The sequence below is a fragment of the Gymnoscopelus braueri genome (assembly GCF_963280865.1).
Source record: "Gymnoscopelus braueri genome assembly, chromosome: 4".
NCBI lineage: Eukaryota > Metazoa > Chordata > Actinopteri > Myctophiformes > Myctophidae > Gymnoscopelus > Gymnoscopelus braueri.
This window is the reverse complement of record NC_137605.1, coordinates 49,201,722-49,273,810: the sequence shown is the minus strand read 5'-3', so window position 1 is coordinate 49,273,810 and position 72,089 is coordinate 49,201,722. Positions and strand designations below refer to the sequence as shown.

Genomic DNA, 72,089 nt, shown 5'->3' with positions numbered 1-72,089 from the left:
CCAGATCTGAACGACCTCTGTGACCTCACCACGGGGGTGCCTGAGGGGGCCTGGCACCCTCAGTTGCAAATTCTGCCCCCTCAGTTTATGCTTGACCAACCTTGGGGGGGCACCAAACGACGTGGAGAAAGTGAAAGAAGACAGAACTATCGCCGAAAAGCGCCGAAATGTTGAACCAGCGGCTGCTGAAGGAGCGCTAAAACAGTGAAACGCGCCGGTGAAGTGTCGTTTTTTTCCGCGCTCCCCACCCTGACTCTGGGACTGCGAGGGTCTCAGAGGACATTATAACTGACCCCCTCGTCCAGGTCAGGGCAACAGTCACCTATGCTTGTAAATATCTGTGTTGTTATTCATGTCCTCACTGTTTTGCCCGATTCAACATGCTACAGTATTGCTATTATCTTAATGTTGTTTTATGCTTTGGCTTTTCTTTTTTGCTTTATTGTTAAATTATTTGTACTTTTTCTGTACTTGTATTCTTGCTCTTTAAAGCAATTTGAGCTGCATTTCATGTCATGAAAGGTGCTACAAATAACGTTTATTATTATTATGCTGGTCAAAGTCACCTGCTAACAAAGTCCTCATGGATCTACAACAACAACAACAACAACAACACTGAACTGGACTAAAACTCTATAGGGGAAACTTGCATGTCTTCCCTCTGCTGATCACTCTGTCTCACACTCATTCCTTAAGAACACTGCACTCAATGAGGACATCATCACATTCACGGTTAAAGCCACTACAAGTCCATCTGGTTCCCCTCCACTCAGGTCCTTCATTGCTTGCACCCCACCACAGAACAGATCACTGAAACAGTGTCACACATTTTGAATTGCTGTTGTGCATACACAGGAATGTACATAGCACGTCATGACAGAATAGTGGAACTCATTGCACACATCACAATATCATGCATCCTCAGTGAGAATGTTCAAACATTCCTGTGTAATTCCATCCATGTTTCATCTCTGTTTGATAACCCAGACATTTTTTTTTACATCTTTGACAGCTAATACACCAGATGTTGTTGTGGTTGATGAAGAGTCCAGACAAGTGTCTGTATTAGAGATGGCATGCACCTTTGACCCTAGCCTAGGAAGCTTTTATGATTTTTAAGGTCATTAAATACCAACCACTTCTACATACCATCTCAGAGCTGGGCTATAGGTGCAGACTATTTGTTTTTATATTTGGTAGCCTAGGACATTACAGACTGGTTGTTAGAGGTTTCAACAACTTGGGATGCCCAAAAAGGAGGCAAAAGGGCTGGCAAAGTATTGTGCTGTCTCTACTATAATTGTCAGCCGCCACATATGGCAGAGATGCTGTTACTTATACCCATAGAGTACTGAGTGATATGCTTGTTATTGTATCACGAAGTGTCCAGTCCATTGAGGCGTTTAAGTCTCTACACAAGACTCATTTCTTTTCAATGGCCTTTGATCACACCTGAGGTTATTGTACACATTTTTATTTCAATTGTGTTTTTGATACTATGTGGGTGTATATGCATAATGTTTTGTTGATACTTCGATTTTACCAATTTCACTTGAATTGTGTGTTGATGCTATATGGGTGCACATATATATGTTTTGTTGATGCTTTGATTTGACTGTGTACTGTGTTTTAAATGTGCTCTAAATAAAGCTTGATTTGATTTGATATGCCATGATTTTGTGTACCTTTAATATTTGTGTCCTTGTATGCTCTCCTTTATGTGGACATGAATACATTGTTAAAATGTGTGTGTGTGCGTGTGTGCGTGTGTGCGTGTGTGCGTGCGTGCGGGGTCTCAGCCTGTGTCAGATGAGAAGGGGAGTCTCCAAGGAAATACAGGATGGGAAACCACTGCTACAGTATACTGTATATTGCATTGTATAGTGCTTCTGAATGAATCTCTGATCCAAAAGGCACAGGGCCACTTCTCAGATGCATAATGAAACCAATGACACTCTAATTAAAGCCACGGGGAGTCATCTCCATCTACCAGCCCACCCCCTCTCCCCTACCCCTATCCTCGACCGCCTCCCTCGTCTTTTTTCAAGGACACAAAACACACAGTCTGGCATAATTATAATACCACTGCGTGCAAGTTGTAATATTTAAGCCTCCAGAACATCCCACAGTGGTGCAGTCAGCCGTACCTATAAAAAGCCAGACCTTTTTCTTTTTTCGTGCATGTTATATGTACAGTAGATAGTACGTTATAAGTGCATAGTCAGCGGTCACATTCCATCTCTCTCTCTCTGTTACTGAAATGTCGCCGCTCGGGCTATACCCGTCACGTACCTCATTTGTGCATGCGTGCCCCCCCCCCTCCCCTGCCCGCTAGCCACTTGGAAAGACCCCTCTCCCCTTCTTCCCCCTCCTCCCCCCATCACACAACTTAATGATGTGAAAGATTCATCTCTGTGCCTTAAAATAACCTATTATCCAACAGGCAATAAGGCGCGTTTTGGAGCCCAGACACTATGTCATGTTGTCACCCGCTCGACACCGGTCGTGCTTTCTCCCACCAATGCTGAGCTCAGGGTAGTCGCTTTGTGCCGTGTTTCGAGCTTGCAGATCTGCTACTTTTGATGCTTTTGTGCAGATCTGCTACTTTTGATGCTTTTGTGTGACGCTGTAGTATGATCACGTTGGGCATTAATTTACGAAAAAAATATGGAGATACAAAAGTGAGAGATGGATTCAATCATCAATCGACATTCTGTGTGCGACTGAGTTGGAATTACATTTGGCATAATAAAAAAATCCTTCATTTTTGTATTCATTGTATGCGAGTGCTGGTCAGTGTTGCCATGTCTGCTTATTATAAGAGACTTTGGCTTGCTTCTTAAACCAGTGGTTCTCAAACATTTTCATGTCAAGGACCCCCAAATATGTAATTGTCCACGTATCCCCATCTGAAAACATGTTGTGCCAGGGACCCCCGTGTCCAGATTTGTGCTGTTAAAATGTTTCAAAAATATTTACTGTGTGTGTGTGTGTGTGTGTGTGTGTGTGTGTGTGTGTGTGTGTGTGTGCGTGCGTGCGTGCGTGTGTGTGTGTGTGTGTGTGTGTGTGTGTGTGTGTGTGTGTGTGTGTGTGTGTGTGTGTGTGTGTGTGTGTGTGTGTGTGTGTGTGTGTGTGTGTGTGCCTACTTCTTCCACCACTGTGTTGAGGGTAGTGTTGTTGTCGTGTCAGAAGCAGCCATGTCATGGCGGCCAGCGCAGAGCAGCGTGACATGGTGGAACACAGGCTGCTCATGCTTAATGCATGCGGTCGTACCGTCTCTTTTAAAACAGGGAGCTGTCTCTCCCGGTTAGGCCCGTCCGCCTGCCGCGTCCCGCCTGCATTACGTTCCCGCTCACCCCCCTCGCCTCGGCCTGCTCCCAAACATTTACGCGTCCGTTTTCATCACGGGCCCTTGGCTTACATCTTCAGTGGCACGCCGTTCATCCTCCAGAGAGTGCAGAAGAAGAAATACTTAGTTTAATATCGTTGTTGTCGGGCTGCAGGGTGGTATGCTTTTTTTTTCATATATCAATGTCCTGATTTGTCGGTTGTTGCAAACAAGTAGCACTGATGCGACATGTTGATTGAACGTGAATTATATGCCCCCCACTTGATCATAACACACAGCGTCACACAAAAGCATCAAAAGTAGCAGATCTGCAACGCCTTTCGAGCTTGTAGATCAGCTACTTCTGCTATTTTTGAATTTGAATCCTGAAAAGTAAAAGTTTTGGACATAATGAGGTTTCTAACCGACAGAGACAATATGCAAAAATACAGTCACTGATTGTTTTGTGTGAGGAGTAAATTGCATGTGTGAATGTACAGGCGTGTGTGTGTGTGTGTGTGTGTGTGTGTGTGTGTGTGTGTGTGTGTGTGTGTGTGTGTGTGTGTGTGTGTGTGTGTGTGTGTGTGTGTGTGTGTGTGTGTGTGTGTGTGTGTGTGTGCATTCCAAAAATAATCATATTTGAACTGGGGACCCCCCACCCTGACAAGAACTTGAACTGTAGGAGTTGAGCCATTACATTTTGTTTGACCCAGATAACTATTGTGAAAATAGCAGATCTACAAGCTCACAACGCATCGCAACGCGAGCCGTTGTGAGCTTGTAGATCAGTTATTTTCACAATGTCTCTTTCTTATATTATTTGACATTATCCTACTGATCACTTTTGATGCAGTAATGGTCTTTTTCTTGTTTTTTTTTAAGTATTAAAAAAGGTATTAAGGTACAAGTCCTTAAATTGTCATTCACTGTCATCTGGGGACCCCCCAAAGAATCATGTGGGGACCCCCCTGGGGGTCCCGACCCAGGGGTTGAGAACCACTGCTCTAGGCCAGTGGAGGCAAGGCAAAGTGAGGACACAGAGCAGACAGTTGCTCCAGTGTCTTAACACCTCAGTCCATTCAACACTTAACATGTCAGCCATTTGGAGGGAAATGAAAATGTCGGTAAACATAAACTTGACATTATGAACTTTGATGGAACTTGGCTGAAAACCACTGGACTGTGTTATTGCTTTATTCTTATTGTGTGTGGGCCCAGGCCCTGAGCTGCTGCAAAAGAAAGCGGTTGATACTCTCTCATGTCGACGGCCGTGGGAATCACAAATTCCGCCGGCCGGTTGCCCTAGAAATCTAACCTCAACATTTGTCTCCCAGCCCGAGCGTGTCCCAAAATGGCTAACCGCCCACAATGGCGAAGTCGACCTCACACGATCCAATCCCACTTACAGTACATTCTTTCTTTTGAACGTCAGGGTCGGCACAGATTCCGCTTGTTGCACAAGTAAAAATCCTCAGTTTTCATTTAACTTCCGGGGTTCCATTCCTACCACTGTATGAGTTAATCCATTAAAGCCGGGAACACACCTGTGTCATTTTTAGATTTCTTTGGCTCTTAAAAAATTGGAAAATTTTAGAACATTTTAAAAAATTGTGAACATTTCTGCAAATCTTTGAATATATATATTTTTAAAGTGAACATTTGTAACTCAAATCTTTGCTTCTGGGGGGTCCCTGGAAGTATTTTGAGATGGGGGTCGGCGGCCAAATACATAATTTTGGGTGGTCCTTGACATGAAAAAGTTTGAGAACCACTGATTGTAGCAACATAAGTTTAAAAAAAAAAACTGTTAGATAAAAAAATAGCAGATCTACAAGCTCATAGCGCGGCACTCTGTGCAACGCTGTGAGCTTGTATATATGCTATTTTTTTAATAACCGAAGAAATCTTAAAATGACACAGATGTGTTCCCGGTCTAAAAGGGTTAAATCAAAACTCGCTGATTTTCACAGTGTGCACATAAGCTCCGTCCTCCTGGCCTCTGCGTTTTTTGGAACGGTGGAAATGACATCCTGTCATTGGCTGGTGTCGGGGCGCGGTGCCAGCCGAGGACCAGGCTGTCACTGTAAGCAGTCAAGCGCTTATTCACGAAATGGAATTTACTCTCTGACAATGGCTCCGCTCTGCTTTTGAAGCCAGCTGTCTTTTCTGAACTGTAAATCGCTTTTTTTGGGGGGCTATAGTGCCTGTACCTCCTCCTAGCTCTTTGCCCCCGCTGAGTACGGAAGTGCGATTGCGGATAGAGACGAGAGAGAGAGCCTTGCACACAAAGAAAGCCAGTTTTTTTTTTGTCATCAGCATTTTGCCTGTTCTTCTCGAGAAAAAAAAACTGATTCAATGATAATTCTTTCCCCATTTGCGCTGAATGCGTTTTTTTTTTTTTTTTTTTAGGCCGGCCGGCTAAAGTTCCACTCCAAAGTCTAATCACCATTCCAAAAGAGAAGTCAAGGTTATTTCCGGCATAATACCGCCGCCTATTGTCATGTGACGGGCTGTCAGGGATGTGACTATGGGAGAGCTTCATGAATACCAGGAGGGTGAAGTTACAGCGGGTCACCGGGGGAGGGGATGTGCTGTGCAGGGTGGGAAAATGAGCCCGTTGAGATCATGTTCTGGAGCGCTGCAGTCAATAGTCATTATTAGAGAAGCCATTGCATTCTGTGATGGGAAAAGAGATTAGGTGTTTCTTTTCATTGGCACTCTCTTAAAGTGAAACAATCACGATTTCCAACGTTACCTCTATTGTTGTTGTATGGGGCTTAACGGTCCATTAGCAGTCTGTCTCTGAAATGCCACTGGAAATGTGTTCGAAAGTTGTGTGCCACTGATGTTCTTTGAAGACGATTTGTGAAAACTACAACCTTTACTTTGAACTTGGTGTCCCTATTTGGGGCACATTTTCAAACATTTTAAACAATGTGCAAAAAACTGCTGAAATAGCCGATCTACAAGCTCGGACAATGAAGTGTAAAATAGTGCTCGAAATAGGATCACTATATGGAATCAGGTCACTGCCATTACTCCTAACTTAAAATAGAGGTTTCAAAAGCTTGAACATTTTGCAAGACTGAAAACTTGTTTTGAATCTTTGAAAATGGTTTTTAATCTTTGATTCACTAGTAAGAGACCACACCTTCTGCTCAAGTTAAACAGTATTTATTGAAAGGAATGAGATGTGCAGTATGTGTATTGATGAGGAGCCCGAGGTGGGGCGAGACTCAGGGTGGGGGTGTAGTCACGGGAGCCAAACGACCATGGTTGCTCGGCCCTGGAGCTGTCTGTCGCCTCTGCTCCGAACGCTACCCCCCCCACCCCCGGGGCTCCTGGAGGAAAGAAGGTAGAGATGTTAGGAGAGCAAAAATAATGGAGGAATGCTGGGGAGGAGGAGGGCATTTTTGAGTAACGCAAGCGAAATCAAACAGGTAAGTGATACAATCGCAGGTGTATTTATACTGTAGTGATTGCTACCTGGATTGGCTGAGAGATAAGCAGTGCAGGTGAACTTGATCATGAACGTGAGTGGCTGAGCAGAGGGCGGTCTCTACTCCCGAACCTACGTTGAACACAACTACATTTCACTAGTAAGAGACCACACCTTCTGCTCAAGTTAAACAGTATTTATTGAAAGGAATGAGATGTGCAGTATGTGTATTGATGAGGAGCCCGAGGTGGGGCGAGACTCAGGGTGGGGGTGTAGTCTCGGGAGCCAGACGACCATGGTTGCTCGGCCCTGGAGCTGTCTGTCGCCTCTGCTCCGAACGCTACCCCCAAAAGGCTACATCGGTTTGTGGAGATGACCAGAGGGTCTAGGCGGGCAGCCACTTAGCCCGTATCGGAGATCCGGAATCTCTAATATTAGCCGAAGTGGGCTGCTTGGGAGATGAGCTGATGGAACGCTGCCCCCAAAAGGCTGCGTCGGTTGTGGAGGTGTCTAGGCGGGCAACTGTCACATGATTCCTCCTGTCCTTGGACCCTCGGTCGGGCGAGGAAAAACTCCCACCGGGAGGGTCGGGTGGAAGAAACCTCGGGAAGGATCACGAAGGAGGGGACCCCGTTCCGGGGCGGACAGGCTAGGAATATGCGGCAGTTACAGGCGACCCAGAGTGATGTGTGCGTGGTGCACGTCTTGGATGTTGGTCCGTATGTACGAGTGGTTCGCCTGGGAGGACCACCGTCCGAGGATGCGGACCAGATGGTCCGGGAGGCCTTGCCGGGATGCGGTGGTGGCGGCGCCGATCCGGAAGGAGTGACCGGAGTATAGTTGGGGCGGGAGGCCGGAAAGGGAGAGGACTTGACGGAGGTGGTGGTGGAACCAGGAACGGGTGATGATTGAGCCGGATTCCGTGATGAAGAGGGGGTCTTGAGGTGTGGCGTGCAGGGAACGTCTCGTGGTGACGTAGCGGAGGATGGGCTCATATGCACTGAGGGGGGAGTCTGTCCAGAAGAGATGAATGGTGGATGAACGCCCCAGCTGGTCCGTCTTGCTGCGTTTGAGGGTGAAGGTGAGGGATTCGGAGGAGTGGAAGGCGATGTCGGCCAGGCTTGGATGGTGGGAGGGGTCGTACCGGGAGGATGAGGAGGTCAGCTCAGAGCACCGGAGGAAGCCGAAAAAAGCCAGGAGGAACATGCTTTCCAGGGTGGAGGAGATGTGGGGTGTGAGGTAGCCGGCACGGAGGGTACGGAGGCAGTGGAGAAGCAGGTCAGAGGTTAGGGGATGACGTCTGGGTGTGGTCGGGACTTCGCTGCGGCGAAGGCCCCGAAGCAGCATGGTGATGTGGGGATGGGAGATGGCCGGGCTCGGGAATCCGTCCAACAGGCGGAAGAAGCCGACCCCGCTGAGGTAGACGTGGAGGGTGGAGGTGCGGAGGTGGAGATGGGAGTGGCAGTGCGTCAGGAATGCTGCGATAATGGTGACGTCAGTTGAGGGGAAGGGGATGATAAAATTGTGGGTGACGGAGGACCAGGTGAGACGGCGGAGGAATGGCATGATGTCGGGGGAGTTGGAACGGCCTTTATTGATGATATCTACTGTGGCCTGGTTATCGGAGTGAATGAGAATGCACTTCTGGGACCACTCGTGGCCCCAGATGAGTGCAGCCACAACAATTGGATATAGCTCGTGTAGTGCTGGGGAAGGGTGAGGTGAGGGGGGATGAAGGCGAGGAAATCTGGTGACCAGGCTGACGCAAACCACCGTCCCTGGTAGAAGCCACCGAAACCGAGGGAGGGGGCCGCGTCAGTGTACAGTTGTATGTCATGAGGGTTGGAAATGATCGTGTCATGAAATAGGGTGATGCCGTTCCAATTGGTGAGGAGGTGGAGCCAGAGGCGGAGGTCTGTGCGGGAGGAATGATCGATTGTGACGTTATCGTGCAGTTGGGAACGGAGGAGGCTGTGGTGAGGAGGTGAGAAATGAAGGGACGGCCTTGGGGGATGATGCGGAGTGCGAAGTTGATGTGGCCGAGTAGGGCTAACAACTGTCGTTTGGTGCAGATGGGAGCCAGGAGGTAGTTGTGCAAGAGGAGGGTTATTCTGTTTAGCTTCTCCGGGGGGAGGGAGGCCTCGAAAGCAATAGTTTAAGAAAGTAGGTAGCTGATATATTGCACTTTTACCTTAGCGCTAGGTATACTCTTGGTTGCTTGTTTTTGCAGGAAATGCACTTAAGACTTCTGGTGATTAGTAGTTTCGTTCCCTACCTATGTTGAATGCACTTATTGTAAGTCGCTTTGGATAAAAGCGTCTGCTGAATAAATGACTGTAATGTAATAGTGTCGAGGGTGATGCCCAGGAACTCGAGCTTGGTCGAGGGGCCGATTGTTTTCTCCTCGGAGAGGGGGACGCCTAGTTCTGTGAAAACCCTTCGGATGGTGGAGAGGCCGTGTGCTAGGGGGGCCGAGGGGGGCTCGACGACTAGAAAATCGTCGAGTAGGTGAACGAGGTGGGGGATGTGATGATTATTTGACAAGATCCAACAGAGGGCTTCGGAGAGTGAATCGAACAATTTGGGGCTAATTTTACAACCGAAAGTGAGCCTAACGGAAAAATAAAAGGAGCCCTTCCAGGCCACCCCGAAAAAAGGCCAAAATTTGGGGCGTAAGGGCAGTACCTTGAACGATAAGGGTGTCAACTGCGTCTGGGTCGATGATGGCGGATTGCAGGTTGCTGCAGGTGTGGGATGTGGTGGGGGTGACGGTTAATCCGGGGTGGAAACCGTGGGTGAACCCGTTGATGAGGAAGTTGACAAATGGCCGGTCGGGGTGATTGCGGAGGGCAGTGGTGAGAGCTGGGATGATGATGGGCGTTCTAAGGTACTGTGCTAGTCACGCGGTAGGAGTGGATGTGGGGTTGTGGGGGCAGGCGGGGCGGGCGTGAGCTCCCCCGCAGAACGAACAGACATGCAGGAAGCGGCAAGCAGATGATGCGCAACCGGCGTCGTTGAAATTGTTACAGATTTGCCTGCCGGCCTGAAACAGGACGGGCCTCCCTCTAGCGTCGTTGGCGTTGGAGGGCTGCACGGAACGGGAGAAGTTGGAGGACAGCCTGGGGACTATGGAGGGGGGGGTGCAGCGGATCGACTGCGGGGGAAAAGGGGTGGTGGATTGGCGGTGCTGGATGGAAGTGGTTTGCCACTTTGACGGTGCTTTTCGATGGCCGTGGTGCAGACGGCGGACGGGTGGGAAGGGGCTCCGCACAGGTTGCAAGACAGCGGGACCCTGGCCGTGAACACCCTGCAATAGAGTTCACGGTCCAGGGCCCCCCAGTATGAGTTGATGTTAAATTGCTGAATGCGGGCGGCTGCTGCTGTGGCAAACAGTACGTGATAATTATAGTACCTCGTGCCGCAGAACCGAATGGCCAGCTCTAGTATGTTGAACATGTACTGGTCCAATTCGGCCCGACGGCCGGGGTAAACTGAGCAGATGATGTCCCTAAAAAGGGAGAATGAGTATGCGAATTCACTGGGGGTGAGATTGCGGGAGCGGGTGGGGAGGGACTGGCGGAGTTGGGCCAGGAACCCGAAGGGAGTTTTCATTTCCCTATTACGAAGGGGGTTGATGATGGACGGCTGGAGGAGTACCGCCAGGTCGACGTACGCACCGTTCAGGATTTGTTGGCGGAGGGAAACACTGACGGGAGAGGGCCGGGTTGCCTCGGCTAGAGGAGGCTCGGCTGGGGTGGCCGTGGCCAGGGTGTGGGTGGAGGCTGGGGGGGTGAAAGGGTTAAAAAGGATACCCTTGGAATGCGGAGAAGGGGTCGGGTGCGAGGCCGGAGGATGCCTGCGGGGCCTGGGAGTAGATGGAGGAGAGGAGAGAAAACAATTGGGCCGGGTTGGGTAGGGAGGAGGTACGGGCTCAGTGGGCGGTGCGGACTGAGGCGGAGGAAGTGGGGCGGCCGCAGTGGGCGGGGGCACGACCTGAGTGGGCGGGGGCAGGACCTGAGTGGGCGGGGGCACGGCCTGAGTAGGCTGCCAGGTGTGCGGGGGTGCGGCCCATGTGGAGGGTGCATCCCCGGTGGGGGGCGCGGCGGCGGCCGGGCCGAGGCGGGAGTGTTGGAGTGCTGAGCGCCGTTGGGCCGGGGCGGGACAACGTGCTGTCCTGACGTGTCGATTATGGGTGAGGGGCGCACGGCGCCGGGAGGAACGTGCGTGCCGACCCGGGGAAGGCGGACTGTGCAGTTCCGCAGCGGGAGGCGCGCTGCGCCGATCGTCGGGAAGTGGGGAGAGAGACGCACGGCGTCGGGGAGATGGCGCACGGCGCCGATCTGGGGAAGGCACGTGGTGCCGTTCGAGGGGGCCGGGGGGCGCGTGGCGCCGGGAAGAGGGGGAAGGGAGAGGAGGGTGGGGTGGGGGAAGGGAGGGAGGCGCGCTGCGCCGTCCGAGGAAGGAGGAGGCAGGTACTGCCGTCCCGGGGGAGGGGGGGAAGGGGGCGCTCGGCGCCGGGAAGAGGGGGAGGAAAGAGGAGTGTGGGAGGGGGGAGGAATGATGGCGCTCGGCGCCGATCTGGTAGGGGTGGGGGCCCGTCGAGGCAGGGAAGCACGCGGTGCTGTCCCGGGAGGAGGGGGGAGAGGGGAGGAAGGACACGTCCGCGGGACCGCTCCGCTGATCGCGCCTCGGCTGCGCTGGAGTGAGCCGAGGTTCGGGTTCTGACCCGCGGACGTACGACGAGAAGCTGGACTCTGACACCGTATGAGAAAACGGTGACAGAGAGAACAACTCCTCGTCGTCGGAGGCATGCACGTTTAATTCGCGCTCGTCCATGACGGAACGGCGGAGGACGCACGCTATTACTATACCTGATATACTACCTGCTGTAAGCTATAAACACTTGCACTGTTGTATTAGTTTAGCTTTAGATTGTTTAGCAACAGTGCTGCGCTGAGATGTTATGAAGAGAAAAAGAACTAAATGGAAACTGCGTTTTACCTGCTGATTGCGAGCGAAAAAGCGATTGCTATAGTTTGCTTGTTGGTGTTTGTTTGAGTAACGCAAGCGAAATCAAACAGGTAAGTGATACAATCGCAGGTGTATTTATACTGTAGTGATTGCTACGTGGATTGGCTGAGAGATAAGCAGTGCAGGTGAACTTGATCATGAACGTGAGTGGCTGAGCAGAGGGCGGTCTCTACTCCCGAACCTACGTTGAACACAACTACATAAAAAGTTTTGAAAGGCCGAAAGTGTTTTTAAAATCTCTGCAAACACATTTTACAGTGTTTCACATGTCAACACATTTTCAGAGTTTCGAATTTGTCACAAACACAGTTTCTGAATATGCATTTTGGCACTGTTCTCCCAGGGTATTATTTAGTTTTCCATGTTTGAAACCTTGTAAATGGTAATTGTTTTTGAAACGTGCAACTTTATTGTTATTGTTGAAAGAAATCCTTCTCAATATTTTGAAACTGTGATTCAGTGTCACACACAGCAGCACAGGCAGCTTTCTCCCCAAATCTCTGAAAAGATAACCTGGCTCTGAAAAGAGCCTTCTGTTCCAAAACTCTGCAGGGAGGAGGGGGGAGTGGAGGCGGGCAGTTTGAAGTCAAGTCCAATCTCATTTTCTATTTACTTGGTTGGGTGGGACCAACAGCGTTCGGCCAATGACTGACGCGCACAGGGGATTGACAGACTGCTCAGCCATAAGACTGCTTACGTAATAAATGTGTTTATTTATTATTATTATTATTTGATTATTATTGCAAAGCATACAGTAAATACTTCAGCCCTATACATTTCGGCCATTTGAAAATAGCAGATCTACAAGCTCACAATGCGTCACGATGCGACGCATTGTGAGCTTGTAGATCTGCTATTTTCAAAAGATTTTTATACATTCGAAAACTTGTGAAATGGGACATTCTGCAGAATGAGTACTTTAAGTACATTTTGATACCAATACTTTTGTACTTTTACTCAAGTACATTTTTAATTCCGGACATTTACTTTCTACAGTGCAGTATTGATACTCTAACGTAAGTAAAAAAAAAAGAAGTTATTTTTCCACCACTGCTGTACACAAAATGTAACGATAAAGAAACCTGTACTGAGTCTGAAGTTCATGGGACTGTCTATATCAACAGTAGGCTACTGTGGGATGAAGTCCATATAATTAACTGCTCATCTTAAATCGGTTTCTTCTTTCTTTTAAATTATTTTTTATACACCCTAAAAGTTCAGAAACCTTTTAACTTTTAAGCATCATCAAAGGTCATTTTGTATCCACATGGTTTGTAAGCTAATTATTGTGTTTCAACCAAAAAGTAACTATGAATCATCACATTGGAAGAATTATTATTATTTGATAACTTATGCAGACGATAGATGCCATAGAACAATCTGGTGACATTCCCTTTAAGAAGCTGCTGAACGTGACCTTTGACAATTGAGTGCATATGATCAAAAAGTAGTTAGGCTACATTATAAATAATATCCAATCACATCAAATTATAGCAATAGCTTGAGGGAGAGAGAGAGAGGTCAAAATATTTAGCTTAAATATTCGTCTCTTTGTATGTCTATTAATACAGATACAAACAATATTATTATTTATTAATATATAAATCTCTGCAAGTTCTTCGCTGTCTGTTTTGGGTGAACTTGTCTTTATTTAGTCGTTTTCTTCCCTTTAAAGCTTTGTTGATGAATTGGGTTTCACGGCAGTTTGAATCCTTGAGCCAAAACAGAGCAACTATAGAAAGTCTTAAATCTAACATCAACATACACACAGTGATGGAGGAAGTACTCACATGTGTTACTTAAGTAGAAGTATCAATACCGTAATGTGGAAATACTCTGTTACAAGTGAAAGTCCAGTATTCAAAATGCACTTGAGTAAAAGTACAAAAGGATCGGCATCAAAAATACCTAAAGTACCAAAAGTAAAAGTACTCATTGTGCAGAATGTCCCATTTCACAAGTTCAAAATGTATTAAAATTATTTTGTGAGCTTGTAGATCGGCTATTTTCAAATGGCCAAAATGTATATAGGTCTGAAGTGGTTAATGTATGTTTTGTAATAATAATCAAAATCTACAAAGTAACTTGTAACTAAAGTTTTCAAATAATTGTAGTCGAATAAAAGTACAATATTTGTCCCTGAGATGTAGTGGAGTAGAAGTAAAAGTACTGAAATTTGGAAATACTCCAGTAAAGCAAAAGTATCTCAAAATTGTACTTAAAGGTTTCATGACGTTCAGTTTTACCACACATTAAAAGTATTTGTCATGGTCCTTCAAACGTGTATAGAACGTTTTATCAAAAAATTCCACTTCATTGATCCATGGCAGGTGTTTTTCTCTCACATTTCTAAAGCCTTTTCAACTGCAATGAAAAAATAAATCTTTGCCTGCGGGTGTCGCTGGTGAGGGATTTTGCCTGTAAATCATCGCCTCTGCTCCGCCCCCCCCAAAGGAAAGGATAGGGGAGGGGAGGGGCGAGGAGGAGAGTGGGCGGGATTAATCGGCTGTGACCTCACTGCCGAAGGGCCAAGCTCAGATTACTTTTCAGCCTAATTATTCAGAAAACCCCAGACCACAGAAAATCCACTGAATGTTCAAAGTTCAGATTTGTGGGGTGTAATTGAGGTCATAAAACCCCCCCCAAAAAAATAAAAAAAGTGAAAATGAATGTCATAGAACCTTTAAGTACAGTATGGAGCAAGAAGTAGGAAACCACAGATAAAAAGGGAAGCTCAGAGAAAGGCCAGAAAAAAGGGGAAACTGGCCGAGGTGTAGAAATCAGAACGACGAGAAGCAGTGGTGTAACTAAGTACATATACTCAAGTACTGTACTTAAGTAATTGTTTTTACTTTACTGGAGTCTTTCCAATTTTCAGTACTTTTACTTCTACTCCACTACATCTCAGAGGCAAATATATTGTACTTTTACTCCACTACAATTATTTGAAAACTTTAGTTACTAGTAATTTTGTAGATTTACCCACTTCAGCCCTATTTACATTTCGGCCATTTGAAAAGAGCCTATCTACAAGCTCACAATGTGTCGCGATGCGGCGCATTGTGAGCTTGTAGATCTGCTATTTTTAAAGGATTTTTATACATGTTATACATTTGAAAACTTGTGAAATGGGATATTCTGCATAATGAGTACTTTTACTTTTGGTACTTTTAAGTATTTTGATACCAATACTTTTGTACTTTTACTCAAGTAAATTTTTTATTCCGGAATTTTAGAGAGAGAGTTACAAAGTATTTCTACATCGCAGTATTGATACTTTTATCACTTAAGTAAAACAATTGAGTACTTTTTCCACCACTAATGAGAAGCGATCCGTGATCTGATGCTCATATGAATGACATAATTAATCGATTATGCTAGAAACGTGGAACTAAACATAACAGACTGTTTTATGTTGACAATTGGCACCTGCAATTTCAGTGTGTTTAAAAAGTTACACTTTAACGTGATGACGGGAGATAATTAGACCAAAGGTCATTATTTTGGACTGGATCGGTTAGCCCATGCAAAAAAGGTACGACAAAACAACAAAAGCGGAAGTTAACTGGACACTAAAAAAAACCCGCAATTTTGAAATGGTCTTCCTCAAAATTGCGGAGCAAAGATGGTCGGAGAGAGAGCCATATATAGCTCAAGTTCAAGTTCAAGTTTATTATGTCCCAAACTGGGCAATTTGTGTTACAGCAGATAATAATAAGAAACAAGACACAGTAAACATATATACTGTAGGCATGTTTGGACTCTTGATCTCGGCTATCCTTGTATCATCTGTGCCACGGAATGGGCTTTACTTACACCCAGCCAGGGTGTAAGTAAAGTAGTTGAGCAGATTAGATTGTGTTTAAAACTATTATAGCCAAGAAGAAAATGTAGGAGAAGTCCCTGATTTACAGTGGTGGAAAAAGTACTACATTTTTTAGACTTAAGTAAAAGTATCAATACATGTAGAAATACTCTTTTACAAGTAAAAGTCCGGAATAAAACAGTTTACTTGAGTAAAAGTACAAAAGTGTTGGTATCAAAATGTAGTACTCATTATGCAGAATGTCCCATTTCACAAGTTTTCAAACTTGATTCAGTACTGAAAATTGGAAAAACTCCAGTAAAGTAAAAATACCTCAAAATTGTACTGAAGTTCAGTACTTAAATGTACTTTACACCACTGCACAGCATTAAAATATGTTTTATGACTGTGTGTACAATTACAAACTCTGAAACCTGAATCAAGAATCAACTTTATTGTCACATCACTGGTTTACAGATGTAAAGAAGTGGGTAAAATATATATATCTTTTTTGGCATAAGCTCCATCATGTTGTTGTTATTTCAAAAAGGAGAAGAAACAAAAGGAGGGAGAAAAACAGGGAGAAAAATTATACAAAATCAAACATTAAAGATTTTTTTTTTACTGCTAATGCAACCTATTGTTTTGGATATGTTTCATCATCTTTTAAATCTTTTGAGAACATCTAGGCTACTGAGAAGAAAAGCCATTTACAGTTCTACATATTAACCCTTTAAGACCAGGAACGCATTTGTGTCATTTTAAGATTTCTTTGGCTGTTCAAAAAATAGCAGATAATACAAGCTCATGGCGCGGTGAAGATTAGTGCAAATCTTTGAATCTATATATATATTTTAAAGCGAACATTTTTAACTGAAATCTTTGCTTCATGGGAGTCCCTGGAACTAAATATTTTGATCATTTTGGGGGTCCTTGACATGGAGAAGTTTGAGAACCACTGATATAGAAACATAAGTTTTTTCAAAAAACTGTTAGGATTTAGAATACATTTTGTAGAATCCCCAGCTGCAAAGATTTGAGCTACAAATGTTCGCTTTAAAAATATATAGATTCAAAGATTTGCACAAATTGTCCACGATTTTTCCAACAAATAGCAGATCTACAAGCTCATAGTGCGGCACTCGTTGCCGCGCTATGAGCTTGTATATATCTGCTATTTTTGAATAGGTTAAAGTAATTCAAAGACAACCCTAAACCTGGGTCACAGACAAGGCAGTCTCTTCACTGTGTGAAGTGTTGGTCTGAGGCAGATCCTCAGCAAAGGCTTTCTCCAGCACCTTTAGGATAGACCTGCGAAACACATCCTTGAAATCCTGACCCATGAACACGTACAGCAGTGGGTTCAGGCAGCTGTTGAGAAATGCCAGGCTGTTGGTTATGGGGAACCCGATGGTGACCACATCATTCAGTTTTTCACTGTACTCTGTCACCAGGACATTCACAAAATCGATCTGATCAATGATATGATAGGGGGCCCAGCACAGGAAAAATGTGGTGATAACGGCTGCTATGATTTTGAAGGGTCGACCTGATTGGCTGGCCAGCGAGCGATTATTCCTGAGCCGGTAGATAATGACAGAATAGCAGGAGACGATGACAGTGAAAGGGACCACGAATCCCATGAGGAGGCGAGTGATGATCAGGACCCCATATCGAAAGTCCGCCATCTGATTTACATCGGGTGTACTGTCGTCATCAGAGAGTTTAAAGTTGTTGGAGCACTTGATGATGTCCTTATCATGGTCGGAGGAGGGCTGTGTGTCCCTAAAGACTAAGTAAGGGGAGCTGAGAGCCAAGGCCAGCACCCAGACACCCAGACTCACACAACACGCCTTTCTGACGCTGCGATGGTTCTGGGCCCACACTGGACACACCACACTCACACATCTGTCAACACTGATGACCATCAGGATGTAGATGCTGGCATACATGCTCAGGAAGAAAACGGTACCGTTCATTTTGCACATGAATTTGCCAAAAGGCCAGTGGCCGTCTATAGCTATTGGTGTGATGCCCAGGGGCAGGATCGCTGTAACGAGGAAGTCGGCCACAGCGAGGTTGAGGTACCAAACGGTGTTGACGGTTTTCTTCATCTTGAAGCCCGTCGCCCAGATGACGACACCGTTTCCCAACACGCCGAGCACAAAGACCAGGCTGTAGATGACGAGGGACATGATGTCAAGGGATTTTCGAAGTTTAGCAATATATGCATACTCATCTTCTCCATACTCAACTCCTCCATACTCCTCATAGCCTTCCCAGGAATAAGACAGATTCATCTCTGTATTGTGATAATCAGCAGTTGTGGTCACAATCTCCATAATTGTCCTAAAACCTAAAATAACAAAACAGTTAAGGTACATGCCATGTATTATTATTATAATGCATCTATTTGGTGCCAGGGACCCCCACACATGTGTAGTGCCCCACTCCTGACTGTATTAACCAGAGTACAAAAGACGGGACTTTCTGAGTTCTTAACGTCCTGAGTTAAAGTTTTACCTTTACTCAAAATCCATAGTGTGTCATGAAATTATGAAATGCAATCACTACAACCTGTAAAAAATGATTTGACACTGCATGTATATTTTTTTTGAGTGATTTGTTCAGAACTGAATGTGTACTGTATACCCAACATTGACAATAATGGGTTAAATAACTTTGCCAAAAACGATGAATCAACAGTAAAAAGGCATGAACAATATTCCTAATAAATAAATTAGTCTGACTTGTAATACACTTAATTTAATGAACCTTCTATGCCTGTATTACTCAATTGTATTGACTTTAAACTAAACTAAACCTACAGTATAGCCCTATTTTAGAACCCAATTCCCTCAATTGAAATAGTTTAAAACTAGAACCTTCCCTATTTCTAAATGATCCTACTCTACCCCTGTTAACCTACTTAACCAACCAACTCTGTAATCACCTCAGTACAAAATGAACACAAATACCATTAAATTGTGAGCCCCCCCCCCCCACACACACACACACACACACACACACACACACACACACACACACACACACACACACACACACACACACACACACACACACACACACACACACACAAACAAAATAACAAACATTGCAGGCCTGTTTTGATGTTGGGGTAATGGGGCAGCAGTAAACAAATACCTCTTCACTGGGAGATCAATACAGTCACTTACAGAAGAGAAGCTGAAGAGACGACAAGGATGATGGATCCACAACTAGGAGAACCACTTCTTCATCAGACCACCTGGAGCTCACAGTCCAGAATTCCAACACACCACAAGGATGGCAGTCTTTGAATCCAGTAGCTGCTAGCAAGAAGCAGGCTAATGATGAATGCCAGTCCTTGACTCCAGTTAGCCACTTAGCGAACAGGGCCAAATGTTAGTGCTGAACAATAGCTCTCCACTCTGTCTTGCAATTACTCACTGAAACACCTGAATATGACTCATGTCATGTTTTACCAAAAACTATTAATAAAAAGAAAAAATCACTGAATTAACGTGTTTCTCTTCCATTGAACTCTCACTCACTTCCTTTCTTTCTTTCTGTGTCTCAGTGTGTGTTGGCATTTTAGTTTTGTTTTCAGTTGGTTCCTGTTTTTCTTTAGGTTACATTAGGTTAGATACTAAATATATAAAGCTGCCTATCTTCTGATCATCAGATGTCTTCCTCCTGGCCAGCTTCCAACCACACCAGTTCTGTGTGTCAGTGTTTGTCAGCATTTTAGTGTTGTATTAACATGCATTAGTATAGTGCATGGGTTTTCAACTGGTGGTCCATGAAGGTATTGCATGTGGTCCCTGACCATGCATTTAGTTATGTAGTAAAGTGAAGATTTGTATTTTATTCTATTTTATCGACCACTAGTTGAGAAACAGTATGATGTATGATGACGCATCAATGTTGTCAGTTACTGGGAAGTCGGATGTGAAGAACTTCCACAGAAATGGGAGTTATAATTAGAATCTGTAGGGAAACTGTACCGGATTGCCTGGTTGAGTCACCATTATTAGGAAATGTGGCCATAATCAATCGCATGTGTCGGCTCGCTCATACATAAGTTGCAATGAATAAGTTAACATGAGTTTTTGAGCTCTGGACCACTAGCATATCTCAGTTAAATAATAACTGTTAAGGGCTTGATTTAATTCACCTCGAATTAACAAATTAAATTGAGCCCTTAACAGTCATTATTTAATTTCAAGCTTTTCCCCCCATATCACCCCTCCCAACACAACAGTGGTTGGGATCAACCTCAGGTTGATTCTCAGTCAGGGTGGTGGTCCCTGGTTCATAATCAGTTGAAAACCCCTGCATTAGTGTATAGTCATGGTACTGTAGGGGACCAATACAAGGTCAACTAAATAGGATTGAAAAGCCCAGAAAAGCCTACTGGCTTGTTTTAAATGGGGTCCTCACGTACTCAATTCATGGAGACACTAAAAGACATACTGTACACTACTATGCAGAACATCATATAAACATTTTAAAGGTAAGAAAAACTAAAAATATGTACAGTAAACAGTTCGGGAGGGGAGGGGGGGGGGGGGGGGCTAGGTTATGACTTTTACAGGGGCCATTTACCCATTGTTCTGCAACTTCATTAATAAATCACTGTATTTTTGGATTTAAACTGGTGTTGGCTGGCTATGTCTGGGGACTGGGTAGGAGGGAGTCAATTTTTGTGTTACACCTGGTGACCCCTAGGCCGGGTCGTAACATAGACAATAAAATAAAAGCATAGATACCTGCTTCAAAGTGTTGAAGAGACGTCAGTCAGAGAAGTGTCTTGTTGTTCAAACTGTGGTCAGTGAACTGTAATGGCCTGATGAAAATAGAAGAAATTAAATCACTCCTAATTTCTACTACCCTCAATAGTTTCAGCAAAGACCTATAAACCCTATGAATTTAAACCCAATAAGTGTAGCTGTGCTGTTGCACCCCAGATAGCGCATGCCCCGCGACTGTCCGTCGCCCGGCTAAAGGGACAAACAAGTGACACCTCACACAAGCTTCTCTACCAATCCCCCACAGAACAGAGATATACCGCAGTATTTATACTATATTGGTTACATCCGTCACACCAAATATGGGATCCTCTCCCTCATGGTTAGATCATTTCAGTAGACAAACCTAATATGGTGCTTTCTTTCTAATAGATAAAACATTTCAGCTGTTGCCATAGCAATTTGGTCATGTGATCAAGAGGAAGTTGTGGTGGCTGATAGCATCAAGGAGCAGAGATGGTGTCAACAGCAGCAGGGGGTTGATTTGCCTGAATATAAATAATAATATCAAATAATCTTTGAAGTAGAAGTAGAAGTGTGTGTGTGTGTGTGTGTGTGTGTGTGTGTGTGTGTGTGTGTGTGTGTGTGTGTGTGTGTGTGTGTGTGTGTGTGTGTGTGTGTGTGTGTGTGTGTGTGTGTGTGTGTGTGTAACGCGGTGGCCCACTGTGTTACATTTGACTTGCCCAGTTATACAAAAAATGGCACATTGAGTTTCAATGCTTTGTGAATTATTTGTACGGAGTTTACAACAATAAAATATAAGTTACACTGTTAAAGTGCGAGGCGAATAACTGTTGTAAAACCCAATAAAATAATAATGATTGTCGACTATGCCACCTTTGATTAAGAGGAAGGTCCCCTATATACACCACTTTTCATTTACAAGATACACACAGGTTTGAATTAATACCAGGTAAGTTGAGAACAACACACTTAAAGGAGAATTCCGGACAAATTAAGTGTTATCTTTCATGTCTCGTTACTCACCTAGCGACGTAAAAAGTGGCGTTCTTTTTTTCCATATATTCCTCTGTCGTCATTTTTTAAACACCCTCCGTTGTTATAATGGGAGCGCGGGGGTTAGTGAAGTTTGTCTATTATAACCGACGCAATGTTATTTTTTTCTCTACTACGATTCATTGTAGAGTCTCATGATAGTCAAACATGCGCTGAAAATTCCTGCGAGCCTGCCGTTAATGGCGAACGATTTAACACTGGTTGCTTGTTTCCAGAATCTGGCAACACGAGTTGCCAGGTTCTGGAAAGAAACAAGCATCCAGTGTTAAATCGTTCGCCATTAACGGCAGGCTCGCAGGAATTTTCAGCGCATGTTTGACTATCATGAGACTCTACAATGAATCGTAGTAGAGAAAAAAATAACATTGCGTCGGTTATAATAGACAAACTTCACTAACCCCCGCGCTCCCATTATAACAACGGAGGGTGTTTAAAAAATGACGACAGAGGAATATATGGAAAAAAAGAACGCCACTTTTTACGTCGCTAGGTGAGTAACGAGACATGAAAGATAACACTTAATTTGTCCGGAATTCTCCTTTAAACCCAGAAACACAGAAACGGTTTGTATAAATGTATTTAATTTGTCCCTTTACATAGGCTTCTATATGCCATAAAATACAAATACAAAACAAAACACAAAAATAACCCTAACCTCCTATGGCGCCGCTAACTAACTAATATACAATACTACAATCCACACTAAAATACAATGGGGCGATGTGCAAACATATGTGCATATTTGCACCTAAATGCTAGGTGCAAATACTAGCATTTAATGTGCCACAAATACTTCATAAGTAAAGTGCAGGTGCTAGTAAAGTGCTATCAACATCAAAATCAACCAGGGTAAAGTGCAATATACTGGGGGGTTTTCGTAGAAAGGGAACCAGGCCGGGAATCTCCACGTCTACTTCAACACACCATCAATCTGAAAGTACAGAAGCAAGGGCCAGTTCATCTGTTCCCAGATATAATACTGCAATGTTCTGACTCGGTAGGTATCAAGGGCCCAGTTTCCTGCTTTGAAATGTAATCGAATAAGAAAGAGGGTTCATTTGAATGGCCTGTAGTTTCGCTGTTTTACCCCTGTTGGTGTCAGAAAGAATTTATCTCAATGCAAGCGGATGGGTTTTTGACAAACTTTAGACTTGATTTTCTTACCTTAATAAACATTGTCATAAATACTATATGCTTCCAGTCACTCGTTTAAAGTGTCCTTTCAATCATCATGATATGCGTTTTGGTAAATGATGGTTCCATTTATTTTAAAATTGACGATAAAGTAGGCTATGCTCTAGGAGGGGCGGGATGATTTGATTGACAAGCTACACAACCAATACTGGTCTGGTTGCATTCTGCAAGATATGACGCGATATTGAAAGATGACGGATTTTAAATTCCTGAACAATCAGCATCATTTACGGTCTGTAGAAACCAATGGCGTAGCTTCGTCCATTCTTTTTTTTACAGTCTATGGTAGGTATACAGGTTAGTGTTGCTTAGGCCAGTACTTACTACGAAGGCAGGTATTAAACCTGCCTACTACTGTAGCACTCGGTGCCACACTATGAGCTTGTATATCTGCTATTTTTGAATAATCAATGTCAGGGTTTTATTCTTTTGCTGTAAAGGTTGATCATAATGTACGTTGTCATGGCTCTTAATAAAATGCAGTGCTTCAAGACCATACTGTGCATTAAAACAATACATATTGTCTCTGTCGGGCAGAAGCTTTGTATCTCCATATTTCATCTTTCTACGTTTTCTTCTTCATAAATGAATGTCCGATTTTATCCACTTTGTCATAATGTGTCACGCAATAGCATCGAAAATAGCCAATCTTCAAGCTCATGCCTTGTGAGCCTGTAGATCTGCTATTGTTTTTGAGAAAGTTTGAAAATATTTGTCTTATTTGAATATTTTTACGCCACCTATCCGGTCAATGCCATTGTTCTATTGTTCGCATGTGTAGGTGACGTAATTGAGTGAATACAAGTTTCTCCATCTGGTGGACGTATTAAAACGTTCTGCCAAAAAGTGGATTTTACACAAAAGGTGGGTTTCTGACAGCCTCCCTTCCTCGGAGAATAGACCTTTTCTTTTCTTTTTTTGGTCTTTTTTTAAATGATGCCTCTGGTACATCCGTTGTTCTGATTACAGCATTGTTGGAGCACACAGGTAGGTACAGTCATCGCCCTTTAACTGTGAGTGTCTCCACCATTTTTCTCCGTTGGTCCATCCCTTTGAAAAATGATCAAAGTGCTGTGAGCTAGCGAGAGGGGCTTCGGAACAGAACAGTGAGTCAAACATCCAATTTGTACAAATCAAACCCAATCAATAGCCAGGCCAGGGAAGTTACGCTCTTTTTTTCCCCCCTGTCCGCTTCAAAGACAGAACAAATGAACAGAGGTGGTACTCCGATTTCGTACGCTACTTAAGTAAAAGTAGCAACACCACAATGTAGAAATACTCTGTTACAAGTAAAAGTCCTGCATTAAACTGTATGCCAGCAGTACAAAAGTACTGGCATCAAAATATAATTAAAGTGCCAAAGTAAAATTACTAACATTTTCAAAGATTGGTCAAACCTTTTTTTGAAAATAGCCGATCTATAAGCTCAAAACATGTCGCTTTTTTTTTTATAGCTGAAGCATAAAATAGGGCTTAATTGGTTAATGTATGTTTTGTAATAATAATCTAAAAGTAACAAAGTTTTCAAATAATTGTTGTAGGGAAGTAAAAAACAACAATAATTTGTATCTGAGATGTAGTGGTGTAAGTACATGTATGAAGTATTGAACATTTTAATTATTCACGCCAAGTAAAAGTACCTCAGAAATCTACGTAAGTACAGTACTTTCCACCACTGCAAATTAAGGTATATAGAAGTCAGTGTGCTTTGTGGCAGGCAGATACTCAGTAGGAGGTCTTGTGTTATTGTGACCTTATAGCCTCCCAGTCCCAGTAAACCAATTAGATGCATTGCAGTGAGACTGCTGATAATGAGGCCTTCAGCTGGTCACGGTGTAGAGCAGAATTAAAGAAGGCTTGGTGTAAGGTGTCCCTAAATATCTGCCCAGAGTGCTGCTAAAAACCTCACATAATTACCCTGCACGCTGCAATGTGTCGTACGCTATCGTAATGGGTCCTGTCTGTGTGTCTGTTAGGGGTCCATTTGGTTCCAATTGGAGGGACAGCGAGTGCTTCCGGCTCTGCCGTGGGAAAAAAATGCCCCTTCTGTCCAATTGTTTGCTCTCAGAGTACAATCATACAGTGTTAAATTAACACTGAGGATCTTACAGTGTAGATTGGGGTCCCCCAAAATAATGGTATCAAACGAATACCATTTTTGGAGAATGAATGGGCAGATTTTCCTGAAACTTGGTAGGAATTAATTGCTCAGACTGCTCCGAAGAGATCGTCAAGTTCACAATCAGGGCCACGGTCAATTATTTTTTATCAATCCTGTATTAAAATTGTCTTAAGGGAGAACGGGCCGGTGGGCAGGCGGACCACGTCGTCACGCTCACATGTCACTATGATTCGGCCATAACCATATAAGGAGTTCCCAATGCCTAACCTCAATGTGTCGTCATGGCATCAGGTGCAAACAAATCAGTCAGCTCCGTATATGGGCACAAAAGGGGGCATGCCCGTACTGTATGGCATATACTGATGACACCAGGGATCTCCATATATTGGCCTAAAAAGGGACAAGGGCTGACAGATACAGATTACAGAGAGTGTGTGTGTGTGTGTGTGTGTGTGTGTGTGTGTGTGTGTGTGTGTGTGTGTGTGTGTGTGTGTGTGTGTGTGTGTGTGTGTGTGTGTGTGTGTGTGTGTGTGTGTGTGTGTGTGTGTGTGTGTGTGTGTGTTCCAAACATCTCTGTATCTGTCTGTCTGTCTGTCTGTCTGCTAATGCTAATAAACAAATTAAATGTGGGAGAAATGAAAGAGCAGCGTTTGTCAGTCCCTACCAATTATATGCTCAATGCCCATGTGCAATTTCAGACCGATTGGACAACCCAATGGCCAATGGGTGAGACAAATTGATGCAGACAAAGTATCAATACCACAATATAGAAATACTTTCTAAGTAAAAAATATTTTTTCTTTCTTTTACCCGAGTAAAAGTAGGCTACAGCATCAAAATATACTTAGAAGTATAGTAAAAATACTTAATTGTACATTAAGGTTTTTTCTGTGGAGTAAAAAGTACAACATTAACATTTGCCTCTGAGATGTAGTGGAGAAAGTAGAAAGTACCTCAAAACTGTTCTATAAAATACAGTAGGCTACTTGAGTAAATGTACTCGGTTACTTTCCACCACTGAGTAAGATAGTTAGTAGTGCTCATCTCCAGTCGTGCAGGTTCCTGTCTGTTTGTTCATTTCTGAGTCTCAACACTTTAGTTAATTACATTTCCCCTGGTGTTGCATGGTTTAAATTACTCCCTCATTATGGAAGATGAAAACTAGCAGCATCTGCTCTTGCTTCATAATGACTGTAGACATGAAACCACATGTCACTAAATTAAAGGTATTTTCGTCGGAGGGTAGGGGGGGGGGGGTTAAAGGAAAAAGAAAGAAAGACAGAAAGAAAAAAAAGTGCAATGCTTTGTTCACATTCAGCCGCTGTGTGACAGCCTTAACCCATTAAGACCTGAGGCCGCGATTCTACAAAATGCCTTCTAAATCAGTAGTTCTCAAACTTTTTAGTGCCAAGGATGCTCAAATTGATATATACTGTATTTGGCCACGGACCCCCCCCCATCTTTAAATGTTTTATGCCAGGGACCCCCCAGAGGAGAAGATTTGTTTTAAAAATTCAAAATTATTTAAAAAATGTTCAAACACTTTCAAGACATACTGGAGGCTAAACGGATAACACAAAAAAGTCCCAGGGACTTGTTTCCATAAGAAAACGTTATTTTTTTTGTGAAAAAAAATCTAAAATGACCCGGTTGCTTTCCCGGTTTGGATGGGTTAAAGAAAATTCATGACAATGGAGGTGTTGCAGCGAGTTCATTTTCTCCTGTGGATAGCTGCCTTTTTGCACACACTGCTGTCGCACACAGCTCATCATTCTCCCCTGGCGCTCGCTGTTACATGGCCCACTGCACCCATGCTGCCTGCCAACCGTTCAATCATAAGCCACCCCTATACACAACGCACTGTGCCCACACACACACACACACACACACACACACACACACACACACACACACACACACACACACACACACACACACACACACACACACACACACACACACACACACACAGCATACACAACCTGTTTTACTGTCCCAGAACTGTCCCACTGCCAAATCCATAACCTCCAACCACAATACTAGTGCCGGGGAACATAGGTATGACCCCGGTTAAAGCACTATATTCTGATAGTAATCATTGCTATAGATGGGTTTCCTGTTTGTAAACATGAGAGGATGATGCGCGCGCAGTGGCGGGATGAGCCTGTAGAGGGCGCTATTACCCGCAGCAGCTCTGCCCATTGTACATTCAGAAAATAAATGGTCTTCACCAGGTTTAATGAAAGTAGATTAAATGATGCAGTTTGTAATATCTTCTTTACTCAATAAAAATGATTTGTCGAAAGTTGGATCTGTTTGTATATAATAGCAGCATTATGCCTATTATGCCTATAATAGCAGCATTATGCCTATCTAAATCCCGAAAATAACGAGAGAGTGAATGGCGCTTCCGGTTCGTTCTCCCCCGCGCATGCGCAGATTGCGCACTCTGCTCTGTGATGACGTCGCGCGGAAACCCATCTATAGGGTGTTTGTTCAGTAACAGCGGTCTCCATGTCTCTCCAGCTCTTTAATAAACAACAAATACAATTTCAGGTAGGTGACAGAATCTCAGCCAATCAGGAAAAATTGGAACATGGAACACTAAAAATTAAGCTGATAAATGGTATCAGCTTAATTTTTATAGTGTTCCATGTTCCAATTTTGTCTGCTCATTTCTTGGTGTCCTCACTTCCAATTTCACTTGTTTAATCTGTATCCTGACTGAGTTCTCTATCCTGATTGGATACAAGTGGAAATGAAACTGAAACTGAACTGAAAAGGCATTTTATGTTTAATAAAGAGGTGGAGAGACATGGAGACTCCTGTTACAGCACAAACACTCTATAGCAATGAGTACTATCAGAATATAGAGCTATTTAACACTTATGTTAACCAAAGAAAATCACTTACCCTATACCTTTAAAGTACCAAAAGTATACTCATTAATCAAACAGTCTTCATTTCAGGTTTCAAAACATCTTTTGAAAATAGCAGATCTACAAGCTCACAACGTGTCAGAGAGCCCGTCCCTGCCTCTGCTCCCATGCACCACCATGCCTATACTTTTTAATTTAAGTAAAAGTACCAAAACTACAACCCACCACCGTGCCTATACCTAATGTATAATACCCCATACTCCAAATACATACAGTGGTGGAAGACGTGCTCTGATCTCTTTTACTTAAGTAAAAGTAGCAATATACCACAATGTAGAAATTCTCAGTTGCAAGTAAAAGTCCTGTATTCAAAATGTTACAGTGTGTAGGAGTACAACTTACTGTATTTAGCATCAAAATAAGACTTAAAAGTACCAAAAGTAAAAGGACTCATTATGCAGAATGTAGCATTTATCCAAGTTTGTCCTCAAAAGTCGAAAATAGCAGATCTACAAGATCACAACTTGCTTGTAGATCGGGTATTTACAAATAGACAATTGGTTAATGTATGTTTTGTAATAATTAAATCTACAAAGTAACTTTTGTTTGTTTTCAAATAGTGGAGTAAAAAGAGTACAACATTTTCAGCTGAGATGTAGTGGAGTAAACGTAGAAAGTATTGAAGAATGTACATACTGTACTCAAGTAAAGTAAAAGTACCTAAAAATTTTACTTACAATACTTGAGTAAATGTATAGTTACTTTCCACCGCTGCAAATACAAGCTGCAGTCCCTGCCTGTGCCAATGAGGACCTGTCGTTATAAGGGGGGATGGCCGGGGTGCCCGCAACCCCCCCAAACAAGACACATTCTCTGGCTGCAATCACGGCCAGTTCCCTCTCACAGTAGGCTATTACCCGGCATAATTACCAGACACACAGCCATAAGTCAACAGCCTGCGGGGAATATAAGCATTCAGCTCTGAGAGACTGAGAGACTCTCACACCCCTCAGCAAACACTGCCATCCATTTAATATAGATTTATTATGTCCCTATACTGTCGCAGAAGGCCTAGGCAAGGCTAGTTTATTTGTATGGCACATTTCCGCAACAAGGCGATTCAATGTGCTTTACATGAGACATTAAGCAAAGGAAACACATTATATAAAAGGACATTTGACTTCAGAAGAAAAGCGAAAACATTAAAAAAAATTAAGTAGTTATAAACACCTATCTCCTTAATAGGAAACAACTATTCACAAGCAAAAATAAATAAATACAACTATATAAAAGGACATTTGAATACAAAAGAAGTACAAATGAGAGAGTAAAATTACAGTGCAGAAGAATAATTAAAAAAATAAGTAAACAATCATGATAAAAGGCACCGACAAACAGAGAGGTAGGAAGAGAAAGAAAGGAAAGGGGCATGAGATTGCTTGAAACAAAGGAGAAACGACAGAGATGGACAATTCCGAAGAAAAAAAGCCAGTATCCTGTACACACATCACCTCGGCATCGATTCATTAAAACAAGGTCTGCGTTTCGGGTCACAAGGACCTTTCTCAAAGTTGAGAAAGGTCCTGGTGACCGAAACCTTTACCTTTTCTTTTATAAATCGATCGCAGAGGTGATAAGCAATACGTCTCAAAGTCTTGAGGCATAGCAGGTCATTGTGACCGAAACGTTGACCCTTTTTTAATGAATCAATGCAGAGGTGATAAGTGCTTGCGGGAATTGAATTTAGTTTTTCTCTTTTCTTTTGGGATCTTGACACCCAGCACCGCAAATGAGATAAAGCACATGGCGTGCCTGTTGCCTTCTACTTATCTCAGATGCAAACCACACAGGTATGACCATTGGGATTGCTAGACGGAACATATCGTCTCTGTCGGGTGGAAAGAATGTCCAAAACTGTTACTTTTCAGGATTAAAAAAAGAAAAAAGTAGCAGATATACAAGCTCAAAACGCGTCACTTCGCACTGCCTTTCGAGCTTGTACATCTGCTACTTTTGATGCTTTTGTTTGACGCTGTAGTATGATCAAGTAAGGTGTTAATTTACGGAAAAACACAAAAAGTTTGAATATGGAGTTAAGAGGTTATATCATCCGACATGCAGTGATGATATACAGTGCTAAATGTTGATGTTTTTTTTTCTGTCCTAGAGCAACACTATGGTTAAAGCAGGGGCGTAGCCACGGGTGGGCATAGGTAGGCCTGGGCCCACCCATTTGTTTTTTCTGCCCACCCAAAAAATATATATATAATTTTATTTTTTTATTTTTTAATGTTTTAATATCATATTCAGCCATTTTGATAACAGTGTACATATAGGTATCCGAAATCCGTCACAAACCCGCAAAAAAAAAGGTATAAAAAACAGTTAAAAAACGCAAATTTTCCTCCCATTGGATTGGGTTAAAGTATCGTAGTGCAGGTACCTGCAAAAAGTGCAAATGAAGACAGGACATCCAAATATTTGTTTTTCAAGCCGCCTCTGTTTGCACCTCTAACACACTGCATGTGACGTCGATTCCATTCCCCTGTTGGCCCGTACTAGGGCGTGACATCGCTGTAGTTAAAAGAATAGCATGTCAGTTTACTTTCTTTCAGTATGGGTATGAGATTGATTTTCTTCTTCATCAATTCGTCTCAGTAACACACGGATCCCCTTTTCTCCAGTTACAAGAAGTTTGTTCCAAAATATCTATCTATCTTCATCAAGGCATCTTACACAGACAACGACACTCGCTCATCCTCGGCTGGTGACGGGGACAGAGACAGACTTGCAGATTAATGAGGTTTAGCGTCGCTGTGTGCGTTTAATATGCAATAATAATCCCTATGTCATTTTTAATGAGATTTTGTCCCCCTTCGGCAGGCTACATGATGTGGCCATCACAGTCCGTTCCGAGATCCTGACAGTGAAATCTGTACTCGCGAGGGCACTTATCTGACCGGAAAAAAGGGGGACAGCAAAGCTCCCAGGCTGTCAATCAACGTGTCAATCATGTCGCGGGTGCAGTCGTGTTTCGCCCAGCCAATCAACGGCGATCTCTGCTGTGGTCTCTCATTATCAGTGGTGGAAAGTAAAGTAGATTTACTCAAGTACTGTACTTAAGTACAATTTTGAAGTATTTTTACTTTCCTTAAGTATTTCCAATTTTCAGTACTTTTACTTCTACTCCACTACATTTCAGAGATAAATATTGTACTTTTACTCCACTACAATTATTTGAAAACTTTAGTTACTAGTTACTTTGTAGACTTTGATTATTCTAACAAAACATATATTAACCACTTCAGCCTTATTTGCATTTCGGCCATTTGAAAATAGCCGCTCTACAAGCTCTGCTATTGTGATCTGCTATTTTCAAAAGATTTTTATACATTGTATACATTTGAAAACTTGAAACGGGACATTCTTAGTACTTTCTACTTTTGGTACTTTAAGTACATTTTCATGCCAATACTTTTGTACTTTTACTCAAGTACATTTTGAATTCCAGACTTTTACTTGTAACGGAGTATTTCTATATTGCAGTATTGATACTTTTACTTAAGTAAAAAAATTTAGTACTTTTCCCACCACTGCTCATTATAGTGTCTTCGGTGTAAATATCAGGGGGTTTGAGGCTACAGGGGTGTAAGTGGTACGGGGAGGAGTGGGGGTCAGCGATCACACAGCTGTTGCAAATGCACGGATCTGTGCACGGCGTCATGCGTATACCCGCGAGACGACCTGTGATCAACTACGTCCTCACACACACACCGTCTGACAAAAGCTGCCGAGTGGCAACAGTGCAAATTAACTTAGGAATGGCCCTGGCTGCATATTATCAAAGGTCCACTATATGTGACCTGTTAAATAGGCTATACTGTAGCTACTGCTATGCTAATGAGACAAAGAATAGCCTATACCGCTTCCAGGCAGAATGGGAAGATAATTACTTTTTTGCCAAGTTTAATGTCTTTGCCTCATCTGTAACAACTGCGTGTTTTCACTAAGATAGTTCTGTAGTTAATGTGACCACTGCAGCCTCCTATTGTGTGTGTGTGTGTGTGTGTGTGTGTGTGTGTGTGTGTGTGTGTGTGTGTGTGTGTGTGTGTGTGTGTGTGTGTGTGTGTGTGTGTGTGTGTGTGTGTGTGTGTGTGTGTGTGTGTGTGTGTGTGTCATTCTACACCAGTGGTTCTCAAAGTGGGTCCTTGGGGGGGTTCCAGGGGGTCCCCAGCAAAAGTAGTTACCTATCTTCATATAATTGGTCCTCGCTAATGCTCATGATAAAATGGTACAATTTTTTTTTTACTCTGTCTGTGTCTCAGAGGAGGGCTGTGGACACTTCAGAAACCTGTCAACCAGTGACATCATCGATGGGGAATCCAAGCTAATAGAAACTGCAGGCTTTCTATTCCTGGAAAGTTGCAATACAATAATAGAAGCCATTGTTCTCGCGTTAATACAAATCTAAATACAAATTTTGAAATCTTGTTGGAAAAAAACATTCTGCCCAACGATGATGTCACTGGTAGACAGGTTTCTGGACTGTCCACAGCCCTCCTCTGAGACACAGACCGAGTAGATATTTTTTTTTACCATTTTATCATGAGCTTTAGTGAGGACCAATTATATGAAGATAGGTTGAAAATGGGTGAAGTCGTCCTTTAACATAGCATCACAATCATTTTAACCACTCTATCCATTTACAGTGTGTTGGCTATTCAAAAATATTTGAAAAGTATCGATAATGTTTAGAAAGTTTTCCCTGGCACAAAACCTTTTCAGATGGGGGGGTCCGCGGCCAAATACATATCAATTTGGGGGTCCTTGACACGAAAAAGTTTGAGCAAGGTACATACCGTGTAGACAATTATTCTGTAGCCACTGGACAGATAACAGGACAACACTATAAAGTATCCCCACTAGTATGCAAGTATCAAAATAATAACATTCAAATACTGTATATTGTGGGTTAATATTTAATAGTCCTACATATCGTCTCTGTCAGGAGGAAACATCATTTGTCCAAAGCTGTAACTTTTCAAGATTCAAATTCAAAAACAGCAAAAATATCAGATCTGCTACTTTTGACACTTTTGTGTGACGCCATAGTAATTATCAAGTAGGGCATTCATTTACAAAGAAAACTCAAAACGTTAGAATATGGAGATTAGAGTTTTCTGCCCGACAGCAACGATATTTAAGAGGTTATTCCAATCTGTGACTGTGGTGGACATGCACGTGATATGCATGTGCGTGACATCACTGAAACGGAGCCCCTCCACAGCTAAATCGTATCCCCACTACGCCACCGTTTGAGGCCCATTCTCTGTGTTACAATAATGGGGCAAAGACGATGCATCTGTGTGGAATAGTCAATCAGTGGCAAATGAGATCAGCCTTTAATTAAAGTTCCATTAATTCAGTGTTAAAAGGGAGCAGAGCTTTGATAGTGTGGGAGTACCGGTAATCACAGAGAGCTCTTAGAAGCATGTCCTACAGCATAGTGGAGTGCTGATAGCATCAAAGAGGAAAAAAGGGAAAATTCCCACCAATGACTTTTATACTATAATTCTGCTTAATTTGTTACACCGCTACAAGTGAATTCAATACGATTTTTTTGTACGAGTACGAGTACTTTTTTTTACTTTTTACACACACACACACACACACACACACACACACACACACACACACACACACACACACACACACACACACCCACACCCACACCCACACCCACACACAAACACTAAAACCTGGGAGCTGACCAGTACAACCACAGTCATACTGTTGTTGTGTGTTGGAAGTGGGGTGAGTAATGATCATTTACTTCCCCACCCAGATTATTCCTGCCGGCTCGTCCGGGGGATCGAACCGAACCGGGTACATTTTGGCAACATGTGTGCTCCTCTAACCTTTAGGCCACCGCTGTGAATTCATGATTAATGCCCTCCTTTGTTGTGTGTTGGAATATGGAGATGCAAAGAGTTTCTGCCCTACAGCAATGTTCTGCTCATTTCCAGCTGTTAGCCTATATATTTATTTTTTCTGTTATGTAAAGTAACTACCGTATTTTCCGCACTATAAGGCGCATCTGAGTATAAGGCGCACCTTCAATAAATGTATTATTTTCATATATAGGGCGCACCGCATTATAAGGCGCATCCGCACTATAAGGCGCACTGACGGTGCGGCTTATAGTGCGGAAACCAAGGGAACCAATATTGATACATATACAGTATAAGGCGCATCGGATTATAAGGCGCATCCGCACTATAAGGCGCACTGACGGTGCGCCTTATAGTGCGGAAAATACGGTAAGTACATGTACTGTACTTAAGTACCATTTTGAGGTATTTTTACTTTCTTCAGTATTTAAAAATGTCGATACTTTTACTTCTAGCCCACTACATATCAGAGGAAAATGTTGTACTTTTACTCCACTACAATTATATGAAAACTTTAGTTACTAGTTACTTTGTAGATTTTGATTATTATTTCAAAACACACTAACCACTTCAGCCCTATATATATTTTGGCCATTTGAAAATAGCAGATCTACAAGATCTACAATACGCTGCGATGCAACACATTGTGAGCTTGTAGATATTGTAGATATATATACTATTTTCAAAAGATTGTGAAATGGGACATTCTGCGCAATGAGTACTTTTACTTTTGGTACTTTTACCAAGTACATTTTGAATACGGGACTTCTACTTGTAACAGAATATGTCTGCATTGCAGTATTGATAGTTTTACTTAAGTAAAACATGTGAGTACTTCTTCCATCACTGATATGTTTTTTATTCTGGGACTTTCACCTGAGTAGCTTTGCATGATTCATAAATCCACTGCTGTGAATGTTGTCTTCCCTGCACAACCACGTGACAAGCACCCGCTGATGAAAAAGTGCCGTTCTCAGCAGCACCGCTTCATTGTAAACGGCTTGATGTGTTAATTGCGACAAAAAATAGCCGATCTACAAGCTCTCAATGCGCCGTGACTCGTGCTGCTGTGAGATGGTAGATCGGCTATTGACGGTGCGCAACACCGGCGCGCAACTAAAGTATAAATCAGCCTCAAGTTTTCTCAGCTCCAAAACTACGGCAGAATTATCACCCGGAGTTTAATCAAAGGTACCCCACACATTATGGATGGGATAATTAATTTCCAGGAGCCAAGAAAACAACGCAGAGAACAAAGACAAACAGCCTGAATAGACAATGCGGGATATTCATTATTTTTTTTGTGTGTGATTCAATTACAAAGTGCGCGTTCTCACTCTAACAAATTGCCTCCCAACGCATAATAAATGCCAGACATAAATCACTTGTCATATTTCATTACGGCGCAAATCAAAAATGGATATGCTCTGATTTCCACAAAGAAGACCCTGCACGTGTTTGCCTCGTGGCGGGGCTGTGTCTGAAGGTGTGTGTGTGAGTGCCTTTCGGTTTGCTGCAGTGCGTTAGCAAGTTTATCTGTTGCCTAACACAGTGTGGTTCTCAACCTTTTCAGGCCGTGACCCCCCCCAACATAATCCTATTTGAACAGGGGACCCCCCAAAATAATCATATTTGAACTGGAGACCCCCTGCCCTGGTAGGCCCTTGGCACTAGGAGTTGAGGCATTACATTTTTGGTTCCACAGATAAATATTGTGAAAATAGCAGATCTACAAGCTCACAAGCTATAGTATTATGCTCAATTCCGGCTATTATACAGTTTTTTTTCTATTCTGGGACTTCCACAAGAGTAGCACCACAAGAGCATGATTCACAGTTCAAACGAGGTGAGGTCAGTCTATGCTGACAGTCACTGTATCTGTGACATTGTACAATCCGGTCATCCAACATCTACATGTATTATGTCTAATTGCTGTTACCTCTTTTTGCCCTTGTGTAGGGTTGCATGTATCTTTAGTTTATGCCATGGGCCTTCAATAGAGGGTCCGGGACCGCCTAGGGGTCCTTCAGAGTTACTACAGGGTGGCCATCCAAATCTTTGTATGATAGATTTTATTTGTATTTTTATCCCAAATACTTAAAAGTATGAAAATGCACATTAACATGAATCCAACATATTAATAGTGAATAAATAAAGACATTTCATTTACATAACAGTGTTGATAGTGCTGTCAAACAAATCTATGGAGCCATCAAAGCAGCACTCAAAAACCTAGTGTCTAGTCTCAAGTCTCTCCATAGTCAACAGACACTGATGAGACACTCAGCTAAATATGGTGAGCTAGCTTTGAAAGACTTGTTGCATGGAAATACAAATGTTTAATATGCAACACAATTGTATACAATTTATATGTACTGGGGGTCCCTTCTTTGTCTCTCTCTCTCTCAGCTAGGGGGTCCTTGGACTGATGTTGAAGACCCCTGCTTGTGCTGTTGTGTTGTGGTGTGATGTGCTGCAGGTGTGTGGTGCTGATTGAGTGAGTGAGTGAGTGGTCGGTTGAGAATGTAGGCGGTGCCCTCGGAGCTGATTGGTTCCAGCCTAGCAGCGGAGGGTATAAGGCCCTGTTTAGACTGCAGTCGAATCCAATTTATTTCTCAAATATGATCTTTAGGACCGACTGTCCACACTGTTATTTGCAAGTGATCAGATCCGATCTGTGTGTTCAGATTGATTTAAACAACGTCAACCCAGAGCCGCCCTGCGCGGCCTAGTATCTGCTTTGGTTGCTGTGGTAACGACGTAACAACGTCATGACGTAGGCGCTAGTTTCTTGCTTACGTTAAAAAAACACAACATAAAAGACAAGCGATAACACAATTATAGAATACACAATTTTTTTTTACATGTATGTACATACATGAAAACGGTGGAAAATTGACATATCTCAACTGCTATTGCACTACTGCTATTGTATTACTGCGTACGATTACCCCTCGCACAATTGTAGATCAATTCTCGCACTCTGTAATGATGTCAGTGGCGCTCGAGTTGCTCTGCAAGTGACTTTTCGGACAGTTAGACATACGACTTGGGTGGTTAGAGCAGGTAAGAGCGTTCAGACTGAGACGCATCTTTAGAAATCAGATTTGAGGGGTCTAACAACACAAGCCTTCATAACAGATTGAAGGATGTTGCCTGACAAAGATGGTCCAGTAGCAGGAGGTGGTGGCTGCCAGACCACTTCCTCTGTGGGAGAAGACCCCTCTGTGAGTCTGTTCAGAGAATACCTCCGTCTGAGGACTGTCCACCCGGACCCTGATTATGACGCTGCCCTTAGGTTCCTGGACAGAATGGCGGAAGAGCTTGAGCTGCCGCTGAAGAAAATTGAGGTTTTCCCTCGCAGAGTTGTGTCCATCGTGACATGGGAGGGGACAAATCCTACACTGAAGTCCATTTTGTTGAATTCCCACACAGATGTGGTACCTGTCTACCAGGAACATTGGAAGTACGATGCTTTCACAGCTGTCAAAGATGCAGAAGGGAACATTTATGCTCGGGGAACACAGGACATGAAGTCTGTTACCATTCAGTATATCCAGGCCATCCGAAGACTCAAAGCAGGGGGAAAGAAACCCATGCGCACCGTGCACTTGATGTTTGTCCCAGATGAAGAAGTTGGGGGTCACAAAGGAATGGAAACATTTGTGAAGCTCCCTGAGTTTCACAAATTAAACATTGGCTTTGCACTTGATGAAGGTCTGGCCAACCCCGGTGAGGCCTTCACAGTGTTCTATGGAGAGAGGAACCCCTGGCCGATCACAGTCCATTGTCCAGGCAGTACCGGCCGTGGATCAAGGTTTGTGGAGAACACAGCTGCAGAGAAGCTGCGCCGCATCATCAACTCTTTCCTTGACTTCAGAGAGAAGGAGAAGCAAAGGCTAAATACCAGTGAGTGTTTCACCCTGGGCGATGTTACCTCAGTGAACATGACCATGGTGAAAGGAGGGATTGCTTACAATGTCACCCCTGCTGAAATGGATGTGAGCTTTGACCTGAGAATACCTCCCACAGTCAATCTTCAGGACTTTGAAAAGCAGATCAGACAGTGGTGTAAGGAAGCAGGAGAAGGGATTACCTATGAGTTTGCACAGAAACACATGAACCAGAATGTGACCTCCACAGACCTTCGTGACCCCTGGTGGAATGCCTTCAGCACTGCATGCAAGGAAATGAATATTAATTTGGAAAAGGAAATATTTCCTGCAGCAACAGACAGTCGATTTATCAGAGCGGTCGGTATTCCTGCTATTGGCTTTTCTCCAATGAACCGCACACCCATCCTACTGCATGATCACAATGAATACCTGAATGAGCAGGTGTTTATCAAGGGCATTGATGTGTATGAGAGACTCATTCCAGCTCTTGCCAGTGTTCCAGCCCTTCCTGATGAGGCTTAGATAAAAGTCTCTAATCTTTGCTTTGACAGAAGAAGTTATGAATTAACTTGAATAACTTGCCTATATTACCAAAGAATGAGAACATACTGAATATTCCTCTGAGAACTTAATTTAGCAATGCTCAGGCAGGACACAGCAACAGTAGCTCTGTTACTCAATACCGTACACACACGGTAGGGTTAGGGTTAGGGTGTGTGTGTGTGTGTGTGTGTGTGTGTGTGTGTGTGTGTGTGTGTGTGTGTGTGTGTGTGTGTGTGTGTGTGTGTGTGTGTGTGTGTGTGTGTGTGTGTGTGTGTGTGTGTTTAAGTATGAGCAGTCCTAATGGAATATTACAAAATAAGCGTGTTAAAAACGTTTTCGACTTGTTTGAATCTTTAATCTTTTGATTGGCACTTTGTAAATCAGTATACTTTTGAATTTGTAGGTTTCATGAGTTTTATTTAATAAAGTAGATTTAAAAAACAATAATAAGAAGATTTGACACCACCTCTGAATGTGGCGGATTTGTAAAAATCAGTCTAAACAGGGCCTAAAAAAGTTTAGACTGGCAGTCAAATCCAGTCTAAATCAGATCTATGTCACATCCAGATTGGAATCCAATTTGTTATAAGTCTGAACAGAGACAGATCACATCATGGAATCCGATTTTTACAAATCCGACTTGAGCCACTTCCAGAGGTGGTTTCAAATCTGATTTCTAAAGATGCGTCACAGTCTGGACGCAGTAACCTGCTCTAGCCACCAAAGTCACATATATTAAACTGTCCAAAACGTCACTTGCAGCGAGCGCCATTACAGAGCGCTAGGGGTATAATGAAAACAAAACAATAGTGCAGCATAAGTTTTACTAATGAAATGGCGAGAAGCATTCAGTGCCGTGGACAGACGGAGAAATTCAATGTCTCATAGCACTTTGGGGGGATGCCTCAGTACAAGCGAAACTTGTAGGAATGTACAGGAACAAGGCAATATATAAAGACATGTCTCACGGCATTGCAGAAAATGGGTTCACAAGGTCCTCTCAGCAGTGTCAGAGGAATATAAATTATTTGAAGAACACATAAAGAGATAAAAGTCATGACGCCTATGTCGTTACCACGGTAACCAAAGCAGATATGTCGACGCAGGGTGGCTTTGGGTTGACGTTGTTTAAATCAGTCTGAGCACACAGAGCTGTGACAGATCAGATCTGGCCAGTTGGAAATGCAGTGTGAACAGTAGGGCCAAAAGATCGTATTTGAGAAATAATTCTGACTGCAGTCTGCACGGGGCCTAAGAGGCAGGGTTTCCCTCAGCTATTGCGGGCTTCTCTTTCCTCTGACTGACAGCAACCGCGCCACTTTCTGTTCACCGTTTTTTGTTTGGAGTTACTGAATGATTTAAAGCTGCACTACGCTATGTAACTTTCCTGTTAGAGCCTGCCTGGTGAGACATCGAATTTTGACCGATCAGGTCAGACTTTGTGTCAAACCATGAACGGGATCGTGTCAAAGGTTGTGTCTAACCTAGACACAGGATCTAAATGTTCTGATGGGACTGGAGACAGGGAGACCAAATACAACCACCCCCAATTGTACAGATTGAATAAAGCATAATTTTATTCACACACAACAATGGAGCTTTTAACAGCTGTGTTTGGTTGTGGTGGGTAGCGTTTCTTTTTGTTTCTTTTTGTCAGCAGGTTTGAGCCGGACCTATACAACACCTTCATGTCTTTCCAGTTCAAATCTAGCTACAGAGTCAATCAAGCAGAGCAATGGGAAACCGATGTGGGTGTCCTTGACATGAAAATGTTTGAGGATCACTGGTCTTTAACAAGCAGAACGGCATGACATTAATGACTCCGCCCCTACAGCTGGCAATTTAACGATAATGGCAGAGAAACGGTACAAATGTAAACGTGCGTTATTTTATGTTTTTTGATATATAACATTAATGGAAGCACATGGTGGAACCTAAATTACATTTACTTAATCCACAAGCTGTTTTGTTATGTCATAAATCTCCCTAACGGCACCCTAATGTGTGTGTAATGTCTATTGTACCACGTTATCCTATTCATCAGACCTGCGTTAGAAAGTTTTATGTTACCACCGACCGTAACAAAATTACAAGCATTCACGTGGCCGCCACTGTGTGTGTGTGTGAGAGAGAGAGAGAGAGAGAGAGAGAGAGAGAGAGAGAGAGAGAGAGAGAGAGAGAGAGAGAGAGAGAGAGAGAGAGAGAGAGAGAGAGAGAGAGAGAGATGCAAGTCAGTTATACTCTGAAGCGTCTGTGTGTGTGTGTGTGTGTGTGTGTGTGTGTGTGTGTGTGTGTGTGTGTGTGTGTGTGTGTGTGTGTGTGTGTGCAATGTCAGGTCCAGGTAAACAAGGAAAACCAACAATGAAATGTTTCATGGTTGATAACAATAGGATGGGGGAGGATGAAAATACATCTTTGGCCGAATTTGGGGACCAAAGAGCTTCATGCTCAATCGAACACATACTGTATATATCGTTGTTGTTGGGCAGAAACCTCATATGTCCAAAACTGTTACTTTTCAGCATTCAATTAACAAAATAGCAGATCAAGAAGCGCCACGTTTCGAACCTGTGGATCTGCTACTTTTGATGCTTTTGTGCGACACTGTAGCATGATCAAGTAAGGCGAAAAAAACACAAAAGGTTAGAATATGGAGATAAGAGGTTTCTGCCTGACAGCAACGATAAATGTAAGTTCGAGTGTACAGTCTATGAAGTCAGTCATCTATCAACTGTATTAAGACAAAACAAACAATCTGAAGAAGTGCCTTGATGAATTGAATACGTAGGACCACAATGGAAACAAGCACTCAGGACTTTTTGTGTTATCCTTTTAACATTTTTCTATAATCGTACCACTGTACTTTTTGTAAACTGTTAATAAAGTATTCAATCAATTAATCAATTAATCAATCAATCAATACATCACACAGTGGAACCCATATCTGCTTTGACAACTGCATTTCCCTCACAGGATCAATAAAGATTTAGCTACTGTATGACTCAGACATATCGGTCGGATCGGTCGGATCGGTCTGATCGGCGTAGGTGTGAGGGCTGCTTAGCCCTATAGGTCAGAGAAAACGGCAAAATAAAATATCAGATGTGCCTTCCGTTTAGACAGCAACAGCGTTTTCGGGGGTTGAAAATTCAATAAAGTGAAACCTCCTTCCAGAGTAGAAATCTTTGAAAATGTAAACAAGACAGCTGTGATAGGAAGTAGAACGGAGGAAGTAGAACGGGAGTGGTTCTACACATGCGTGACTGGTCTATCTGGCAGTGTGGCACAGCCACCTAGCCACCTGGCATGCACACTACAGCGTTTTCAATCATTGTTGCGTCTCCGTGTAAACGCAAAATAAAAAGTGAGAACGCAACGGCACTTTGTCGTTTTCTGTTCTGATCGTTGCCGTGTAAACATGGCCCTAGTAACTTAAATAACCTCTCTGTCGGGTGGAAACCTCATATGTCCAAAACAGTCAACTAAATAACATAATAACATGACGTCCGAGGGCACAGCCAACATGCCGACAAGATCCAAGAAGTTAGACATGCTAACTTCAATGGCCTATCATCACTCACATGGTCATCTTTCAAGACAGATTAAGCGAACAGCAGAATCTGTCGGCGCTACTGCCTTAAACATGTGATGTTATTGTTATAGGAATAACCAAACCTGAGTTCCTGTTTAACACGGAAAAGGAGGTTGTGACCCCAGAGGCAAAAACAAATTCTTTCTTATTCTTTGCCGAATGGGTTCTCAGATTGCTCACACGGTGACACTAAGAATCCCTCATGTTTCTCCAGTGAACAGTAATTATTTTTTATTTCTTCTGCCGGTGTCAGCTAGAATGCCAGACACAGCTGTGGGGCTCCGTGTTAAAGAGACTTGTATAATGTGTAACTTGGCAGCAGAGGTACTCAGAATTGTCACTGAAGTGAAAGTAGCAATACCGCAATGTAGAAACACTCCGTTAATGCCGTTACAGTAAGTCAAAGTACTGTACTAAAAATGTAACTTGAGTAAAAGTTTGAAAGTCAAAATATACTTTGAAACAATTAGGAATGGTCTATTTAAAACAATTGTCAAACCTTTTCACAAATAGCAGATCTACAAGCTCACAACGTGTCGCAAAAAGTACGACATTTCCCTCTGAGGTGCAGTGGAGAAGAAGTATATATTGGAAAGTGAACATAGTCAAGTAAAGTGAAAGTAGCCTACCTCAAACTTGTTCTTAAGTACAGTAGTTGAGTAAATGTACATCATTTACTTTCCACCACTGCACAGCTGTGGGGTCTGGTTTAACAGAGAAGTTGTATAACCCATTAAAACCGGGAAAGCATCCGTGTCATTTTTTATTTTTGCGTTGGCTATTCAAAAATAGCAGATCTGCAAGCTCACACACTTCGTGCCGCGCTGCGAGCTTGTACATCTGCTTATTTTGGATCGTTTCTGAAATATCTTGGCATTTTATAGATTCGGCTAACGGGTCATAATGGGATAATGTGTACCTTGGCAGCGCTCCACTACGGCAGTTCATTGTCAGCCCTGTACCGGTATTATCCCCCCTCAACGATCCCACCAACGCAGGCCAGCCAGCCACTCCACGACCTGATGACAATCCAATACACTGGCCTATATAGTGAGATTTTCATTACAGTGGCCGCTAGCCTACGAAGGGGTGGGGGGGAGGGGGGCTGTGTACACTCGTTTCCCTTCTTTCATCATCAAACTGGCCTGGCCTGCTTCGATATTATTGAAGCCGTGGTCTCAAACAAAGGGACAATATCTAGAAAATCAGAGATGGCAGAGATGCAGGGGTGTATATACCGATAGTTCCTTTTCTTCGCCAGAGCCTTTTCATTCGTGGTCATTAAAGCCGAGCTCGTTCTCTTTCCCAGCATCCTCTCCTCCTCTATCCTCGCTGCGTTCCTCCCTTGGGGCGACTGAAGGTCTTTATAAGATAGCACTTGGCAACGAGATGGAGACATCAACAACAGTGACCAGTCTCTGACCTCTTGGACCGAGCACGCACGCACGCACGCACGCACGCACACACGCACGCACGCACGCACGCACGCACGCACGCATTATTATGGTGACACCTATAATACACAATCAAGCCATGTAGACACACACACACACACACACACACATGCACACACACACACACACACACACACACACACACACACACACACACACACACATACACACATACACACATACACACACACACATACACACACACACACACTAGAGGACGCACACACAGAGAGACACACACAACACATGCAGACTCAGAGATGCAGGTGCACATATATAGTACACACAAATATGCACACATTTACGGGCGTATACGCAAGCGCTCGCACATACATGTTTATACTGTATTACTATACTTGTGACTCCCGACTAATATTTCTAACGCGATCCTCCATTGCAGAGGATGGAGATATTAAGCTTTTAGTCAAGGAGTTAACATTGGAGCGGCCGACCGGAAGCATTTTGTACATGGATCCACAAACCTCCCAAAGTTTCGTTAGAGCGCCCCACGTGGGAAAAATATATTTAAAAAATAATGTGCCAAAAACGGTCCGGACCGTGTATGGCACATGACGCATGGCTTCTCAAAAACGGTCCGGACCGTTTATGGCACTCAATGTGTTAACATGTAACATTGTGGTTTTTCATTGTCACACTGTAGGATATTTGGTCCGATTATGCTGTCGGGGATCTTTTTTGGCGATCGCAGACAAAATCCCCCGATCTGACGCAGATCAGGCTTTGATCGGTGACATATTGCTCGCTGTGTGTGAAAGGCTCTGGGAGAGGATCTACCCACGATAATAGCGGCGATGCGTTCCCGAGTGTTTCTAGATATCTAGCAGGTTTGATATTTGGCTCTGTCGCCGACTGGACATCATACAGTATCATACAGTATGAAAGGGGTTGCGATCACTCTGGGAGGAGCTCCGGGCTAAAGCCAATGAGAGCACATCCACCGTGGCTAGGGGAGGGTCGCTGGACCTGACCGCAACAAACAGACCCGGGACCCCGCAATATTACCGTCCAGTCCTGTAACCTGTATTAAGTTAAACATTATAAAACAAAATGAGAGAGTGAGCGAACGTGCTCGAGGGGGGGCTGTTTATTTGAGAGGAATTGCACAGAGAGAGAGAGAGACTGAGAGAGACTGAGAGAGCGAGAGCGAGCTCTGTTTGTGTGTCTGTGTGTGCAGCGTGTGACACACGCTGTGTGTCTGAACAGCGTTGCTAGATTTTGCGAGAGAAATAAGCAACCATGTTAAATAAGGAAAAGAGGTTGTGCATCAACATTGGGTGCTAGACCCAAAATCCAGTATATACATAAAAAGTGGGAATTTAAATAATCACAAAAAGGTAGCACATCCAAAAATGTCAAATAAATGGAGGACAAAGTACTCCCATCTCCACTTTTTTATTGGCACACACCAATAAATGAATGCTTACGCGTTTCGGCTATGAGCCTTTCTCAGAGCAGAGCATAATTATTATAATTATTAATATTGTGTGTTGTTTAAACCACTGGTTTCTTGTCTAATTCTCCGTAACATACTCACTATGGGATATCAGCGCCCCCTGGCGTTGATGCAGAGCTACATACCATAAACTCCCGGGCCATTCATTGGCTGAGAAGGGTATGTCACGTGTCCGGTAGACCGGAAGAGGTATAAAACCTCTTTCGTGACGTGGCTCATCCTCTTTCGCTTCTCTGCATGGCAGATGCAACAGCTCAAGACATACCTTAATAATAACAAACGTAACTTTGATCAGGACAGAAACCAGCTTTAGCCCACTCGGTGGTACTTGTACTAACCAACGGGTTTTCCTCCTATTAAAAAAAAAAAGTTTTATTATTTCCGCTCCCGCGGCTATCTTCTCTTTCTTTCTTTTACTGCTAAAGCAAGTTTTCCTCCTTTGAGTTTTCCGCGCTCTTAGCCTTGCGGCTGAAAGCTAACAGGTTAGCTCGAGATGGAGGTTCCACGTCCCTGCGTATTGCTGCTCTGCCGCTTGATGATCGCCGGGGATGACCCTCATGGTTTCTGCATCTCGTGCCTCGGTCTCTACAGGGCCGAGGCATTTCCAAGATGCACCGGGAAGCTGCGAGGACTGCGCTCTGTTCTCCACGCTGCACCTCGATAGCCGCTTAGCCAGGGCAGCGCCCTGGCTGCGGGAGGCAGCGACGTCTCGTCCCCGGTCGTCGCGGATCCAGCAACACCCCGCATGGACACCGGCCCAGGGAACGTGGGTGGTGGGGCCCACCACGTGCGCTCACAGTCCACAATGGGCCCTCCGGCAGTCCCGGCTGCGAGCGGCGTTAGCCCCCGCTCGCAGCACCTCCAGGCTGCTACACAAGCCGTGCTACGCAGCACTGCAGCAGCCGCTAGCACCGTGTCTGGGGGAACCACCCAGGTGCAACTACCTAGCGGCACTTCCTCCCCCTCTTCCCAGCCGTCTACTCCGCTGCCACAGCAAGCGTACCGGGCCAGCGGTGCGTCGCCAGGAGACAACGAAGGGGCTCCGGCGACGGCAGCATAGGCGAGGGGAGAACGAGGCAGAAGCTCGTGAGTGAGTTAGCCCAGACTAGCTACGTTAGCTGCTTCGCTAAGAGGTTAACGTCGCCTTAGTCAGGCAGTGTTTTGTTGGCTTAACACCCATGCAACAGGTTATTAACAGCGTTGTCCTAGCCTAGATTGCCTCGCTAGGATAACACCAGCTTGTTAGCCTTCTCACTCTGTGTATCGAGCAAACCTCTGGGGCTTCTGAAGACCTTGGACAGGCTCATCGGGCGCCATTGGGACACATGTTGTTTTTGTCATAAGAATATGTTAAAACGTTCATGCTGTTTACTGTTTCTGTGCCTGCTCTTGTTTCATACTCATGTTCCAAGTACATAAAGCACATTAGCACATTAGCAGACTCTCACCGGTGCACAGACCGGTTCAGCCCCCCCCTCCCCCCCGGCCGTGCTGGGGAAGAGGACCGTGGCTTTACAGGCTTCGATGGACAAGATGGACGGCTCCTCGACTGCCAGAAGGCCATGTTTAATGAAAACGAATGTGTGTTTAAAAGTACAAATTTTTTTCTGCCAAAGAAATAAATGTGTTACATGTTACAAACGATCTCGTTCTTTCACGTGGCTTGAGTGCAGCGGAGCAGTGGAGTCCCCTACCGCGGGCTTCTCTGCTCCAATGCTCTCTGTATATAAGCCCATAATGTCTGTGATGCCCGAACTCCGGTATCCCAGACATTGATGGGATAATATCTGTGCATGTAATGTAAATGTATCAACGTTCTCAATTACATAAGCCCACACTGTCTAGAACACCCGAGTCCCGATGTTCTAGACATTGTTGGATAACATCTGTGCATGTTTTTGGATCATTTGAAGGTAATATGAAAACCCACATCACCCCTGTCCGCCAGAGGGCGCAAATGCGCCAGTGGAATGGGGTCACGCCGGTTTTTGCCTTCCGTCCCACAGGAAGTGCTCACGCACCACTGTGAACCGGAAGTACTTCGGTCAGACATGACCCCTTGGCCGTACCGCCTCACGTTCGCCGCTGGAGGGCGACAAAGCACCTCCTAGGGAGGACGACTTTGTCGACAAGATGGCGGCGGCCAGAGTAAGTTAGGGAGAGAGTAATGACAGTAGCGTCGATCCCATTGTGAGAATGGAAGGCGGAAGTGCTCTGTCTACGTCAATGAGATAGTTCCAATGTTGGAACTATAGCCCATAGAGGCCCGCTTTGCAGCGAGAGCAAAGCGTGACGTTACTCTCTTTTCTACACTCTGGCGACGGCCAAGGTAGGATTACTCATAGATATATATATCCAGTGGTGTGATCTAGTTTTCACTGTATATATCTATGGGCTTAATTCTGACGCCGGGGTTTTTTTCCCGTGGCCAATCACGTGACTCCTCCGAGTCCTCCGTTGGCCAGGGCTTACCAGCGCTACTAAACGAGGGCCACACACACGGCCCCGTCTGTCCAGCGTCGCGTCTGTCCAAGTAGCAGTGCTGTTGGTTCCCATGGGAACGAACAAGCTGCGGTGACGGACAAACCGGATGCTGACGTCAGGCAAGGTCCCTGTGACCAGGTCCTTGGGACAGACCGTTAGTACCTCTACTGCCTCGGGCGGTCACCTCAGGGTTAGCACCGCCGGCGGCAGTGGCAGCGTCACTGGTCCCCATGGCAACGCTCCCCATGGCAACGCTCCCACTCTCCGAGCGGCCGGTGACGTCATCGTCCAATCCACTCGCTCGGTGTGGGAAGCAATGGGAGGTTTGCAAGCCGAATGCTTAGGTATTGCTCACAATACTAAAGGGTTTCAGGCTGCATTTCTCCACAAAACCCCCCGTGACAGAAAAAGTATTGTTTTCCCGTGCAAGGGGTCCAGCAGCCAATACTCTGAGGGAGGAAGTAGAAACTCCTTCCTCTTGAGCATGGGCGCTATTAAAGAATTACTTCCGATACTTCTGTTTACTATCCCAGTACATCAGCGTTACACTGTATGTGTACAGGGTTTTTCAGTACAGCAGTGACACACTGTGATTGTACTGATCAACTCCCCTGATCCGCAACAACACATTGTGGTTGTACTGGTGTGTTTTCCACGTGCTCTTATGCATATAATCTCCTATGTCGGACACGGTGTTGTTCCTCTCATGCGGAGCATAAGGCAACCATGTCTCTGAGAGAGGGGGTTCTCTCTCTCTCCATAGTGAGAATGTTACGAAGAATTTGTCAAGAAACTCGAGGTTACGTTGTAACCCCGGTTTCCTTAGAGTTCAGAGTAACATAGTCAGAGAACTATCTATGAATCGGAACCAACTGGTTTTCTATTCGTAATATTTTCTGGTGGAAAAGAAGGGGGGGGGGGGTACGACCCATTCTGAATCTGAAGGGTCTCATTAAATACTTGGGTCAAAGAGCAGACCTCTGTCTCCGCCATTTTGGAGGGACAGATGCCCCCTTTGCCGTAACGCCTCACGGACTACAGACCTCGTTCGCCACTAACGAGCGACAAAGCACTCCCTACGGGGAGGACGACTTTGTCGACGCTCCGTCCGGAGCCTTTGGGCTCAGACGAGAGGGCGACGGCCAAGGTAGGCTTATTTCGGACGGCCCCGTTTGTCAGAGTGACAGCGCCGTTGGTTTCCATGGAAACAGACAGGCTGCGCTGGCGGACAAACCGGATGCTGACGTCAGGCGAGGTCCCCGTGACCGGTCACGTGACCCCGCCGGGTCCTAACGGACCGTTAGTACCTCTACTGCCTCGAGCGGTCACCTCAGGGTTAGCACCGCTGGCGGCAGTGGCAGCGTCGCTGGTCCCCATGGCAACGCACACAGGGTTAGCGCTGCTAGCACCAGTAGTAGCGTCTTTGGTCCCCATGGCAACGCACACACAAAAAAACGGTTCCCTTGGAAACGGATTTCAACGTTTCTTGGCTCATGGTGGTTTAGCCTTGACTAGCTTGTTAGCTGCTAGGTTTGCATAACCTCCAGTCAGGCTACTGTTGCTTCAATTGGCGGCGAACTGGCCTCACTAACAACAACACATTGCAGTGTTGTTTTTTGGTGCAGCGCATAGCCAGCCCCGCTAAAGCAACACCACGGTGGCCACCTACCACCGCTACCCTTCCACGGTCTCTAACGGCCCCGCATGTGCGGGTCCGCTGGATCACGTGGCGACATCACCGGTCCAGTTGGAAACGTGTGCGTTGTCCGCACTGGGTGACATCAGAGCCCCTACTAACTCGCTTGCTGAGGCAGCTTGTTGGAGAGTTTGCAGTCCGGAACTGTTTACTATCCCGGTACTTCAGTGGTACACTGTGTGTGTAGGGGTTTTTCAGTACATCAGTGACACACTGTGGTTGTACTGGTCAGCTCCCCTGATCAACAACAACACACTGTGGTTGTACTGGTGTGTGACCCTCTTTGCGGACGGTGCGTTAAGGAGATGGGTGGACCAGCATTGTTTTCAATGCTTGTTTCCACGTTCCTTTCTATCCACCACGGTCAGGAGATGGCGCGGCACATCGACGTGACCGTTTCCCCACTTGACGCCGCAGGGTTTTTCACCGTCACCGTCCGTCGAGCGTCTTGGTCCCGTCTCAGCGGACCACCTTCATAGGGGATCTCGCTGGGCTAGACCAGGCTCACGGCGCGTCTGTCCCGGGCGGGATAGACAGCTTTTCGGCCTATGGTCTTCTCGCGTGAGGCGACAAGTCACATACAGGCTATGCGTGCAGGCGACGGGTCTCATGACTTCGGCCTTACACCTGTTTCGTTTGGACAAGCCCCACATGTGACCTTTTTTCCCCGGAGGTGGATGTGGGCTCTTGGAGTCCCGTCCACCTGAGGTTATCGGAAGGTCCGGGTATCCCCACGGTGCGTGGACACGCTCAGATCGTGGTCAGATGCAGCCCTTCTGGCCAAGGGGTCAGAATGGGGGCTGTGGTCTCGCGGAAGGTCATTACCACGGACGCCAGCCTCACAGGAGGGGTGCCGTCCACGGGAGCCGCTCGGCCAGGGGGGTGTGGGGTCCCAGTCTACAGACGGCCCACATCAACTACCTGGAGCTGATGACGGTCTTCTTCTGACGGTCAGACTTTGCAAGGCTCGGGTTTCGAGGTTGTCATGTCCTGGTCAGAACCGACAACACCACGACCGTGTGCTATGCCAAAAAGCAGGGAGGCCTGGCCTCACCAGTGTTGGACAGGCTAGCTGGCGATCTGACGCTGTGGTGCGACACGCGCCTTACGTCAACCAGAGCCTCACAGGTACCGGGCCTCCTGAACAGCGGAGCGACTCTGTTGTCCAGGGGCATTTTTTGGTACGCAGATTGGCCTCTCCTCTGGAGATAACAAGCCAGATCTGGGCCAGGTTGGCCGACTGAACTGCTTTATGCATTCCCGTCACTGGAGTTGGTCCTCTCAACTTGGAGAGGGTCAGACTCCACGGACTGTCGGTGCCACTGGTGGCACTGGCGTGGGGCGTGTGGAGGTTAGGAGTAATCCTCTCCTCTACAACGAGCCCTGGGCCCTCCCCCCGATCAGAGATCTGCTACGGCAGGCAGGGGTCGGGATTTTCCACAAGCAACCTCAGGACCTAGACCGGTGGGCTTGGCCCGTGAGGGGGAGACCTTGACTTCTTATGGCCTGCCCCCTGAGGTGGTAGCTACCATCCAGGGGGCGAGGGCCCTTTCCACGAGGTCTGCGTACGACGACAGGTGGAACCTGTTCGTGTCATGGTGTCTGAGTCAGTCACCGCCGGTTGAGGCCTTCCGGGCCTCGGTACGCAGCATCCTCATGTTCTTGCAGGACAAATTGAACCAAGGTCTGGTTTTCTCGACGGTTAAGGTGTACCAGGCGGCCATTTCCGCTTGTCACGTGGGTTTCGATGACATGACGGTTGGCCGACATCCGCTGGTGCGTAGTTTATGAACGGTGCCAGGCGGGCCAGGCCGGTCTCTAGGCCTCTGTTCCCGGCCTGGGACCTGGCGGTGGTGCTGGGGGCGCTTTGCCTCCCACCGTTCGAGCCTTTTCACTCTATGGATCTGGAGATCGTTAGTCTCAAAACGGTTCTTGTGGTTGTTTTCACTACAGCTGCACGGGTCAGCGACATACATGCGCTCTCAGTAAGTTCGGAGTGCATGAGGTTCTTGGGAGACGACAGCAGGGTTTGGTTAAGCCCAACATGGCGTTTGTTCCCAAGAACGGAATGGTGACCCAGACACCGGTTGAGCTGATAGTTTTTCATCCGCCTCCTTTCGCTTCTGCAAAGGATAGGCGGCTGCACTGTCTCTGCCCAGTGAGGGCGTTGAAGCTCTACTGCCAGAGGACGGCGGTCGGCCGGTCGTCGTCGCAACTTTTTGTCTCCTTCGGCCCAGATGGTCGGAGGAAGGCAGTGACTAAGGCGACGCTTTCTAGATGGAGTTTGGATGCCATTAGGCTGGCCTACGTCAGTAGTGGCGCTCCAGTTCCAGAAGGACTGAAGGCTCACTCTACTAGAGGCGTGGCTACTGCCTGGGCCCTCTCCAGGGAAATGTCGGTCCAGGAGGTGTGCGCGGCCGCAAACTGGTCGTCTCCATCGACTTTTGCGGCCTTCTACAGCCTGGATGTGGCAGCGGCGTCAGTGGCGCACGCTGTACTGGACATAGCGGCTGTCTCTAGTTAGGGTAGGGGAGGTTAGGCAGGTCTTTTGTGTAACCCGCCTTTTTTCCCTTCTCTACCTTCCTTCTCTTGAGTCCCCTCGGAACCACCGTTGGTAGGTTTCCAGGGGAGGAGGCCCTGTTTCCTTGTTTTCACTTATGGGTCAGACTTGTGTCTGTTCATTAGATGAATAGGCAGACTTGGTCTGTCAGGGTCCTTTTCTTTCAATTATATACCGCACCCCGGCCCGGAGGGCTGGGGCGCCCGTGAGGCCGAAGGTCACGTCCATGGGGACGGGGCCTTATGGCTAGGGGCCGTGCGGACCTGAGATTCGGTATGGCTATAAGCCCCAGGGGGGTTTATGTATCCCATAGTGAGTATGTTACGGAGAATTAGACAAGAAACTCAGGGTTACGGATGTAACCCCGGTTTCTTTAGAATTCGGAGTAACATACTCGCCTAACACCCCTGTTTGTGTGCATCTGCATGCAGAGAGCGTGTTAAAGAGGATGAGCCACGTCACGAAAGAGGTTTTATACCTCTTCCGGTCTACCGGACACGTGACATACCCTTCTCAGCCAATGAATGGCCCGGGAGTTTATGGTATGTAGCTCTGCATCAACGCCAGGGGGCGCTGATATCCCATAGTGAGTATGTTACTCCGAATTCTAAAGAAACCGGGGTTACATCCGTCACCCTGAGTTTTTTGTTTCCACATTAGGAAACAAGGCCAAATAAGCAACTACACAAATAAGCCCAACTCGCAACAACCAATATTTACAAGCAACTCTACAGAAAGACAAGCCCAAAGTCGCTTATAATAAGCAGACATGGCAACACTGTTTCTGAGTTTCATTGCGTACTTTTAAGCTGGTTGACTTGTTTCAGAGAGAGAGAGAGATAGAGACATACAGAGAAATTGAGAATGCATATTTTAATGTCAACAATCAATAGCGTCCTGTCTTGGTCTCGCGCATATCACGGGAGCTGTGCACGTTTTCATGAGACGTCGGTTAAAATGAATTGGAATAAAAACAAATGTATGTATCCTAGTGAACTATCCTACAGTTTAATTCCTGGTCGGAGATCAATCTATAGTGTGAAAACCACAACGATATATGACAGCCGATTTCAAGAAATAGACTCCTGTAGTGTGAAATGCTTAACGAACAGACGACCACTTTAAAAGTCCTACAGTGTGTACCTGCCCTAAGTATGTTTTAATCACTTGAGAAAGGTTCAAATACTATTTCAATAAAACCTACTAGTAGTAATGGTGATATAAAAGAGCTATTAGTAATAATAGTGAGATACTCACAGAGTAGAACACACGGTAAGATGTGTCCCATCCTCTCCTTTGATGCACGACTCTGAACAACCTTCTACTTCCTGTACACTCTGAACTAATAGTTACTGCTGAGAGAGAGAGAGAGAGAGAGAGAGAGAGAGAGAGAGAGAGAGAGAGAGAGAGAGAGAGAGAGAGAGAGAGAGAGATGGGGCGTGAGAGATGTGACACTACTTCATGCTATGAACTCAGCATGTGTTTTTTCTAACTTCTTCAAATTCAGATGGGGGGGAAGTGAAGGAGATCAATTCAGGTCTAATCTTCTTTTCTTTTCTTATTTTGGAAGAGAGACTGAGATAAAGATGCAGCTCATTCCTTACAGATCTATTTAGTCTTATCAGAAGTAGAAATACAAGTAAGACGCGCGAACGCTGGAAGCGAACGCAGATTGACTGTGGCTGCTAAGATTGATTGTGGCTGCTATATTTCAACCACACTGTAGTAGTGCACTCTGCCGCACTCTGGTGGCTGTATACAGGCAGTGCAGCTGCTGGCATTTCAGCACGGAGTTTCGAGTCACATGGGGGCGCGAGCCAATGAGAAATGAACACACACAGAGACACACACACACACAACCCAAGCAAGGTGACATAGTAAGCTCCACTTGGTCGGAGGCGCGGCTTACGCGTTCGCACGCGTTCGCAATAACTTACTGTATATAGAAATGATCTTTCATGATTAAACACAGGGTCACTCCATGCTCATTCATAAATGGAAAACAATTAGAAAGCAACTTAAATGACTTATTATATAATTTTGACAGTGCCCTTTGACCTTCAGACTACTGGTCATTTTCTCAAAGTTTCTGTGAAAATGTGTAGTGTCTTGACATTTTTAAAGGGACATTTCACCCATTTTCAACCTTATATTCATATAATTGGTCCTCAGTAATGCTCATCATAAGATGGCACAATTTCTGTCTACTCGCTTTGTTTCTCAGAGGAGGGCTGGTTCGGTCATTTCAAACAAGATTTCAACTTTTTAGTAATAGAAGAACAATGGCTTGTATTTCGGCATGTCCGAAGCCCTACATGAGCGAAACATTGAAACATTCAATGTTGGTTTAAAAAGGCTGTACCACTGCCTGCTCTCCAGGGAGTCCGTCTGAGGAGACCCTCTCACCCCGAAGCACCACTGTCCCTCCCTCTGTCAGAACCACTGTCCTTCCCCTCCCCTCTCTCCCCCACGGCCCACCGTTCTCCGGGGAGAGAAGAGTTCAGACCACCGCGGCTGGAGGTCCTAGTCAATACTGGACCTAGTCAATACTACTGGACCTAGTCAATACTATCATAGAAAACCTTTATGATGTCACCTCAATGAAAGTTAATCAAATCAATAATGTGTTATAATAATTTTGTTGCAGACACACAAAAATGTGTGAATTAAATCCAATGTAAGCTAGTTGAACAGAAAATTGTGTAGTGTTACTTTACTGTATGTAATAGAGCACCGAAGTCCTGACGTGACTCGTTCATCCCCAGGTTTGCGGAAGTAATTTCTCTATGGAGAATAACATTGGGTCATCTTAGAATCGTCTCATATAAGAATTGTGGTCCAAAAATAAACACCGCGTGTCGGCGTTATTGTCAGGGAGGGGGTTCTGTATCGTTTATGATAGTCAGTCACTTATATTTGATACAGTCTGTTTCTGGCGAAAATGTAACTAATTCGGCGGAAGTAACATTAGCGTTTTCTCACCGTCAGTTGATGCTTCATATCCATAAGAGTCAACACGCCGGGGTCATTTGTTTATTTTTGGAACACAGTTCTTATTTGACGCGATATTAAATACGTCTATGGGATTCAGAACGGGGGTGGAAAACTGCGAACCAGGTAGACAAACAAAGGATGTGTAAATGACGTCAGACTTCGGCGGTCTATAGCACAGCAAGCAACATAGGCTAACATGCATAAATATTATATTAGCCAATTGCATTGTATTCATCGTATTATACTCATGAACAGATGACATAATGTAGCTGCAATGTTGCATAAATAGCTTTATCTTTTATGCATTTCTCCTCCTCTTTCCTCTTTTTCCTAAACAAAAGTGTCAATATTCTCAGTATGAATTGTAGGGGAGGGCCGCTTCAATTGTAACATTTTTCACCTTTCGGTCTTTTACTCGGCGATCGTTTTACCTACATATGTAATATTTTCAAGCAAAGAACCTACACATGTCTGCTATCATAAACCACTTAAAGTTTTTCAATTGATAAAACAGGTCATGAGTTATTAAACCGAAAGTGGACGCTGTTCCGACGTTACATTTTAAGCGCTTATCAGACTAATTGTAACAGCCATAGTTACAAAAGTAACACTGCTAAAAAACGGCATTAAACAAATCGTTTTCAGCTTAAATCAATTATATTCATGTCAAGCAACTGTTTTACATTGTTTTCATACCAAGGATGTGATAAGATAATGTATCAAACGTAAGGAATTTATTCAATCTTACCGGGATAGCAGTTTGAGTAAATTCCATGGGAAAATCCATTGATCACACCTAAACAGATGGGTGTTACAATCGGGTCGCTCTGTGCTCCACTGCTTTGGCTTTGTTTACAGAACAGAGCTAACGTGCATAGAGTAATAAAACGATGTAAACTGATGAAGAACAGATACATGCAGACAACCATGTGGATTTTAGCTCGACAACATTAAAGGAAATATTTGTAGACCAAAGATGATTTTTTTTACTAACTTTAAGATAAATCAGTTTTTCTGCGATAACTTTCTCTAGTTTGGATGAAAATACTTCCTACTTCCTGGGCACGTTCATTACAGCACTGGTCACCAGTGTTGGAAAGTAACTAAAGTAATATGTAACTTAAAGTAATATTATTACTTTTTCCCAGTAACTAGTAACGTAACTAATTACTTTCATGTTTTGAGTAATATTATTACCTTTACTTTTTTTCAAAAAGTAATTTATTACTTTTTTTCACGAGCCTTAAGGTGGATGATACGTGTTGCTATGGGAGCCTTTTTATTCTATTAGAATTACTTTTGTTTACAAAGAAATTAAGCACTTTATTTTCAGCAGTCATACAGAATGATTGATTTTTTTTTACTTGCATTTGCTCCTACATTCTGCCACGATGATATGTGTTGCTATGGGAGCCTTTTTATTTTTGTATTTTATTAGAATACATTTTGTTTAATAAACAACAGAAGTTGTTCAAAGATTGTGTCTCATGATGAGTCATTATCTGTTTGAGCCCAGGTGTTTGAATTTGAATATTTTTTTAGGCAAAAAATACATGAAATACATTTAAAATACTTCCAAAAAAGTCCTTGCGGTCTTGTTTCCATTGAGGTCCTTAGTATTGAATTCATAGTCAAATGGTTTTCATTTAGTCTGTAAGTTATGAATTCATACACAGTAAAAGTCTTAGTGTTAATATAATTGAAATGAGTGTACAAATAGAACCAAATGGACCCGTCATGTGTACAGAACACTTTTCAGAGTTAAATCAACAATGAGGATTTTACAATGTAGGCTGCAGAAAAGAGAAAAAAAACAACTGCTAATGTTGAAAATGCAAAGTCAGACTTTTGGGGAGAAAGGATGCAATTACTGGGGGCGAGAAAAAAAAAGTAACTAAGTAATAAGTAACTACTTACTTTTGGCAGGGAGTAATAAGTAAAGTAACTACATTACTTTTTAAACAAGTAATATGTAATAAGTAACATATTACTATGTTGTAGTAACTATTCCAACACTGCTGGTCACATACTGATGTGATGACGTTATGAGAAAATTGACCAATCAAGAGAAAACATGCTTGTTGCAACCATGACGCGTTACAAACATGGCGGCTCTCCCCTACTCATTACATAACATTAGTAACTGTGCAGTTTAGTGCCCCATCAGGATGGTGTCCCCTAAGTGCCTCGTATGTCACCTATAGCAGTGGTTCTCAAAGTGGGGTCCCTGAGGGCAAGCCTAACGTTGAACCGGCAACCTTCTGATTCCCAAACAGCCTCTCTACCCACTCAGCCACCCAGAGGCAGTGGGGCATTGCTTTGTCATAGTCCAGGAAGCTATTATTGTTTTGTTGTGACGTAAGGGAGCGCTTGTTTTCAGTGGAGGCGACGGAGGCGCACCGTCTCAAGCAGACTTGAGCCACGAGAGGCACCGCCGAGATAGCTTAGGCGAGCGAGTCACCGTGCCGAACGTTGTGAAGTCTGCTTGAGCCAACTCAGCGCTGTACGAGTTATGTCCTGGTAGGGACAGAATCGTAAATCATTGACCCCCCTAGTTTTGGTACCTCTGACATGTCTACCGCCTCAAGCACAGTCCATGTGAACACAGCCGAGCGCTCCCTACCCCCGTTTCAGCCAATCTCAAGCCGCGTCTCGCATCCTACAATACTCGCATCCAGGACTGGTTAAAGTTATGACTGTGTGTTCCATTAAACAGTGGAGTTAAAGGTAGGGTAAGTGATATTTTTGGGTTAAAACAAAAAGTATTTTGTTAAAAGGTTAAAGCACTATATTCTGATAGTAATCATTGCTATAGAGTGTTTGTTCAGTAACAGGAGTCTCCCCGTCTCTCCAGCTCTTTAATAAACAGAAAATACATTTTCCGGTAGGTGTCAAAATCTCAGCCAATCAGGAGAAAGTACCCATTTTTAAGCTTCATTTTTATAGTGTTCCAGTTCCAATTTTGCCTGCTCATTTCTTAGCGTCATCACTTCCAATTTCACTTGTTTAATCTATATCCTGATTGAGTTCTCTATCCTGATTGGATAAAATTGGAAATGAAACTGAAACTGAAAGGAAAATGCATTTTCTGTTTTATAATGAGCTGGAGAGACAAGGAGACTCCTTTTACTGAACAAACACTCTATAGCAATGAGTACTATCAGAATATAGAGCTATTTAACACTTATTTTAACCAAAGAAAATCACTTACTGTACCCTACCTTTAAGTGCAGTGGTGGACTGGCTGTTTTTATTTTGTAGTCTATAACTACACCGATCCGTGTAAAACTTTGTATGCACACTCTTTAGAGCCCAAGAAAAAAAACGTTGCCCTGCATTTTTCACATCTGCCTTTATAGCGCCACCAGGAGGCCGACTTCTGTAAAACATTTTTTTTATATTAAGCCATATCCAAATTTCACTCAAATCGGTACACATGATCTCTATAGTCATGTGATCAAGACGCATCTGTTTGATTTTTCATATTCCACCCTGATTGGCTAAAATTGACATCTAAAGTTTGCAGGAGTGGCCCGTTTTGAACAAAATGCCGCAAATCATGAACGCAGCGTCCGATTTAGTGACAGAGGAAGGCAGTTGATCATCTGCATGGTGAGTCATGCTGTGGTCTGGAGGGAGGATGTAACTTTAGGCGGCTCTTGTTTTCTGGTGGTTTCTGCTTCTCTATATGCTGGTGTGTAAGACAATAATTACATAAATAAAATGCTACTACATTGTCTGAAGGAAGACAAACAGAAATACGTTTTATTCTTATATAGCTGTGCACAAGATGTAACAATAAAGAACAACCTTGAACCTTGAGTAAAATAGCAAGAAGCATGTTAGACCAATGGCTCTCAAAGTAGGGTCTGCAGACCCTCAGGGGTCCTTTAAGGGGTCCTTACTAAAATGAGGAAGATTTTAACCACTGTAACCCTGTTTTATACTTCTGCTATTCAAAACATATATCTGATCTACAAGCTTGTCGCTCAGTGGCCTTGTGGTTAGAGTGTCTGTCGTGAGACTGAGAGGTTGGGGTTCGATCCCTGGCTGGGTCTTAAAAAAGGCCCCTAAGGCTTACTTACTTACTACAAGCTTGTAGATTGCCTATCTTCTCTTATGGGGCCCCCTGGTCCAAAATATCTTCAAATGGGGGTCTGCGGCAAAAGGATTTTGGGGTGCACAGATGTAGGCTACAATTAGTGTAATATTTCATTCATAAAAACATTTTTCAGTGATAATTTTTTTTTTGTAATTACAGCAATTAATTATAAAGGCAAACATAAGATAATGTTCTAGTATTTAAGTTTAGTGTGTCCACGTTGTTACACAATGTCGTTTGTCACATCTAGCAGTATAGTGGTACGCAATAAGCCAGTCGTTCACAACCTTTTCAGGTCGTGACCCCCCAAAATAATCATATTTTAACTGGGGACCCCCCACCCTGATAAGCACTTGAAATGTAGAAGTTGAGGCATTGAATTTGGTTTGACTCGTTTCCACAGATAACTATTGTGAAAATCCCTCGCAACCCCTCGCAACGCAACACTCAGTGAGCTTGTAGATCTGCTATTTTCAAAATGCATATTTTTATATTATTCGACAATTTGCCCAATGTTTAACCAGTTTTACTTTTTATAGCTAGTATAGTTTGTTGATTACTTTTGATGCAATAATGGTATTTCCCCCCCCCCCTTTTTTTTGTCTTTTTGAGGTATTAAAAAGGTCTTAAAACACCTTAAATTGGCATTTCACTGTCATATGGGGACCCCCCTGTGTGTCCCGACCCACAGTTTGAGAACCACTGCCGTAAGCAGCAGCATTTGATACAGTCAGTGATGCAGGAGACATGGACTATAATATGAAATGAACAAACAAACAACATGAGAAAAGCAGTTTGTAGAATTGTCCTCAGGTCTTAATGGTTTAAAGGCTGAAGTCAACAATGAGTTGTCAGTAGAGTAGAAATGTACAGGAAGCAGTAACACAAGTGGTTTAGGCTGAAGTGTGGTTTGGATCATGTGACAAAGGTGTGAGTGTACAAACATTCACTTTTCTGGGTTGGGTAGTAAGTATGATCACTAACCACAGATCCACATCTACACACCCACACACACACACACACACACACACACACACACACACACGCGCACGCACGCGCACACGGAGACACACACACACACACACACACACACACACACACACACACACACACACACACACACACACACACACACACACACACACACATGTGCACACATGCACGCACACACAATACATTGAAATAGTAGCCTGCACAATTAAATGTCTTTATCTTTATGCTTAATCTATCTAACTTTCAGAATAATGACCAAATTAGGCCAGAGGTTCTCAACCTTTTCAGGACGTGACCCCCATAATCATATTTGAACTAATGTGAAAATAGCCGAGCTTGTAGATCGGCTATTTTCAGAAATGTTGCCTCTCTTTCTTATATTATTTGACAATTTGGCCAATGTTTGACCATTTTACAGTATAGTTTGTTTATTACTTTTGATGTAGTAATGGTCTTTTTTCTAGGTATCAAAAAGGTCTTAGTCCTCCAAATCATGTGGGGACCCCCCAAGGGGTCCTAACCCACAGGTTGAGAACCCACTTCCCTAGGCTGCCTCCTATGTTGCCTAAAGCAGTGATTCTCAAAGTGGGGTCTGGGTTCCTAAGGGGGCTCCAGGGGGTCCCCAGCTAAAGCATCAACACATTTGAACCCTATATAGTGTATATGCGCTGGCTATTTGAAAATAGCAGATCTACAAGCTTGTAGGTCTGCTACTTTCAAAATAAATCTTAAACAACATTGACACATTTTGGATATATTTTTTAAACATTAATTTTACCAACACAAATCTTCTATTCTATTGGGGTTCTCTGGCACTAAATGTGTTCAGATGGTGTTGCAACGTTGAGGACATTGCTTCCTCTTTGACAGTGGCATGCTGCAGTGTGAGCTGTCATCGGAACTGACAATCATCCAAGCCTGTTGAGCTGTCATCGGAACTGACAATCATCCAAGCCTGTTCAAACCAATTGTCTGATGAAAGCCCATACTGCCTAGCAAAGTTATAACAGTTTTGCATTTTAGTTTTTATGATTTTGTTTTGACTTTTGTTTTTTTAAAGTGGGTTTGTATTTTTGCTTTTTTTGGAAGATTTTTGACAAGGACATTTTCTCAGATTTTAGTTGTTTTACTTAGTTTTGTAAATACACAATACAGTTTCAGTTATATCAGTCAGTTGCACAATTCTAGCTTCACCCAACTCTCATTGACATACTGTACATCCTCCTATATCCTCCTATCCTCCTATAATCCTCCTATAATTTGACAAACCTCTGTAGTGGTGTAGTGCGTGGTGAGGCACGCTGGGCAAGACCTGGGATGTTGGTTGTCTAGGAAGTTGACAACCGGAAATGGTTGCATTTGGCGGATGTACTGCCCAAGGAAATGACGTTGATGCTTTACAAATCTGTTAACATTCTCCGTGAATGAAACGAGTGTTGTGATTGGTCAAAAAATATCGTTTCCGGGGGAAACTCAGGACTTCCTAGACACTCGCTGCTTTAGGTCGTGACCAGGCTCTTCTCTTCGCAGATGAGTGAGGCTGGGACCGAGGCTAGTGGTGAGGCCAAAATTGGTTCTGCCCGGTTCTCTTCAGTGGCTGGAGCAATTGATCTGAATTTGCACACAGCCATTGACCATTATGCCCACGGAACTGTGAAGCCCGTTTTTCGATATCACCAAATCTCAGCTGTTTATTAGGGTTTTTGTGTAAAACCACTGTCGCCATGGTTACGGGGCTGCCCAGCTATGGGACGAACTGCCTCCCGGGTTGCCAGATCATGTGCGCATATCCCCCCATTGATGCGTCGACCGGGTATGGACTACTTCCTATATAATTCCGGCTTCAGTTTGCCTCCTGTGTCTGTGGCGCATGCTATGATGTTGAATGTCTGTCCTCTCCTTCTTTTCTTTACATATCCTTGTGCATGCTATGGTGTAGAATAGGATGTATGTCCTCTCCTTCTTTATATCCACAAACAGGGAGAATAAAAAACGTACATCGCCATCCAGAGGGCGTGTTGAGTAATAGTTTTATTTCTATGACCATCCCTACAATTGCAAGTGCCCTTTATGTGAAGAAGAAGTAGACAGTTTTTCATAGTTTTTATGTATGGAAAATGTCTCTGTGATTTATTTGAATACTCTGCTGAATGTTTTTTTTTTAAAGAAAATTATGTTTTTAAATTGTTTGGAGAAGAGGAAAGATGCTTTCATTTAGGGAGTTGGTAACAGAAAATCAGACTGTTATGGCAACTGTTAAATTCAGTGGTGGAAGAAGTACTGTACTGCATTTGTGTTTACTTAAGTAAAATTAACAATAAAGTAAAATATATAATATTAGAAGTACAGTAAAAGTCATGTATTCAAAGATGTAGGTAAAAGTACAAACTTCTTTTCAAAATCTTTCAACAATGTGTTGCGATGTGACACATTGTGAGCTTGTAGACCAGTACAAGTACAAAATAAGGCTTAACTGGTTAATGTACAAAATAAGGCTTAACTGGTTAATGTATGTTTTGTAATAATCTAGATCTACACAAAAACTTGTAACTAAAGTTTTCCAATAAGTGTAGTGGAGTAAAAGTACAATATTTACCTCTGAGATGCAGTGGAATAGAATAGAAGTATAGTATTGAAAATAAAATGTAAATGATGTAAAAAAAACAACAACCTCAGATTATATTTTTTTTATCCCACGATTTTGCAACCCTTTTTCACCCAGTGCCAATTGTCTAAGGGATCCTGGGCGCTACACTCCCCCGCCAGCCTAGGGAGCCCAGAGCCGAGCTCATGCCTCCTTCAATGCATGAGAGCCAACTGACCTTCTTGTCACCTGACAGGGGGGAGTTTGAAGGAACACGTGGAAGGAACACGTTATTCCAACCAGATCCCTTCCCCTCCATCAGGCACCCCGGCTGTCATGGGGGAGGCGCAGTGTTGGAAAAGTTACTAAAACATAGTAATATATTACTTATTACATATTACTTGTTTAAAAAGTAATATAGTTACTTTACGTATTACTCCCTGCCAAAAGTAATTAGTTACTTTACTAGTTACTGGAAAAAGTAATACATTACTTTAAGTTACATATTACTTTATAGTTACTTTCCAACACTGCTTGTGAGGACATAAAACATTTATGAACGCAATTTTTAAAGGCAGACCCCTAAAGCCGGAAATAGCCAATTTACAAACTCACCACGCAAAACACCAAGGTGAATAAACGGCTGCTGACAGCAGCACTGAAGACACACACACACACACACACACACACACACACACACACACACACACACACACACACACACACACACACACACACATACACTCCATTAAAAGCCTGACCCACCTTCATAATTAAAGAGTCTCGTTCACATTGCTCTCGGTTAGGGGTCCGGGGAATAGCGGGTAGGGGATAATGTGAGATTGGAAGTGACAGTAACATTTTACACAACACCTTTTAAAACACTGCGCCTTATTAAGAATGGTACATCTCTACAAAGCCACTTGTCAGGCGGTTAGAGTCCCTGTCCTCCAACACGTCCCCTAGTGTGGTTCAAATCCTTAGAAAAATCATGGCCTGCGTCAAACCTGCATGGATTCAGTGAGCGTGGCGTCTAAACACTGGATTTAGTTGTAAAACTCTATACCAGGGGTCTTCAGGGGATCCAGGACCAGAGGACGCCTTAGGGGTCATTAACCACTTGGACCCTTACATCCATATTCTGGAGTAAAAGTAGAAAAGTATTGGCATCAAAATATACAAAAAGTTTTCAAATGTATAAAATGTATAAAAATCCATTGAAAATAGCAGATCTACAAGCTCACAACACGTCACTTTGCAACACGGTTATTTTCAATTAGCCGAAGTATATATAGGTCTGAAGAGGTTAATGTATTTTATGTAATAATAATACTAAGTAACTAGTAACTAACGTAAAAGTATTGAAAATTGGAAATACTCCAGTAAAGTATAAATTTCTCAAAATTGTACTTATGTACAGTACTTGAGTAGGCCTACATGTACTTAGTTACTTTACACCACTGTCTAAGAGTAAGAGTTAAATGAACACAGTGGATTTGACTACTGTTTGACTCTAGAAAACGGGTTCTGCTTGTCTAGGTTTTGGATGTGCTGCTCCACAGGTCCATCCATGCATATCATCAGTGTTATTGTATCTTACTCTGCCGTAGATCTACAAACTCACAACGTGTCGAATCGCAACGCGTTTTGAGCTTGTAGATCGGCTATTTCCTGCTGTTGCCGTGCCTGAGGACATGTGTTGGGAGGTGGAGGGAGGGTGCCGTTCTCTCTCTCCCTCTGTCACCACCTCTCTCTCTCTCTCCCTCTCCCTCGCTCCCTCTCCCTCTCCCTCTCCCCCCTCTCTCTCTCTCTCTCCCTCGCTCCCTCTCTCCCCCTTTGTCAACCCCTCTCTCCTCTCTCTCTCTCTGTCTGTCTCCCTTGCCCTCGCTCCCCATATGTCACCCTCTATCTCTCTCTCTGTCTCTCGCTCCCTCTCCCCTCTCTCTCCCCATCTGTCACCCCCCTCTCTCTCTCTCTCTCTCTCTCTCTCTCTCTCTCTCTCTCTCTCTCTCTCTCTCTCTCTCTCTCTCTCTCTCGGGGGAACAGTGCACACATACCTTCAGCTCAGTCATTATAGATTTCAGTGAACGTGAGTGAGGAGTCCTGTCAGCTCGTCCTGCGTCATTCTTTCCCTGAACCAGCCCAAAACAAATTGCATCAGATTTTGCAAGGTCAATATATAGCATAGGCTACAGTATCGCCTATATGATGTATGAGTGAGTGAGTGAGTATGTGTGTGCACGTGGCCAGAGAATGCATTTGTGTGTATTTCCATCCAGAATATGAATTTGTCTTTGCACTGCATGTGTGTGACTGAGCCTAAATAAGGTGTGTGTGTGTGTGTGTGTGTGTGTGTGTGTGTGTGTGTGTGTGTGTGTGTGTGTGTGTGTGTGTGTGTGTGCGTGTGTGCGTGTGTGCGTGTGTGTGCGTGTGTGCGTGTGTGTGTGTGTGTGTGTGCATTCATCTCTACTTGTCTCTTTATGTGCTTATTGTGCGTCTGACTCCAGGCACTTAGGCAGACTCACCATATTGTGTGAGAGTGCACTGCATACAGCAGGGGGGAAAGATGTTTATTTCCTCTCTGTTAGGCTCCCACAGAGAGACACTTTCAGATGGACACAGAGAAAAGGCACAAGAAAGGCAGGCCGCAGGAATTATCCAACCGCAGACAAGAAAGGAAGACAGCATACAGGGGGGGGGGGGGGTAGGTAGGGACAACAATAACTCCATCATCGAGCAGTGGAAAGAACAAAATAAATCCCTCCCTTTCTTGTGACATGAAACAAAAAAAACGTTATTCCGTGACACTCCACCCTTCCGTTAGCAGCACCAGCGTGCCGATTTCACGGGCGGCACTCGACGATGCCGTTTCTATTTTAGCACTTTGATTAGACTTAATTGAATTCCTTCTCTGTTGTCGCATCATCAAGGCCCAGTGTGAGACGGAGATGGAGTAGGGATGAACATGGTAATGCTAGATCTATATTTGCCTGTGAATGGTGCAGGGGGGGGGGGGGGGGCAGGGTCTGGGGGACTGCTGTCTGAAAACTGTCCCCCCTCCTCCTTGCGTATCAGTGGCAGCCAGCTGCAGTAGCTCAATTTAATTGGCTGCCACGAGCAGTGGAGCAAATCAGGCTCCAGTCAATCAAATTGATCCTGTGTCCATTGTTTGTAATTGAGCTTCAGGGGGCAAAAAAAGGGAGGTGATCGCTTACTATGCGCTACCTCAGAGCGTACAGTCGCAAGAAAGCCTGGTCTCGTGCGTTTGGTCTCTCTGTGTTTCTGCCAAACGTCAATTTACATTACATTACATTAGTTATCTTTTTGCCTCTGGAGTCCTTCCAGAACAGTGGAGCCGTGGTCAGAGTAGAGTATTGTGGTTTTATGGCTCATGCTTACACAGCCACTGTTTGACGGCTCTTTTAATGAGCAGACGCCGGAGCCTCATTAAATAAAAAAGAAGAAAAAAAGTCAAACAAACATGCTACAGTGGCTCGCAGCCATCGCTGACTCCGCCCGCCACGTTTAGCTGTCTAAATGAGAGCATCAGTCAAGCATTCCACGGTGTCAAGTCATGGCTAGTGCTACAAGAGTCTGGGGTCACACCACGCGGTGACGATCACCAACAACAGTGCAGTGATCGTTTACAGTGGTGGGAAAAGTGGGAAAAGTACTCAAATGTTTTACTTAAGTAAAAGTATCAATACTGCAATGTCCTACTCTGTTACAAGTAAAAGTCCGGAATTCTAAATTTACTTGAGTAAAAGTACAAAAGTATTGGTATCAAAATGTACTTAAAGTATCAAAAGTAGAAAGTACTCATTATGCAGAATGTACCGTTTCAAGTTTTCAAATGTATCATTTTTTGGGGGGAAATAGCAGATCTACAAGCTCACAATGTGTTGCATCGCGACACATTGTGAGCTTTGTAGATCGGCTATTTTCAAATGGCCAAAATGTATAGGTTTGAAGTGGTTAATGTATGTTTTGTAATAATAATCAAAATCTACAAAGTAACGAGTAGAAGTAAAAGTACTGAAAACTGGAAATACTCCAGTAAAGTAAAAAATACCTCAAAATTGTACTTAAGTATAGTACTTGAGTACAAGTACTTAGTTACTTTCCACCACTGGTATTCTATAAGTCTGCATGGGGCACAGCACGGTGCTCTTGAATCCGTTTACTGGATGAGCGCCTGGTAATGGTTCAAATAATAGCTAAATGAGACTGGATGAAAAGGGGGAAAGGATAGGGAACCATGCAATGTCTGCCAGGTTCTTACAGAGGAAAGGTCTTGGCAGTCAGGAGGAGACAATGAAAGGCCAAAAATAGACAAAAAGCTCCATTTAAAACCTTCTTTCTCCCAACATTTCCTACCACCCGCCATGCAGTCTGTCATTGGCGTATTTTGTAAACACAAGCCGTCAATTGGAATCAAAGGCTTTCCCCCAAAGATGAAACCATCCCGTCCAGAACACTGATCACCGGCTGCATGTGCCATTTATAAAACGTTTATTTCCTGCACCAGTAGGCTACGAGACTATAAAAAGCGCTTACAATAGGGGGGGAGAAGCCCTGTCATCACAGGAGTGTGATGCTGCCTCACCAACGACTTTTTTTTCTCCAATTAATTGAGTTTAAAGCTACGTGTAAAGTGGTGTTTTCCTCGCCCACTCACAACGTCTGCCATCTGACTGCTGCAACAGCCAATTAAAACATAATACAAATGTGAGTTAAGCAGTTGGTGCTCAGCGATTTGGCTTTTTATTCTCCCTCCAGTGACAATTTAAGTGCAACAAAAAAAAAGACCAGAGAATCATAATTCATGGGATTTTACAATTTCTCCAAGTCAGATTAACTCTCTCACTCCTTAATGGGATGTCACCGTTTACTGAAAGCACAGATGTTCATAATCGTCCACGACCACGTCGGCATGTCTCGTTTTCGTCCTTTGTTCTTGCCAACTATAAAGGAGAGCCGCAGAAAGGGAGTGTGTCAGTAGAATGTCTCTCTCCTCTCCGAAGGAGGAGACAGAAACAGAAACATCTCAAGCCTATGTAACAACCACAAGTGATGGGTGTAATAAGCCCCCACACTCATATGCACATTTACACACAATCCTTTCCACTGGAGTTTCGTCGTGTATTATCTGTTTTGTGGTGATGGAGTATGGCAGTAAAAACGGCCGCTGAGAGAGACATAGGCAGGATTGTGCGGGGGGAATGATTGCTGGGCGGCTTCACAGAGAGAGCCGGGGTAATTTCCCTCGCTGCCACCTCCACTCTGTCGTTTGTCAGCCGCCACTTGCTCCGCTGGCAGCTATTGTGCCAACAGCAGTCAATCACGCGGCTTATGCACGCTAGCAGGCAGCAGTCAATCGGCCGCCCGCTCATGAATCCGAACAGCAGTCAATCGCTCTGCGCCCGAGATCCGCAAGACACATCTGGTGGGTTCCAGCTGGTCACATGAATGCCGAGCCGCGGGACGCCGTACATGGCTTCAGGCCGAGATTAGTCATGAAAAATACCTGGCAGGAAGTGGACTGTTCTGTTTTCACGTTTGACACAAAACAACCAGTAGTCGAGTCGGTAGGATTGCTTCTTTTTTTTCTTTTTATTTCGTGACCGGGATTATTATTTGGCGGATTACAGTAAACACAAATAAATCTCAAATATGATTTTAGGGAATCTATTAACCACACAAAGCCTAGCGTCTATTAACCACACAAAGCCACGATATTGTGGGCATGTCATATAGGCGAACACTTTTGAGCTTTTTTTTCACTATTTGACGTACAGCAAAGTATATTGGGTTTAAGTGGTTAAGAAAAATAAGGTCACTGTACAAAAAATGGAACCAACGATCTCTTAAAGACAGCCAGCATGAATATACTCAGTGATGCAATCATGTGTGCAGTATGGAAAATACACTGTAATCACTGGAAGCAGGCAGGATTTAATTTAGATTCTGACAGATACGGCCTCAGAAGAGCAGAAGAGTGCGGTTTTCCTAATCGCTTCCTGTGGTGTTGTGGTAGCTGAGCGAGGTTAATGATGTAGATATTGGGGGTGGTGAGGCGAGGACGGGCTGGGGGCGGAGGGGGGGGGGGGGTGTTGCTGTGCGTTTCCCCAGGGCTGGGAAACCTCTCTCTCCCTTACCACCTGTTTCCTCCCGTCTGCCCGTCTTTCTGCACAGCCTGCCCGGGGAGCCTGAGCAAATCCACTGGCCGGTGTTCCCCACTGCGGTGCTTGTGGGTTAAATGGATTCCACCTTGCCGCTCTCTTATCATAACTGTCTGCTTTTTCTGTCAGGGTGGACCGCAAATGCAATTCCCCCTACCCCGGGGTAGACAGACGGAGGCATCTGTTACACTTAATAAAGTGCTGACCCAAATTTAACTCTGCCCTCCGCCTGCTCATGTGGTACTGAGAGCTATAGGCAGCCATCTAACCTCCATCTACTGCTTTATTTATCATTTATGGCCGTTTACCAACATCTTATTCTGCATGTGTCGGTTCAGGGGTGTCACAACTATACAGTGGTGGAAAAAGCACTCACATTTTGTACTTAAGTAAAAACATCGATACCGCAGTGAAGAAATACTCTGTTACAATTAAAAGTCCGGTAATCAAAATGTGCTTGAGCAAAAGTACAAAAGTATTGGCATCAAAATATACTTAAAGTACCAAAAGTAAAATTACTCATTGTGCAGAATGTCCCATTTCACAAGTTCAAAATGTATAAAAAATCTTTTGAAAATAGCAAATCTACAAACTCAGAGGTTGTAGGCTATTTTCAAATGGCCGAAATGTATAGTGTAGGGCTGAAGTGGGTAAATGTATGTTTTGTGATAATAATCTAAATCTGCAAAGTAACTAGTAACTAAAGGTGTCAAATAATTGTAGTGGAGTAAAAGTACAATATTTGCCTCTGAGATATAGTGTAGTGTAGTGAAGTAGAAGTCAAATTATTGAAAATGGGAAATACTCCAGTAAAGTACAGTACTTGAGTAAATGTACTTAGCTACTTTACACCACTACAACTATACAATATCATATGATACACGACGTTAATAACTTAATAATACATTAAATATACTTTATTTAAGCTCTTCAACATGATACCACATAGGGTTGCTTGCACAACCTTTGATGTAATCTTAAATATCTATTTGATCAGGCATGAATGCAAAGTATTATTGCCCCTCACTGGACTTAACACTGAAGTGTATGCACAGGGCTCGTTGAGAGTGTCAGTTTTATTCCTCCCCAAACTCCCTTAACTCTGGGGACAATGGGGATCTCAACATGGAACCAGATGGGGTGGGAGGTTGGTTTGTACAACGTTCAGTCTGAAAGAGAATGACAGGTTCAGAGGCAGTTTTATTTGTAGAATTTAGACCATCCAGCATGTCTGGCTACCTCACTGCAAATTGAAAGAGTCCAATTGGCTCGGAGTGCTGCGCATGCTTAGAATTGTGAATGAAAGGTTTTGGCGGCATGGGAAAGTGAAGTGACGTATGGGAAAGTGAAGTGACAGTGGAATGAAAAGTATGACAGAATCTCTCTCATTAAACTTTCACCTAAGCTTTACTGAGGGATGCCCGGTTGAAAGTGGTTAAGTCTGTGTGTGGGTTTTCTAAATATTTAACTAATTAAAATTATTAAGAGCTTATGAGTTGTGATTTAATGATTTAGTAACAACTTTTTATTCATTGGAACGCAGATAATTTTGTAACATTTCCTGAAAAATAATGCTTTTGGACATGCAAGGTTTCCAACCTGTCAAGGACGATAATCATCTTCAGCTTCAAGGCTAGAGGAAAACAACTGTTGGAAAATGTAGTTGTTAAAGCTTGCAATGTACCTTTCCCCTTCTACCCCGGATTTGAAACCCGGTTTCCTGGATTAATTGAAAGTGCTGATTATTTGTTTTACCATTGAGCTAATAGAGCCTGCCTGCTTGCTCAGGGGATACATTGAATCAGGTCAAAATTTGTGTCAGATCCTGCGTGTCTCAGACATGACCTTTGACATCTAAATGTCTCAATAGAAGAGCAGGGCGACAAAATACAACCACCCCAATTGTATACATTATATTGTGTTTAACTTACCATACAGATTGGACAAAAATGTATTAGTGTAAAAAAATGTTACATAGTGCTGCTTTAAGTCTGTATCTCATTGCCAATGTGACTCGTGAGAAATAATAGGTTCCATCATTGCTGAGGATAGAATCGCGCCCACTGTCTCTCCTCCGCTCCTGCATGGCCCTGTGGAGAGACAAGGGGAAAATGGAGAGAAATAGATGGTGGAGAAAGGCAGAGGGCAAAGAGCTTCCAATCTCCCTTGTAGATTTACTGATCTGTCCCGACTTTATGCGGTCGAAATGGAAAAGAGAATTGGGCAATGTTTACAGCACCATAAACCTTTCTTTTAAACCCAAGGACTCGGCCACCCTGAAACTGTATCGTGCCGCCCATAAAACTGAGGCTAACGCCGTCTTTTAAATCTGATGAAACATTTATCGATTCTCTTTAGATCGTGTTTTATTTGCTCCTCCCTCCTCCTCGGCACCCCGGGGGGTCGGCGGGGTGGGGTGGGCAGGAAATGGGGGGCAGGGTCGGGGGTGTGGGGGGTTTAGATGAAGATACGGCGCCTCGTGAAGTTGTGCACGCAGATAGCTAGGAGGCCAAACAGCCAGGTTGGTGGGGGGCGGTGGACGGGAGGAGGGGGGTGGGGGGGGGAGGGGGGTTGGAACAGGCAAGAGGAGAGATACAGCTCCCATAGGAGAGCTGTATGAAGGGTCTCTGTTAGAGAGAGAGAGAGAGAGAGGTTGTGTTTTATTGGCAGCTCCCTCACCACCACCTCCAGGGGCCTGGCGGGGTGTGGCGGGGTGGAAATAGTAAGGGGTCCGCGTGGAGATACTGAGCCTTGTGAAGTTCTGCATGCTAATTGAGGGAGGGGGGGGTAGCTGGCAAGGTGAGCTACCGTTAGGAGAGATACAGCTCCCAGAGGGGTGGGGGGGGCAGTGGGGGGGAGAGAGAGAGAGAGAGAGAGAGAGAGAGAGAGAGAGATGAAGGAAGGGGAAGGCTTGGCCGTTAATTTTCATCAGTAGAGAATTAGGTTCACTCCTTCAGACACACTGTGTCCCCGGGTGCTCTTATATAGACCCTCTATTTTCTCCTGCACCTTCTCCCCATCCTCCTCTCAGACAACTGCATAGCCCCGGAAATAAAATCAATTCAATTTCCACGTACTCACGGTAGAATATCTTTTTCTCTTTTTTTCCCTCTCTCTTCCTTTTGCTCATGCAGTATTTAGGTTATACATTATCATTGGCAGACACCGGGGGGAAAAAAAGATAAAAATGTTATCATTGTTCAAATGTTCAAAGTTGAATTAGAGATGACAGATGAAACGGAGCTGGTTCTCTCTCCCTCTCCTCTTTAGCTGCTATCCCAGCGGCCCTGCTGTCATTTTAACCCATTAAGACTGGGAACGCGTCGGTGTCATTTTTAGATTTCTTTGGCTATTCAAAAATAGCAGATCTACAAGCTCATAGCGCAGCACCGAGTGCCGCGCTACGAGCTTGTAGATCTGCTATTTTTGAAAAATCTTGAGCATTTTGTGTAAATCTTAATCTTTAAAGCGAACATTTGGAACTCAAATCTTTGGTTCTGGCGGGGTCCCTGGAACGAAACATTTTGAGATGGGGGTCCGCAGCCAATTGCATATAATTATGGGGGTCCTTGCCATGAAAAAGTTTGAGCACCACTGATATAGTAACATAAGTTTTTCAGAAATCTTTTAGGATTTAGAAGACATTTGTAGAATCCTATCTCAGTCTTAATGGGTTAACACCATCAAAAAGACCAGACTGATTTGGCTCATTGGAAAAAGTGACAGTATTCAACGTTATTCTTACTCTCAAACCATAATATAGTGACGCCATGGGACCGGATGTGACCAAACGTCAAACTTTTGACGTGTTCGGGGGAGGGAAACCGGGCGGGGAGGGTGATATTTGTCACTGCCACGTAATCCTATACGGGCTGGGGGGTCCATACAGCGGGGAGTGTTGGGCGGGAGGAGTAGGACGAAGGCTCTACATCCTCCCGGTGGGGGCTCCTCACTGGCA

The 72,089-nt window shown here is 44.1% G+C and overlaps 2 protein-coding genes across 3 annotated transcripts; one reads left to right on the top strand and one right to left on the bottom strand.

Moving 5' to 3' along the window:
* Positions 1–16,607: 16,607 nt before the first annotated feature.
* LOC308084025 (chemerin-like receptor 1) lies at positions 16,608–52,578 on the bottom strand. 2 transcript variants are annotated; one of them, XM_080426491.1, is made up of 4 exons: positions 52,534–52,578; positions 20,376–20,452; positions 18,801–18,987; positions 16,608–17,959 (listed from the first exon to the last, which is right to left on the bottom strand). In XM_080426491.1, exon 4 carries the CDS (start codon positions 17,943–17,945, stop codon positions 16,815–16,817), a length of 1,131 nt encoding a protein of 376 aa, XP_080282617.1. In that variant the 5' UTR covers positions 17,946–17,959; positions 18,801–18,987; positions 20,376–20,452; positions 52,534–52,578; the 3' UTR covers positions 16,608–16,814. The 2 variants fall into 2 exon arrangements, with proteins under 2 accessions (XP_080282617.1, XP_080282618.1); XM_080426492.1 differs by having other exon boundaries at positions 18,801–18,932; positions 52,534–52,558.
* Positions 36,724–37,995, top strand: LOC308084247 (aminoacylase-1A-like; the record flags this gene model as incomplete). Its single annotated transcript, XM_080426799.1, has 1 exon — positions 36,724–37,995. Exon 1 carries the CDS (start codon positions 36,727–36,729, stop codon positions 37,993–37,995), a length of 1,269 nt encoding a protein of 422 aa, XP_080282925.1. The 5' UTR covers positions 36,724–36,726.
* Positions 52,579–72,089: the final 19,511 nt, after the last annotated feature.

Coding starts and splice junctions, on each gene's coding strand:
- LOC308084025 (XM_080426491.1), bottom strand. CDS start 17,945: ATGGAGATTGTGACCACAACTGCTGATTATCACAATACAGAGATGAAT.